At 35.6% G+C, this 71,438-nt stretch overlaps 4 protein-coding genes and 1 non-coding gene across 7 annotated transcripts; 2 read left to right on the top strand and 3 right to left on the bottom strand.

Annotated features, from left to right (window-relative positions):
- Positions 1 to 26,389: 26,389 nt before the first annotated feature.
- On the bottom strand, positions 26,390 to 26,462 carry TRNAE-CUC (transfer RNA glutamic acid (anticodon CUC)). Its single transcript has one exon. It is a non-coding gene; the product is annotated as a tRNA-Glu (tRNA).
- A 56-nt stretch (positions 26,463 to 26,518) lies between these two features.
- Positions 26,519 to 28,627, top strand: LOC145031841 (DnaJ (DUF3353)). Its single transcript, XM_078980477.1, has 5 exons — positions 26,519 to 26,677; positions 27,146 to 27,319; positions 27,411 to 27,517; positions 27,603 to 28,047; positions 28,149 to 28,627. The coding sequence occupies exons 2-5, from the start codon at positions 27,183 to 27,185 to the stop codon at positions 28,297 to 28,299; spliced, it is 840 nt and encodes a 279-aa protein (XP_078836603.1). The 5' UTR covers positions 26,519 to 26,677; positions 27,146 to 27,182; the 3' UTR covers positions 28,300 to 28,627.
- A 3,289-nt stretch (positions 28,628 to 31,916) lies between these two features.
- LOC145031839 (fructose-bisphosphate aldolase 1, chloroplastic) lies at positions 31,917 to 33,991 on the top strand. Its single transcript, XM_078980476.1, has 6 exons — positions 31,917 to 32,158; positions 32,423 to 32,692; positions 32,814 to 32,923; positions 32,990 to 33,080; positions 33,166 to 33,435; positions 33,518 to 33,991. The coding sequence occupies exons 1-6, from the start codon at positions 31,985 to 31,987 to the stop codon at positions 33,794 to 33,796; spliced, it is 1,194 nt and encodes a 397-aa protein (XP_078836602.1). The 5' UTR covers positions 31,917 to 31,984; the 3' UTR covers positions 33,797 to 33,991.
- A 674-nt stretch (positions 33,992 to 34,665) lies between these two features.
- Positions 34,666 to 38,095, bottom strand: LOC145031838 (putative serine protease EDA2). Of its 3 annotated transcripts, none has more exons than XM_078980475.1 (13): positions 37,767 to 38,095; positions 37,512 to 37,637; positions 37,250 to 37,405; positions 36,989 to 37,171; positions 36,796 to 36,912; positions 36,672 to 36,725; positions 36,521 to 36,592; positions 36,233 to 36,441; positions 36,056 to 36,150; positions 35,895 to 35,969; positions 35,737 to 35,820; positions 35,553 to 35,651; positions 34,666 to 35,080 (listed from the first exon to the last, which is right to left on the bottom strand). In XM_078980475.1, the coding sequence occupies exons 1-13, from the start codon at positions 37,938 to 37,940 to the stop codon at positions 35,040 to 35,042; spliced, it is 1,485 nt and encodes a 494-aa protein (XP_078836601.1). In that variant the 5' UTR covers positions 37,941 to 38,095; the 3' UTR covers positions 34,666 to 35,039. The 3 variants fall into 3 exon arrangements, with proteins under 3 accessions (XP_078836601.1, XP_078836600.1, XP_078836599.1); XM_078980474.1 differs by having other exon boundaries at positions 37,512 to 37,671; positions 37,767 to 37,880; XM_078980473.1 differs by lacking the exon at positions 37,512 to 37,637.
- A 3,606-nt stretch (positions 38,096 to 41,701) lies between these two features.
- LOC145031837 (putative serine protease EDA2) lies at positions 41,702 to 44,692 on the bottom strand. The gene is made up of 12 exons (XM_078980472.1): positions 44,297 to 44,692; positions 44,035 to 44,160; positions 43,762 to 43,917; positions 43,498 to 43,680; positions 43,305 to 43,421; positions 43,067 to 43,120; positions 42,902 to 42,973; positions 42,601 to 42,809; positions 42,424 to 42,518; positions 42,270 to 42,344; positions 42,107 to 42,190; positions 41,702 to 42,017 (listed from the first exon to the last, which is right to left on the bottom strand). The coding sequence occupies exons 1-12, from the start codon at positions 44,480 to 44,482 to the stop codon at positions 41,899 to 41,901; spliced, it is 1,476 nt and encodes a 491-aa protein (XP_078836598.1). The 5' UTR covers positions 44,483 to 44,692; the 3' UTR covers positions 41,702 to 41,898.
- Between the last annotated feature and the right edge of the window lie 26,746 nt (positions 44,693 to 71,438).

Raw genomic sequence — 71,438 nt, 5'->3', positions numbered from 1 at the left:
TATCTTTATATTTTTCTGTATGATTATAATTCTCCCCCCCCCCCCCCCCCTCTCTTCTTTTCTTTTTCCCCTTTTGTTTGCCTTATTTACCGCTCTCGCAATCATTTGTTGTTGTTATGACCATGTTTTATTTTTACTACCCACTTCACTTAAGCTACCTTATATTGCCTATTTTACAGATTCTCGTTTTTGGACTCGTGCGGGAGGTCATTTATGTGACTCGATTATTCTATCTGTGAAACATGATGTGCGGGAGGTCATTTATGTGACTCGATTATTCTATCTGTGAAACATGATACCTCCTCCTACCACATCTCAATGGGATTACATGGGTCTATTGTTGTATAACTCTTAGGCATGCATAACCCGTACTTATGATATTAATGGAAATGACATGATGCGTTCTCGATGCCACAATGTCAAGTGACAAAGGTTATGTATGTTGGGTACAATATAGTACACGGCTCGTATGTTTTACAAAATAATAATACACGGCTCATGTGAAAGGTTAAATTACTAATAATAATTTAAAAAAAAAAAAAAAAAAAAAAAAAAAAAAAAAAAAAAAAAACTTACTTTATTAAATCTGATTTTAATGCCTTAAACATCATTTTTAAAAGTTTTAAATGGTTAAACACTTAAGCTACTTTATAAGCTTAATTCCACATGTTTTTTATGCATTTGTATCGTCGTTAACATTATTTGATCGAAAACGTCATTTCAGAAACTTCATTTTTAGGCTTTAAAACTTAAAATTTGTTAGTTTGAATTTTTATGCATGATTTGCATATCTGATGATATAATACTAATCATAAGAACTTATTAAGACACGTATGTGTTAAAAACAATGAATCCATGGGTGTTTTACAAATTTTATACTTAAGTTAGCATTTATACCTTTAAAACTCATATTCAAACCATACGATGGATTCAATTAGTTTCCAAACAAGATCCAAACTTCATTAATGATTATAAACCATAACATATGAATCTAATAGTTGATTTAGACTTCTTTGATGCTAATAATCAAAGTTTCAATCTATTTGAAACCAATTCAAAGCATAAACAAGTTAAAAGTTAAAACTTCATTGATGCTTGATAAAAAAATTCACTTGATTGAAGATTTTCATCATTATGATTTGAACAATGCAGCCATGATATTACTTATACACTTCATTAGTAACCTAACTCAATATTGGAAATCGAAATCATTAATCTCTAGTAAAGTGTAACACCCACTTTTTATGTATGGGTTAATTTCAAGATTATTTGAATTAATTGTGGATTTGGGATTTTTGCACGAGTGTGGCATGAATCTTTAATGTCGCGGTGCTAGCCACGTCGATAAGTTGTAGTGTACTCCTTGCCTTGAATAGGGGTGTGCAAAAAAAACCGAAAAACTGAGTCGATTCGACCAATCCAAAACCGAAAAAACCGGGTACCTACGAATCAGTTTCGGTTTGTGTATTTAGTATTTAGATAACCACGGATAACCTAACTGAATTGTTATATATATATATATATATATATACATATATATATATATATATATATATAAATGATTTTTTGTGTGACTCTACTTTCAAATTGATATGTTTAAGTAAATTATTATAGACTGTCCATCCAAAATTAAAATTGCAAGATTCTTAAATTATATAGTGTCTTTACGTTTTCTATCGATAAAAAACTTTATCACATACAAGTTTTATGTTTATGTATTTGATTATGTTTTATTAACAAAAAATGATATTTATTTCCAGACTTATGTGAGTTTTTATTTTCAAAAAGAGTGGTTGAATTTGAGTTTCTAACTTTGATTGATTCTTATTTTCTATAATTAAATGGTACCTGTGAACTGAACCATGGTTACCTGCTTTCAAACGGTTCGATTCGATTCGGTTTTTTTAGCAATTCAGTTCGATTTCGGTTGGTGCATGTAAGATACCCGCCCCGTGGTTACGGTTCACAATTTTATTACTATCCGAGCCGAACTGCCCCGTCAACACCCTTAGCCTTGACTGTACTGTGGCGTCGCAATTGCACAAAACTATAAGTCTCGGGTTTTGGGCCCTATTTAAGGAATGTGATGATTATGGTTTCCATCTTACCTTCATCCTCTATTCTCCTAACGAAAACCCTAGCCTCATTCATCCTTCTTTATCAATTTGAGCTTCTTGGATAATCTTTGTATGCCCTTGAAGAAGTTGATTGCATATTTGGTGTCAAGTGGAAGCAAACCCTGAAGTTTCTATCTTTTTATGACCATTCCCAAGTTGTTAAAGTAATCAAGTTCAAGCCTTTATGGCCATGCATGCTAGATCTAGGATTTTAGCTATTTTGGCAAGGTTTTTGTAACAACGCAAAATTTTTGACCAACTTTTTAAATTTCAAACACATTTATTCAAATAATAAAACCACAAAGTTCCACAATGTTAATTCATTGAAACTCATGTTCAAAAGAAAATTGTATATAAAACTCCAAGATCTTCTCAATAATAAAACAATCTCCGGTGTGTGTGTGTATACAATCAAGCCGACGCCTTCCCGTGATCCTGATAAGTACCTAAAACACATAACACATAACACAGAGCACAAAGCTTGGTGAGTTCCCCAAAATATCATATACAACTCATTAGCCACTATAGACCATAACTCAATAAGACCCTCTGATCTATGTGTCTCAGTGGAACCCTTCGGTCCCAACTCAGTAAACTCATAGCAACAATATTCAGCATAAATCATAAAGACATAATGCAAAATATTACAATACATAGATAAACACATAAAACAGCTCAATCACATAAAGATACCACTCTTGGTAAGTATAGTGAGAAGACTCACCTCGTAAACTAGCAAGTAACAGACACGTACTTGGAAATCCCGATCTAGCCTCCGCCTAACACATTAGATAAGCATCTCTGATTAACACCCCACTCTTACTCAAATACACCAAAAGTTTATCTTACTTTCTCACTCTAGCTCTTGGAATGGGTAAAAGATCATTTTACCCCTCCTCGGTATCCATTACTTATGCTGGCCAAACCCTAAAGTCAACAAAAGTCAACTCGAGCCAACAGTCTCAGTTTGACCTGACTTGCCGAGTGCACTCATGTAACTCGTCGAGTCCAGTCATTACTCAGAGGTCCTTATGATGGTCCATCTCATCGAGGTAACCCCTCACTCGCCGAGTAACAACATTGACAGCTCATCGGCACAAATCCTAACCAACTCGTCGAGTTGGCTCCTCGACTCGGCGAGTCCATTCAGACTCTTTCTCCAATCAGTTGATTTTAAGGCAGAAAAAACCTTCCTAAATTCTGGATCTACACTTTTAAGGCTCATTTATCACGTAAAGTCACAAACTTTACGTCCATGCATGGCACTTTGGGCTTGAAATGTCAAGAACAAGTTTTAATAAGGGTTTTTCACTCAAGGGTTCCATTAAGGCTGAATAAAGCAAAGACCTTTGGATGTTAGGGACCTCACAAGGTCCATATATAAAGTCCAAACTTCCATATGAACTTAATACCCTCAAAGCCCCAATGATATATATAGAAAAGAAGCACTAATCTTCAAAAATATGAGATCTATCCAAACAAAAGAGAAAGGTTCGAACTTTATACCTCTAACAGGAGCTCTTGGATGAATAACAACAGATCTAACAGCCCCCTTTTGCTCCTTGCTTGAAATCCTTCTATTCTTTTCCAAAGATACACACCAAAATACTCAAAGCTCTCTCTCTCTCTCTCTCTCTCTCTCTCTCTCTCTCTCTCTCTAAGCTCAAAGGGCAATTAGGGTTTCTCTCAGGGAAGCATAGCAGTAAATAAGGCTATAAGCGCCTTTAAATAGCCCCCAAACCCAGGGATTTAGGGTTTCTCATCCCAGCGTCTACTCGGTGAGTCAGCTCTCGGACTCGTCGAGTAGGTCATTAATCTCATGTGGCACATCGCGACTCCACTCGACGAGTTGGAGCACCGACTCATTAAGTAGCTAAATAGTCTTCAAAATAGATAAATAAATAAATAAACAATATACCTGGAAGTCCGGATGTTACAGTTTCTTAGGATTTTTGAAAACTCTAAATCCTTTTCTTGTTTTGTATGATCTTATGGACTCTTTTTAATGGATTAATTCCATGATTGTCCATCTGTTTGATCAATACAAAAAGTTATTCCATTTTTTGGTTTATTTTAACCTAAAATGAGAAATGTTGGTGTTTAGGACATGCAAATGGATAATGTTAGAAACTTTATCCACTAAAAACTTATTTCATTGAGATTTAGAGAGTTTAAGCATTGATCTGAATGGATTAAGTGATTAACTCATATATGGATTATACCTCGAAAACCATGCCGCCGCCAAGGATATATGGTGGGATGTGTCATGATGCAAGATTTAAATGGGACTCATGATTGTTTTTTCGTGACTTATCTGCAATGCAACCAACATCTAATGTGCAACGCGGTTAGCTGGTGACCGTCAACTTTTTGACCAGTTTGATTTTTAGTCAAACTATAACAGATTTGAGTAATTGACTAAGGATTGATCTCATATAGATACTAGGTGGTTTATGTTAGTTGTTTGTTGCAGAGACTGTTTTTGAGTTTCTTTTATTTAGCCCGAATAAATTTTCTCAAAATATTATGTCTGATAATTTATGTCTAGTGTGATAATAGGTTGTATGAATAATGTTAGGACATAGTTGTGTGTTTGGGTCGATTAGTATATTTTTTTGATATATGCTGGGATGTGTCACGATGCAGGATTTGAATGGGACTCGTGACTGTTTTATCGTGACTTGTCCGGTATGCGACCAACATCTAGTCTGCAACGCGGTTGCCTATTGAACCATGAATTTTGTTGGAAACAATGTCTGAGGTCATTAATTGTTAGTAATATTTCTAATAATAACATAGTGATTTTGTTGGATTAGGTGTTTTCCCATAACTATAATTGGTATATACTTAAATTGATAGTAACACAATCCTTTTGGGTTGCCCTCAAGACTAGCAACTAGACATGATGATTTTGGAGAAAGAGGTTAATTTTTATTTGATTAATAAACTGAAATATATGATTAATTAATATATTATGAATATAACATATTAATTAGAAATAACAATATTTAATCATAAATTAATTATATTTAATTTTGGGATTAAATGAATTAATTAAAAGTGCATGGACTGGAGTGCAATTGTTCAATAGTTGAACAAGAGAGAATCTAGAGCCCTTCATAGGCTTGGACGGTTTTCATATGCCTTAGGGTTTCTAGAATAGTCTTTGGTGGATAACCATGAAAATGGATAACTGTCCAGTTTAAGATTATCTTGGATTAGGGTTTATCTAGGATTTCCTTGTTGCACTATATAAACAGTCTCAACCTTAAAATTTTGGCCATGTGTTCTTTTGAAGTGCTATAACGACCCAATTTTTACGTCCGAAAATTTCATTTTAAAATATTACTTTAGAAAACATTAATAAATAAAAACATTGTTTGATCACACCATAACACATCGCAACCATGTTCTAAAAGGTCAAACCATACATCCCATCAAAATATCATAGTACAATCCCAGTAAATCTCGTAAATGCGGAAACCGAAGAGTGTGTGTATGACGTGCCGCTACCGCGCCGGCTCCTTCCCCTTCGGTGCAGAGGTACCTGAAAACAAAACTGTAAACGTAAGCACAAAGCTTAGTGAGTTCCCCCAACGTACCACATACCACACAAACACATAACATACGTACTGCCAGGCTATTCTGGGGTGCCTGACTACCCGGTACGGCCATTCTGGGGTGCCGACCTACCCATGCGGCCATTCTGGGGTGCCATCTTACCCGTGTCAAGCCATTCTGGGGTGCTGACTACCCATGTCAAGCCATTCTGGGGTGCTGACTACCCATCGGTCCTAACAACCGATCCTCGGGGACTGGTCCCCTCCCGCTACCTCTATCGCATAACATAACAGACCAACATACAAGCATACCATCACATACAGTCAGACAATTCTGGGGTGTCTGACTACCCAGCGGTCCTAACAACCGATCTCTACTACTATTGCATATAACGTATCATGATAGCATATAACATAACAGGTAATAGCAAACCTAGATGATTTCACAAAGACAATCATCTTTCATACGTCTCCTACTGGTGGGCCGGCATTGTGGCCTTAGACCCACCGCTACTGGAAGGTAACTCACCTCAAAGTAGCTGCTGAACTGATCGGGAACTAACTGACTGCTGCTGCTCCGGGAGTCCTTCGGCTGCAATTCCCACAACATACTCAATCAAACACTGCTAACTGTCCTTTAGGTAAAATGACCGTTTTACCCCCGGTCTAGCTCTAAGCCAATGCTAGAGTCAACTTTCAGTTGACCCGACTCGCCGAGTGGATCTCCACTCTCCGAGTCCCTAGCAAACTATTGTCCTGGGTCCCTGGTTCTACTCGTCGAGTTGGGCTACGACTCGACGAGTTCATCTTCCAACTGTCATTCAACTCCTTCATCCTACTCGCCGAGTTGTATGAACAACTCGTCGAGTTCATCTTCATCCGAAGAACACTTTATGCTAAGACTCGCCGAGTTGTATGAACAACTCGCCGAGTCCGTTCTTGATCTATGAAGATTGCCTTGGACTCGCTGAGTCAGGGCATTGACTCGCCGAGTCCTAACATGGGTGAGTTCAGCTCCCAACTCACCGAGTCACCCCCTGTGACTCACGGCTCAACTCGATACATCATGAAGGGACCAAATCGATGACTCGCGACCAGACTCGCCGAGTCGCCAATACGACTCGCCGAGTCGCCGCCATGCATCCACCAAACACACCGATTTACTCGATTTCAGTCCATGCCATTCATAGATCTGGACTTCTAGGACACAAATCACACGTAAAGTTTCCAACTTTACGTGTGGATATTTACTAATGTGGATTTTAGGGTGCAAAATGCCTCAAAAGGGTAGATATAGGATGAACAAGCCACATGGGGCCATAAAGCTAACAGATCTGAGCTCCTGGAGCTCAATCTTGCCTAGATCTAAAGGTTAATCTACTTATTACGAAACATTAAGCACAAACAAGCTTGAAGAATTGCTCAAGAGTGTCTCAAATGGGATCTTAAGCATAAAAACAGGGGAAAAACGAGATATACCTCAAGGAAAATGTTGAAATGACACAAAGATGGCTGATCTCCTTCTCCTCTTCTTGATCTACTCCTCTTTCTCCTCAAAACCTTCAAGAACACACCAAGAACACTTCAATCTCTCAAGGAAATAAGGGAAAACGATGTTGGGGGAGTTCTGGGGGTGAATGGGGACGAGTTGGGGCGGAATGAGGGTTTAAATAGGGTGCAAACCCTTGAAACTTAGGGTTTCATCCAGCAGCGGTGACTCGCCGAGTCCAGGATATGGACTCGCCGAGTCGCCCACTTAAACGTGTCCTGAGTCTCGTCCCTACTCGGCAAGTCGGACCTTATGACTCGCCGAGTCCAAGGCTAAAATAGGGCAATACTCAAATAAAATTCACATACCGTAAACCAGGTGCTACAAGTGCCAGCCAATTTTAGAGCATCTATCCTCATTCTCAATCATCTTCCATTGGTAGTTTTGGGTGTGAATCAATAGAGGCATGACATTTGTGATGATTGCTCTCAAGGCTTAAGCAACACAAGGATTTGCATTGCTATTACTATATAGCAATCAAGGTATGATTATTATAACCCAAATTGTGTGTTTTGAAATTATACTAGTATGTTAGGGTTTTCTATTTTGTTGTTCAAGTTGGATGTTCAATTAGAGAAAACATAGATCAACACCTAGGGTTGCATGTACACATAGGAATTATATGTTTTGCATAATATCCATCAGTGGTATCATAGCGTAGGTTTAGTTTTCTATTGAATTGATGCAATGGTTGAACTTGAACAAGAAGGAGCAAACATAATCTTCATTCTGTTCCGCCAACACGGCGTGGTGTTCTTCAACCACGACGTGTTGACTTGCGAAATTGTCCTAACACGGCATGATTCCTTCTAACCCTAATGGGCCTTATTGGGCCATAGCTAATCCAATTAACCTAGTAAGCCATAAGGGTCCAAAATTGTCAAGAAAACAAAAAGATAAGGGCAAAAAGTGACATTTACGGTTTTTAAAGGACCAAACATGTCCTACTTGTATAAAAAGGGATTTTTATGATAAACATGCTTTCCAAAGGGCCAAAATGTAAATGTAACATCCCGGAATATCAAGAGTAGAGTTGAAGGGCTAAAAGTGAAATTGTATAAAGGCAACTCGGCGAGTCCATGGGTGGACTCGGCGAGTAGGGTCGCGACTTTGATCGCGTGTTAAGTGGCCTACTCGGAGAGTAGGTGCTGAGTGGAGAAAACCCTAAATCCGGAGGATGAGCCCTATTTAAAGGACATTATACCGTCTTCCCAGTCTCCTTGATCTCCCTTGAAGTCCAAAAACCCTAGATACGTGATTGTGGAGGATTGGAGTGCATTTGGAGCTTGGGGAAGTGCTTGTTGAAGAAATCTTGAAGGAGAAGAGACTTGGATCAAAGGGCTTTACAAGGATTAGGATTAATATTCTCTTGGAGCTTCCTTTTGAGTGTTGGAGTTCGGTTCAGAGGCTGCAGCAGCGTGATCTTATCTTTTCAGTCAGCAGTTGCGAGGTGAGTTATCCTCACTATACCAACAGGGTCTAAGGCACCAAGGCCGGCCCTTTATCGGATTGAGATCCGGGTATCTGTTGTTATGTTATTGCTTTGATATGTTTGCATCCGAGTAGTTAGGATGGTATTCGTTAAAGACCTGGTTAAGGTCGGTATCCTGGTAGATAGGATGATGCTATGCTAGTGACCGGTTAGGTCGGTATCCTGTTAGAGTATGTTGTGTTACGTGATCTGCTAGATCGGTTTGACTGAATACGAATTGTTATGTGATTGTATGTTCATGTGCACATGGTTGTTTGGACTGGAGTTGGGTTGAGGCGGGTCCTGCTTCGTGTTGTAGGCCAAGATACCCAGGGCGGACCGGTTGTTCCGAAGGCCCAGCGAGCAGTCCGGATAGGTTGTAGGCCCCATGAGGGCGGACCAGACATGCCGAGGCTCAAAGAGTGGACTAGACCGACTGAAGGCCCGATGCGGGCGGACCAGTCATATTGTAGACTCAGAGAGTGGACCAGGTGGGTTGAAGGCCCGGTGCGGGCATACCAACCACACTGCAGACTCGAGGGATATGACTGGACTCGGAGGGTAGACCAGGTGGACTGAAGGCCCGACACGGCGGACCAGTCTCACAGTAGACCCGATATGCATGGTTGTTCTGTGATTCGTTATGATATAGCATGATATGTGTATGGTATATGTGGTTGGTATTTTAGGGGTATCTCACTAAGCTTTCGGGCTTACAGTTGTGGTTTAATGTTTTTCAGGATCTTCAGGAGACTGTGGCAAGGCAAAGGCGTGATCGTACCGCTCCTCGTGTTTATGTTTTATGAAATGGACCTGGGAATACTCTGATAATAAATGTATTGAAAACCTTTTTGTAATAACTTAATGAATTGGGATGTTTTTGAAAAGTTTAAATTTTATTGAAATTTTGGTCGTTACAGTAAATTTTAGCTTAGTGGGCCAAACATTTGGGCCTCACGGTTTTGAGACCAAATTTGCAAAAAAAAAATGAAATTTTGGGATTAAAAATGTTATTTGACCAAAGTTTGAGTCATAAATGTAAATAAACCAAATTTAGGGGTGAAAATAACATTTATTTTTAAATTGGACCAAAAATGTCACTTTTATAAAAAAATGGGTCGTAAGTGTCATTTTTACAAACAAGGGGCTAAAAATGAAATTTTCTGCAAAACTGGGCTATAAATGTTAAAATAATTTTTTTTGACTAGATCCATAAATTTCTAAACATTTGGGGCGAAATTACAATTTTTTATATATTATGGACTAAAGTGTTATTTTTACAAAACTTTGGGCCTTAATTGAAAATAAGGCTTATTGGCCAAGAACGTCGTTTTTACAAAAAGATGATTTTTTTATATTCAATTCGGTAAACTTCAAGCTAAAGCAAACAACGAAATAATAACGAATCGACAAAATACATCGATAACGATTTTTATTGGGCCTAATATTCACATTGCATGACCAATGGGCCTTAAGAGACCATTCAAGTGTATATTGAGCCCAATATTTTACATGACATGTTAATTGGGCCTTGCGACTCATTTACATGTTAATTTGGGCCTGAGCTTGGGGTCACATGTTTGTTGGGCCTTGGTGGTCCACTTACATGCCTATTAGGCCTAAATTACCCTCTTACATGCTATTGGACATTTGTGGTCTATTTACATGCTAATTGGGCTTGGACTGAAATCCACATGTTAGTAGTTCGTAGCTATACCTTTACATAATTATTTAACTCGTATACTTATATACATACCTTTGGGTTTGAAAACATACAACATTCACGTAAACATTAACCATGGTGAAAAACATAACAAACATGAAAGGCTGAGAATTTAGTGAGATAGACTTTGTTATCGATTATACGGGCCGACAGGGTAGGTCGAGTACCCATATATGCCTGACAGTATGTTTATGTTATGTATTATGTGGTAGTGGTAGGGGTGAAATAGTCCCGTAGCCAGTTAAGATACACCGGAGGGTAGGCTGGGCACCCAAATATGCCTGGCAGGGTAGGTCAGGCACCCATATATGCTTGAGAGGGTAGGTCGGGCACCCAGATATGCTTGACAGGGTAGGTCGGGCACCCAGATATGCTTGACAGGGTAGGTCGGGCACCCAGATATACTTGATATGGTAGGTTGGGCACCTAGATATGCCTGACAGGGTAGGTTAAGCACCCAAATATACCTGGCAGTATGTGATTATGTGGTATGATGGGGGAACTCACTAAGCTTGGTGCTTACGGTTTTCTGTTTTGGTTTCAGGTACTTCCTCTTCGAAGGGAAAGGAGCCGACATGATCACAACGCGTCACACTATATTTTCCGCACTGGAGATCTTTGGGATTGTTACTCTGATGTTGTTTTTGATGGGTTTTGATCATAAGACATCCTATGTGCTCATACAAACCCTAATGCTTGAATCTAGGTTTCTCTATTGTACATGCTTTGAATCCAAGACTATAAACACTAATTCTAGTATACAAGTAATCATATTAATATGTAATTAGGTTTAAGATCATACCTTGATTGTTTTGTAGCAATAACAATCCCAATGCCTCCTTGAATTGACTTTGGAAGGCTTAGAGTCACAAGTGTCACTCCTCTAATGGTTCACAAACACCATAAGCAAATGGAGAAGGTATAAAGAGAGAGGTGAGAGGTTAGAATTCGTATCTAGGACCTCTTGGGAAGGGATACACGAATTCATGACCCTAGGGGTGTTTATATAGGTGTAGAGATAGGGTTTCAGTCATTATCCTTATCTAGTTGATTATCCATTAAGCAACCAATAAGATAATCCTTGAATCCTTATCATACTCGAATTCTAAGGCTTTCCAACCTTAAATTCGTCCACCATATAAATAAGATAATCCTTACCTTATTTTGTAACTATCACATAATTACAAATCAGCCCCTCTAGTTTAATTAATTACATTTGATCACAAAACTAATTCTTAATTAATTATTGACCAATATTAATTAAACAAATATGATTTATCCTTTAATATATTATTCTTATAACATATTAATAAATCATATTATCCTCTCTCTCTTTATTCATTTCTCCAATCAAGTTGCTTTGGTGAAGGCAACCCAAAAGGACCATGCACCATCGGGTCAAGTACATACCAAATAGTTATGGACTTAGACACTAATCCAACAGTCTCCCACTTGGATAAGTCTAACAACTATTATGCGTATGACTTCAGATCCTGATCTGCAATCGTAGCTTTCCAAAGCCGCTGTCAACTCTGATCATATCAGATACGCGTGTCCTTAGATAAGGGATCATATATTCCTCCATTCTAGATATCGTATGAGATATGATTTCTAATCATTCTCTTTGTACTATATCTCGATTTCCGATTTATGACGACAGACTAACTGAACAAATCAAATTAGCCCTAGCCCGGCCGAGCATTTACGTATGTCATCACTAAACCATCGAGGGGCCCAAAGATATCGCTTCTATCCTACCTTGGATAAAAGGAACGGATAAACTTTGATACAATGCTTGCTTGCACTCACTAACCAAATCACACACAACAATATGTTTTATAACACCAAGTTACTAGTGCGTTTACATATTATCAATGTGCAACCGATTAGCAAGATACAACTCACACATCTCGGTTTCAAGAATATAAGATGTTATCGTCTCACTAATCACTCGAGATAGTGATCCAAGTGAGCGTGGGTTTAATCCAATGCTCAAATCATATTCATAAGCACTCATGAACGTTGCAGCAAACATTTGCTTATGTGTAATACTCTTTTAGACAATCCACACACCAATTCACGACAATCTTCATTCATATCTACTTCCAACATATGAACGACTGTGGCCCGTTCGAATAATTCGATTATTCTTAATAAACTCAATTATTTTGGAAGTCAAAACATGCAAGGTGAAACACAAGAATAATACTAATCTCATATGGCCTCAAACCTTTGAGTATAAACAAAACACGTTTTATTTATCACCATATCGATTACTCATTATTTGTCGTTTTGGGTAATCAACTTTTTACTTGAATTATCACACTTGTCCCATGCTCTTAGCATGCACACAATGTTTACCTATGGTTTTTACTTTTGTGAAATAGACAAATTGCACACATTTCCAATCATTCTCATTTCACAACTCCAAATCCATTTTCATAAGTGAAAGAATATCAAATTCTTGCTACTTATAGAATATGCTAGATTCTAACATCCTATGCAATGATTCTTTCGTAATGTCACTGCACCAAAGTCACAAAGACTATTGTCAATGATATTACAAAGTCCTCTATCGGAGATTGTTACAAGACAATTCCTTAGATATGATGTCTCTCACTCAAAGTACATTCGTTTGAACATCCTTTTGCATAAAAGTTTCTAATCTAGACATAGATTTTCAATATTTACTTCCTAATATGAACACGTTTCCATATTTTCCATATGACAACTAATTTCTTAATAGAATCTTATCTATTCGTAATGATGTCGATATTGTCCATCCAATATGGAAACATTTCCATAATTTCCAATACTATACTTCCAACTACTCATAAGCAACCAATCCTCGTCGAACTTTGGATTGTCCTTTGATAGTTGTTTAATTATTTTAGTCAAAACCGATTCTAGTCCCTTTTCACATTTGGAAAATTTTAGAATGGTCAAACATTAAAGCATTTGCAATCGATCCTATACCCGAAGCGTATGGGACACGACGCACAATGTTTTATTTTCTATGTTCTCAAAATTTGAATTGTGAAGACGAATGCTGTAATCATAAACGAAATTTTAAGAACACACTATGTACCCTTGACTAAGTTTATTAACATTTCTCAACCTAATCCTTTAGATTTGAAATGAAGCATAATATTCTCTCCCTTAATTATAGCAAAACAACCTTTCAACTCTTACAACTTTGCAAAGTATGACTCTTGTTTTCTATAATTAATATTGCCAACTATGCAATACTTGCCTTAATAATCATACAATCATAACATTTATGCTCCCACTATCATGATGATTATTATAAAACATAACACTTATGCTCCCACTAGCTTCGACATGTATTTATAAACATCTTAACTTTCAGAAAAACAATACTTATTGAATTTCTTAAGTTCATGTTTCTAATACTTAGTGCTTTGATAATCTTTTATCAAGACTTCTTGAACTTATACACTTTTGCCTTAGATAGTTCATATGTGTGTCTTAACAATTAAGACTAATTGCCAAACCTCACAATTCAAATTATGGAAAGGGATGCCGTAACCATGATCGAATTCGAGAATGCAATTTTACAATCACTATCTTTTAAAATCTTTCTTAGTGAAACCATTTCCTCACAATCATTTTCATGAAGGAGGAAATCTTATGACACTTAGATTTAAATGGTGTATTTGTTCCTATCCATGTGAATTTGTTAAAAAGCAAAGTTTACGACAAATTCAAACTCATATGGATCGAACTTTCTTAATCTTGATTTCTTGCCTTATGGTAGCACAGCTGCCCACCACGTTTTCCAAGTAGTTAAGCAGCTCACCTTTTCCTATCAATGTACTTTCCATTGATCAAGGTCCTTGCCTTTTATGAATTCAAATGAGAACTCATAGGACTCACATGCATAAGTAACTCGATTGGATTGGCACAGAAACAAAATAATGTCTCCACGATAGGTTGTAAACCTCAACTCGTGTGCTAGTGATAATCAATAAGGTTTATTTGATTTGTTCTTGAAACTTTTCAAGGCTATTAAGACTCCCATTGACTCCTTGACATATACGATTCTCTTAGCAAAACATTTCTTGACAAACAAATATTCAAGAGTTAGTGTAGCTTTTATCAAAACACTTCATAATTTTGGTCTTAGTTGGTCTTTGTCTTATCCAAGACATCACAACTTTCCACAATTGATGAATGTTATAAACCTTCTTAATACTATTCACTCAATGTCACAATCTTGACTTTAAGACTTGTTTTGGAACGAAGTATGATTGACTTCTTGATTTGACCATTTCTTCAATCTTTGATTCCTCTTCTTGGACATACAATTGTACCAAGACTCACTTAGAGGATCAATTGAGATATGGTTCTTAATCATTAAGACTTATCATAAAGCATAAAAGCTACTCTCCCTTCTTCTTAGAATGGATAAACTCTTATCTTTCTGCCTATTTGATTCTTCTTATTCGTTTTGCTATTGATCTAAACCCTTTAATCAATTCAAAATTACACTTAATCTTGTAAGTATAATCATATTTACTAAACCTTTAGTAAATCATGACGAATATCTTTGTTACTCTTATGGTGAACTTGATCAACACACAACTTTGTGTATTCGATCTCCTAGTCCTTCACTTGACACTTTGTCAATGAATTAGTCTAATTTCCAAAATATGAAATTTCTCATTCATCGTGCAACCAAGTTGCGTGATTCCAAGTTTCTGTCCAATTGAAACTTGGGCGATGAGAAACTCTCCCTATTTGGTAAATTCTTGACATTTCCATAAATAACATAGCTAAGAATCATATCCATTCGTTGTAGAAATATGCAAACATCAATTTTCATAACGATTTCATTGCAAGGAAGTAAACAAATAAATAAGTCAAACAAAATTTATTTTATTTATAAAAGCAGCGGAAAAACATTTGTCCTTACAATGCAAAATCTATTGAAAACTATGTAAAAAGAAAATTTCTAACAACTCTATCATAACTATCTAAGCTCAAAATCCAATCTTCAAGTCCATGCGATCGAGATCCATCACTTGTGATTAGATTCATCTTGCTCTCTTATCAAGCTTCCTTTCTTTTCACCGATCCTTCAAAACATTCAAATGCAATCTTATCACATCATGTATTAAGAATCAATGAATAGGAACTTAATGGAGTTAGATAGTGGATTCTTACCTAAAGCATAGTCATACTTTTGACTCTCCCATCTCTTAGATCTCTTAGGTAAATAGGGCAACTTCGTCTCCAATGCCCCTTCTCTTGGCAATAAAAGCAAATTGACTCCTTTGGTACAACACATGGAACTACTTCAGACATCGCCTTTCTCTTATGATCAAACTTTTTGATCATTGCATGTCTTTCATTGCCATTGTCTATATCCATAGAGGTCTTGAAGGCAGATTCACCAATCAACTTTGCTTTTCTATTGCGCCAAACCATTGTTGATTCAGCAGCAATAAGCATGTAGGTGAGATCTATAAGTGTCACGTCGTGGTTCATCATATAGTACTCTCTTACGAACTCACTATACGAGTTAGGAAGTGACTGAAGAACCCAATCAACAGCCATCTTTTCACCGACAACGGATCCCATCATTCTTAACCTATCAATGTGTGACTTCATCCCTAAGACGTGTGCACACACCGACTTGCCCTCTTTATGTTTACTTTCCAGAAGGGCTTGAGTGATATTGAACCTTTCAATTTTACAATCTTGTGGGTTAGGGAGAATAATTGGAGGAGGAGGAGGAAGTGAAGCATGATTTCTTGTTCCTCGATCGAATCATGGAATATCATCTTCATGTGGAATGCTTGTTCCACGGGATTTGAGAAGACCATAGTTGTCGAACTTTGACATCAGGAGAAAAACGAATTCAAGTTAGTTGATTGATTGAGTCCTTGGTAAATCACCCAAATGAAATTCCAAGGCTAGGACCCAACACAATATCCTACAACTCGGGAGAGGGATGTCGTAACCCAAATTGCAGAACATTTGAAGGTAAGTGAATGACGATTCACTAATTTCCACCATGAAAAACGAAAAAGAACTTTAAGTTTTAAATCTATGAAAACTCCTATATCCTTTGAGATTCATTGAACATTTCAATGGCATGCTTAAATCTCAATATGCCCCTCTTGTTTGTGACTGGGATGCCGAGGATCACAAAGCGGGTGTGAATAACCATGCAAACTACATGGTGCCCTCACATGTTACAATCACCTATTCGATGTGCCGGTAAACCACACACGCTCCACCGAACTATGACAAACATTGAGTCACCCTTTGCTACCTTTGCTTAGAACCATTTTGTGTGCCGGTAAACCACACACGCTCCACTAACGTCTTCGCAAGGGCACAAAGTGTAATTTCATGGAATTGCATCAATTTACTTTTGCCTAAGTAACTAAGATTGGGAATTTGAAAAACATTTAGTTACTTTGTATTTCATTATACTTATAATGGAAGGTTTCGTCCTATCCTACCCGTTCGGCTAACGACCCTCCACTAGTCAAGAGTGCGGTGGGTAAGAGTGGATACCCAATTAATCGCCATTTTATAGGCAATTTCCTTAAACACCCCTTATAGACCAGTTTCGTGAATGAGGCCTACTAATGGTAAGACTGAATTTTACTCATACATATATATAATGTTAGACTTTTAATGTTATATATAGTATAGGGTGTATTTTATACTTTTAAAATACTATATGGTTAACTTTAACAATTACACTTTTAATTCAATTAAAAGGTTAACCTAAACTTTTATGGATTTATTAAACCTCTTTTAATTATACTCCTTAATTAATTAATAAAACCATAAGGGTGTGATTTGAACTTTTCAAAACATTACTAGAGTTTTAGAATTTAACATTTCTAATTAAACCTTTTAATCAACTTTTAAATTCCAAAACTTGAGGGCAAGTTTTGAAACCTTTTTCAAAACATTAGGGTTTTAACTATTTAAATTTCAAAACTCCAAAACCTTTGGGTTCAAATTTAAACTATAAAACTTAAAGGGGAAAATATGAAACCTTTCATAACAACAAGGATCAAATAACAAATAATTTTAAATTAACATTTAATCACATAATTATCCATATTTGATTTATTTAATGATTTCTTGCAAAACAATTTATCAATTTACTCAAAATAATTACTCAATTATCTTATAAGGAAACAATTATCTTGTTAATTGATAATTATCTTTAATTAGATCAAGAATATAGTCATATATATCATAAAATCGGATTTATATTGATCTAACATGATAAGGTAACTATCCATATGCAAAAACAGCAAGAAATCCCGAGATAAACATTATCTGACGAGTTGACTCGTCGAGTCAGGCATGGACTCGTCGAGTCTGCATGGACTCGGCGAGTTCAGCCATGGACTCGGCGAGTCCAGCCTCCACAATCCAAAAAATCGAATTTTCCAGCTATACAAAGCATCAATACAATTGAAACCAAGCTAGGCTCTGATACCACTGATGGGTTTTGGTCATAAGACATCCTATGTGCTCATACAAACCCTAATGCTTGGATCTAGGTTTCTCTATTGTACATGCTTTGAATCCAAGACTATAAACCCTAATTCTAGCATACAAGTAATCATATTAATATGTAATTAGGTTTAAGATCATACCTTGATTGTTATGTAGCAATAACAATCCCAATTCCTCCTTGAATTGACTTTGGAAGGCTTAGAGTCACAAGTGTCACTCCTCTAATGGTTCACAAACACCATAAGCAAATGGAGAAGGTACAAAGAGAGAGGTGAGAGGTTAGAATTCGTATCTAGGACCTCTTGGGAAGGGATACACGAATTCATGACCCTAGGGGTGTTTATATAGGTGTAGAGATAGGGTTTCAGTCATTATCCTTATCTAGTTGATTATCCATTAAGCAACCAATAAGATAATCATTGAATCCTTATCATACTCGAATTCTAAGGCTTTCCAACCTTAAATTCGTCCACCATATAAATAAGATAATCCTTACCTTATTTTGTAACTATCACATAATTACAAATCAGCCCCTCTAGTTTAATTAATTACATTTGATCACAAAACTAATTCTTAATTAATTATTGACCAATATTAATTAAACAAATATGATTTCTCCTTTAATATATTATTCTTATAACATACTAATAAATCATATTATCCTCTCTCTCTTTATTCATTTCTCCAATCAAGTTGCTTTGGTGAAGGCAACCCAAAAGGACCATGCACCATCGGGTCAAGTACATACCAAATAGTTATGGACTTAGACACTAATCCAACAGTTTTATCATGACATGTTTTGACTATTGATAATTTGGATTTGAAATGAGTTGATACTATGGTTGTTTTCAGACAAAAGGTTTTGTAATTGTTTATTTAAAAATGAAATTTTTGGTCGTGGTTTTTGGGATGTTACACCATAACTTTTTTGATACAACTTCGATTTCGACGATCCTTATATCCATGAATATGTAACACCCCAAAAATTATGTACCAAAAATTTCATTTTTAATTAAGTGTTTTGCAAAAACGTTAGTAACAAAATATCATTCAACCATATAATCTAATAATTTAATAAAACATGTCTCGCGTTTGTAAACTAGAACGTAAATCATAATAATAATCAGAGTACAAATCCTAGAATGTCTCATAGTGCGGAGAAACAAGAACGGGTGTGTGATATACCGCTACCGCGCCAGCTCCTTCCCCTTGGTTGAAGAGGTACCTGAAACAACAACTAAAAACCGTAAGCACGAAGCTTAGTGAGTTCCCCCAACGTACCGCATACCAAATAACCATATAACATACAATTATTGTTAGGCATATATTGGTGCCCGACCTACCCCTTCGGTCCTCTCGACCGGATAATGACTAGCATATCTGGGTGCTGGTCTCCCCTTCGGTCCTTTCGACCGGATACTGACTAGCATATCTGGGTGCTGGTCTCCCCTTCGGTCCTTTCGACCGGATACTAACTAGCATATCTGGGTGCTGGACTCCCCTTCGGTCCTCTTGACCGAATACTGACTAACATATCTGGGTGCTGGTCTCCCCTTCGGTCCTTTCGACCGGATAATGACTAGCATATCTGGGTGCTGGTCTCCCCTTCGGTCCTTTCGACCGGTAACCTGGGGACTATCTCCCCTACTATTGTTAGCACATAGCATCGTATCGTACAAACACATAAACATAACATAAGTAGTGGCAATCCTAGATGAATATCACAGAGACAATCTTCTAATCATACAATTCCTACTAGTGGGCCGACATTGTGGCCTTAGACCCACCGCTACTGGAAGGTAACTCACCTCGAAGTAGTTGCTGAAAGTCTGCTTGCTGAGCGCCTGAATGCTGAATCGGAACTCCCCGGCTACAATTTCCATAAACACTAAGTCAGATACTGATAACTAATATTAGGGTAAAATGACTATTTACCCCCCCCTCCTTCCCCCCCCCCCCCCCCATCAAAGTCAACATCCTGGTCAAAGTCAAACTTCCTGGTTGACCGGACTCACCGAGTTGGCTCGCCAACTCGCCGATTCCCTTCCATCTGATCTAGTTCTACACACGTTTCTACTCGTTGAGCTTAGCGAAGACTCAACGCGTTCTTCCTCGATGCATACATACTAAGTCCAAATTCATCTGATGTAATGCCTGTGTTTCTGGGTTTGCCATTTTTAGCAATGTGATAGTCTAGGTTAACCTTTGTAACCCGTTTTGAAATAATAGAAGTGTATTATTTGAGTATTATGTGTTTTGTGCTTAATTGCTTAATTATGTGGTTTGATTAATTAAGAATAAAAATAAGCGTCAAATTTTAAGTGTAAAATAAACTTGATATCTTTAGATAAGGTTGTAGTAGTTGAAACAAGGTTTCCGAAGATATAAAGAATGCCGAAATCCGAGTTATAACGAGGAAGTTATGACCTGTCGAAGTTTCGCGACAGAACCGGCAACGCTGAATGACGTGAAAAGTGAAATTTACGTTAGAGCGATATTTAGCCTTAGTGATCTAAACGAGAATCGAAGATCTCGTTGTTAGTATCAAAGCGATAAAAAGTTAGGCGAGAACGAACGTCAAACGAAGAAGTTATGAATTTATAACGAAATTTTCTGTCCCCACCTATTAAAAATAAATAATAAAAATAAAGTCAAAATTAGCCGCCGGAGTCTAAACAAAAGTTGTAGAGCGTAGTCTCACCTTTCCGTGGATATAAAGAACGTCGAAAACGGAGCTCGTATGCAAAAGTTACGCAAGTTTGAAGTTTGCTTAATAGCGTACACCCCGCGTAATTTGGGGTACGCCCAGCGTACTCGTGAACCGCCTCAGCTACGCATGCAATGACGTCACTCGAACACATACGCATGCAATGACGTTGCGTATGCCCCGCGTAAATCGCAGATCCAGCCCCTATAAAAGGAAGTCGAGTGCAGCCGATTCAGTTGCTCATTTCTTCCCGTTTTCTCGCGTTTTTGCATCGTTTTTCGTGCAAGAAATATCCCGAAGCCCCGGTAATATTCCCGAGTCCCGAAGCGAGTCCTGAGATCCCAAAGATCCCGAGAAGTGCGGTTTCCGAGCCGAAGCTCTGCCCGCGAGAAGTTCGATTTTTGTGGAGATCTTCCAGATCTGCTGTGGATTACTACTTCTGCAAGTCGTAGTGTTGTCCGATCATCTTCTGATCAAGTGAGTGTATACTACCTTTCATAAACGCAATAATAATACAAGTATGGTGTGAGTGTATTAAGTTTATTGTCGTTTATATGTGTGAATGCGTTGTTACTTTCTCCTAACGTATAACTATGAAGTATTTTATACGAGATACATGTTATGTGTATATTTTGTTGTTATGTGTGTGAATGTATATTCACTTTCTTCTATCTTACAGATCTGATTATTTCTATATGAAATACGTGTTATGTGTGTGTGCCTCATCTGTTATATGGAAAATGTATTGATCAAGCATGCTATACAGGTTTTGAAAATATGTATAAAAATGTATGTTTTTATCTACTAATATGTTGGGTAGAACATGGGTAGATAGTTGGTGTGTAATAAACAGATGAGAGACCTCGTTATTGTTTTGATCCAGTCATCTAGCGGAATTTAGATGACGACCACGGACTTTTCTAGACAGTCCAGTGGAACGCTAGCAGGCTCATAACCTGTAGGTGTTAATGAACTTGGGTGTTCATTCGCTGTATTCCATCCCCCTCATGGTTGCCTTATTTGACTTATATTGTTGAGGAACCCCCGCAACATGTGTTGTCACCCCGATGAAAATATTCTTAGATTAGGTCCCTTGTGTTAGTTATTTTAGGGACGTAAAGTGAGAATAACGGGAATGGGTAACTAGGTTATTGTTGGTTGATAATAATTAATTTAATTATTTATTGTGGGTTGAAAACCCTATATGCTCACCAGGCTCCCAAGCCTGACCCACTCGGTTTTATTTGTATTACAGGAAGTGGCACAAGGGCGTAAGATGGATGAACCATCAAGTTGTTTTGTTTACAAGTCTGTATATGTAAATATTTGTTGAATGACTTGTAATGTTATCGTTTATGCTTGTTGGTCTATATCGGAACATGACACCCCGAGTTTTGATTATATAATGAAAAATACATTTCTTTTATGAAATGCTTTGGTAAACATTGTTTTATCACGTTTTGTTTTTGGGAACAAATTCCGCAACTCTTTCAAATCAAAAGGATTTACTCTGAATCTATTTTAAAAGCATAAATGAAAATCGGTCTTTTCTGGCCGAGATTTTGGGGATGTCACATCTGACTCGCCGAGTTGAAGAACAACTCGTCGAGTCTAAGGCAATCTTCATCGGACTTGCTGAGTTGCTCATCCAACTCACCGAGTCCACGACTATCTTTATAGGACTCGCTGAGTCCATCGTTCTACTTGCTGAGTACATTCAGTCCTTTTTCCATACAGACCTAATTTGAGCCATGCAACGACTCCAACCCACAGATCCAGGCTTCTAGGGCATGCTTATCACGTAAAGTTGCAAACTTTACGTGCATGCATAGCTTTAGAGGCTTCAAATGCCCAAACTAAGCTCTTAATGGATTCTAAGCTCAAGAGGGACCTTAATCACCAATATAACCGAAACTTAACACTTCAAGAAGGTAATGAGAGTCCAGATCTGAAGTATAACCCAACCATAAGGTTTCTCTTCAAGGATTTATGGTTTTAGGGCTTAAAAGCAACAATTTAAAGACAAACAAGATCTAATAGATAAATAACCAAGATGGAAACTTTATTACCCGAATGGATGACCACAAATGAATGTGTTCTGGATCTAAGTCCCCTTCCTTGACCTCTTCAACTTCTCCCTTCTTCCACTTGCTCCAAAGTGCACCAGAAGTCCCTTCACAAGGCAACAAATCACTCAAACTCACCAATGGAGGCTAGGATTTTGATAAGGATTGCTCTGAGGGTGATGGGGGTTGAGATGGGGCTAAAAGGGTGTTTAAAAAGGGTGCAAACCCTAAGGATTAGGGTCCCCTCCTGATTCTACTCGACGAGTTAGGGCTACAACTCGCTGAGTAGATCTTCCCAAAAGAACATTTAATTAAAATAAATACGTACCAGGAACGGGGCGTTACAGAATAGGTAACGAGAAGACCTACACTTTAATCAACCCATACCTGCTTTACCATTTCCCGAACAAACCTCCAATTTCCATAAAAGCCCGAGCTGACAAATTACCGAAATACCATTTGACACCAAAACACCAACTGAATACCCGCATCATCCAAATTACATTGTCCACCCCCAAATGAGTTCAAATCTCAATTCTTCAAGGGTCCCAAACCTGCTAATACCCAATCCCTGATCACTACTCCAAAATTGGAAACGATTCGAAATAGGACATTACAGTATGTATCAAAATTCAACCCTTTTCATGGACCATTCACATGTTATTTATACATGTAAGAAAAGTGGTAAAATAGATTGTCTTCAAAATGGTGCCAAAATTATTAGTTATTGCACATAACTGAAGCTTAAATCATCATGATATCATCAGCGGAACCACCAACAGGGCTCTGCTCCTTGGAACCCCACATCCAGGGGCGCTGCGCCGAACCCCCGTATACCCGAGTTCACATTTAACACTCCGAGTGTGCACTCCACACCTCCAAACTCGGATGGCTAACTGAACACAACCTATCTCGACAACAGTAATAATTACAATAAAATATGATGACAATACTAAAATCACCAACAAAAAGTAAGATGGATTTTGCAAAAATGGTGATCAAGCACAACTATCCATTTAGTATGTGTGAACATAAGTATTTTTAATATTTTGTGAATGGTCTTCACTCTTTAACCACAATTTCATATAAAGTCCAGAAATACAACCAGGTTTGATATAGTTCACGTTCATAAAATCGAAAAAGAGAAGCTATACAAATACTTGCAAGTGTTACTAGATAGGGTTTCTCTTACTACAAGTATTTGGACATCTAATAATCAAAATATTGGTTACATATGTTTAACTTCTCACTTCATTTATGAGAATTGGGTCTTTAATAACAAAATACTTGCTTATCGCTGGATATAATATCCTCATGATAGTGACACTTTGTTTTGATACATTATTGACTACATATTAGATTGGAAACTTGAAAGAAAGTTATTCTCCATGGTGCTAGATAATGCCAGTGTCAATGATGCAATGGTGAGGAGTTTGAGAGGTTAGTTGCGTGAGGTGTCTGCTACCCCTTGGAAGATAAATTATTTCATGTTCATTGTAGTGCTCATATTCTCAACCTAATTGGTCAAGATGGGTTAAAAGTTGTTGGTGAATTCATTCACAAGGTTAGAGAAAATATAAAGATACTTGAAGCGTTCTCCATTTACTACACAAAAGTTTAACAATGCAAAAACTGAATGCAAGTTTAAAAATAAGAAAAAAGTTAAAATGAATTGTTCCCACCAGATGGAATTCAACTTTTTTGATGGTTCAAAGTGCTATAGAAATGAAAGAGGTATTTTGGCGTTTGGCACAAATAGATCAAAATTATAAATTTCATCCAACTAACCATGAGTGGAAAGTTACAAAAGTTTGCCTAGAACACTTTTATAAAGTAACAAATCGATTTCTGGTACTTCTTATCTTACATCAAATGTGTTTTTTTTCCTGATATATATAACATTAAATTGCATATGATGAAGTGGGAGACTAGTGAATATGATTTTTTTGTGAAATATGGTTGCCCCAATGAAGTTAAAGTTTGAAAATTATTGGGATGAATGTTGCTTGGTTTTATCAGGTGTTGTTGTATTACTACAATAAGACCATTCTTCTCTTGCTACTCCATATATTGAAAATGTTCGTAATGTTGTCTTTGATCTCTTTAATGAGTATAAAGATTGTATATCTCATTCAAAAATAGAATCAAGCCAAGAAATTCATGGTTCTTCAAATAAGGTACATTTCAATGATGATGGGTTAAGTGAGTTTGATTCTTGGTATGAGAAGAAATTGAATGTAGTTACCACACGTAAAACCGAGTTAGAGATGTATTTAGAAGAACCTCTTTTTCCAAGAAGCGAGTTATTTAATATTCTAAATTGATGGAAAGTTAATAGTATCAAACATCCTGCCTTAGCTAAGATTGCATGAGATTAGCTGTTCCAGCAACTAGTGTTGCATACGAGACTGCATTTAGTGTTGGAGGAAGAATAATTGATGAATGTCGTTCGTTAATGCTACCTGAAATTGTGGAGGCTTTGGTGACTACACAAGATTGACTACCAATAAGGAAACAAAAAAGTATGTAACTCGATGTCCAAGTAAAATGTAATCCACATTCTATTTTATTTTGAGTATTAAATATTGTTTATCATATTAGATTTTGAGTTTTAGTAATGTAATTATTGTTTTAGTTGACATTTTACATCTTTTATTGAAAACTATTACTTTGTAACACACATTAAAATTATATAATTTAATTGTAAAAGGGTCGGATATTCGTTGATTTGGTGAATACATATATGAATTTAATTATTTAAAACCCAGATGGTTAATGGGTTATGTTTTCAAAATTTTAAAAAAGTTTGGGTTAACTGTGATGCGCTCAAAACCTATTCCATTAATAGATCTATGATGAGAAAGTATTTTGGAATAGAGTAAATTACACGAATGGTCCCAATGGTTTAGGGTAATTTGCGTGTTTGGTCCCTAACTTATTTTTTTAACTCGGAATGTCCTTACTGTTTGTTTTTGTTACGCGTTTGGTCCCTGTCTTACCTAAAAAGACTATTTTCCCCTTGATTTTTTAATTTATTTAAATAAACACACCCCAACCCCACCCACCTTCACCTTACCTTACATTCCCTACCATTTTTCCTTATTTAAATAATAATCTTTTTAGATAAAACAGGGACCAAGCGTGCAACAAAAACAAACAGTATGGACCAAGCGCGTAACAAAAACAAACAACAGTGACCTTGCGAGTTAAAAAAATAAGTTAGGGACCAAACACGCAAATTACTCAAAACCATAGGGACCATTCATGTAATTTACTCTTTGGAATACCAAGAATTGCAAAAGATCAAAATGGAAAAAAAGGATCGAAGAAGAACACTTATAAAAAAAACCACTAGCTTTTAAAAATGAAGGTTAAAGATGATCATCGTTATGGTATTTTAACAAATAGCTCAAATAATTCAACCAAATAGAATACTTATATGATAATTATTTGTTTTTTTTTCAAAATGAAAATAAAAAAATATTCCGTTGCCGGGACTTGAACCCGGATCATCGTTATGGTATTTTAACAAATAGCTCAAAAACCCACTAGCTTTTAAAAATGAAGATTAAAGATGATCATCGTTATGGTATTTTAACAAACAGCTCAAATAATTCAACCAAATAGAATACTCATATGATAATTATTTGTTTTTTTGTTCAAAATGAAAATAAAAAAATATTCCGTTGCCGGGACTTGAACCCGGGTCTCTCGGGTGAGAGCCGAGTATCCTAACCAACTAGACTACAACGGATTTGTTTATTTTCTATTCATAAATCGTATTTGAATGTCTTACAATTTAGGGTTAGAAAATAGCTTCAATCGGACAAAAACCCTTGCCTGCTGTGGTGCTGCTCCTAATCCGTTGCTTGCTTCAAAATCGTCGTCTGAATTTCCATGGAGATTACGTATAATTACTTCTGAAAGAACACACAGCGTTCTTCCATTCTCATTCTCTTCATTCTTCAGGTAATCCCCTTTTAAAAGTTTGTACTTTTTGGGGTTTAACGATGCTATGCTCATGTAAACTTTCATAAATTATCCCTAAAAGAAATGTTAATAGTAATTTGTCGCAAGGTGTGATTTCAGTTGATACAATGAGAATTTGTCATTACAATTGATACGAAATTCTGATTTACCCCAACTCCAGCGTCACCGGTAACTATAGCCTATAACTTTACCAGAAATCTCAGTGAATATGAATTAATATTTATCGGGCTCCTTCTTCAATCCTGCTCTGTTCACGAGTAGCAGGGATAAGTTACTCGAGTGCCAATGAAGAAATGATTATCTTTTTCCTGAACCAACTAAGAACTGCATTTGTTATAGGATTAGATGAATACTTGTTAGGTTAACTGAAATAGATCTTATTTTTGAGTTCCTCATAGCGTTTCATGCTCTAACAATCGTTTCTTAATTCTTGTTTCCGTTTTGAAGCCCTGGTGATCAAATTCAACTCTTTTTATAAAAGAAGATGAATTTATCTGGATTAACCGGTAGCCCCACAAAGTATCGCTTCCACCTTCATTCAAGAGGTCCAGCTTTACCATGTAAGCACACTCCAGTTTTCCAAGATCATGGTAATCGTAAAGAGTTCATTTGTCTTGAAAGGTAATTTATGCTAATCACCTCTTAATAGTTTATATCTGCTAAAACTACCATTTGGATTAGGATTAATTTTCTGATTTCATCATCTAAGCAGACGAAATAATTGGTCTGGTTCTTCACAAAGATACACCCCAAGAAGAACTCCTCTGGTAAAATCTGCCATGGATGCTTCTTTTGGTGATGCTAGAGATGAATCATCCGGTAATCCTTACTTCCATTATTCCATATCTTTCATAAAAATGGTCAATTTCTTTGTTCTAATTGAACCCAATCCATCTAACTGCAGTTATCTTTCCTAGAATCAACATAAAGGACCCATACAAAAGACTTGGAATCAGCAAAGAAGCTTCTGAAGATGAAATCCAAAGTGCTAGAAACTTCTTGGTTCAAAAATACGCAGGTCACAAACCAAGTGTTGATGCAATCGAATCTGCACATGACAAAATCATTATGCAGAAATTTTACGAGAGAAAAAACCCTAAAATCAATGTCAAGAAAAAGATGAGGGAAGTAAGTCAGTCTCGTGTAGTCCAAGCTGTCACAAGCAGATTTAGAACCCCAGCTACCAACTTCATCATCAAAACATCCATAGCCTTTTTGATACTTGCAGCTCTTACAATCATCTTTCCAACTGAAGAAGGGCCCACTCTTCAAGTAGCCATATCACTCATTACCACAATATATTTCATACATGATCGCCTCAAGAGCAAACTCAGAGCTTTTCTTTATGGGTATGCAACAATCTTGGATTATGCTTGAAGAATTCAAGATTCTTGCTTTTTTAATCATTGGGAAGTTTTTGGTGTTTATGTTGATGTATTTGAACTTGCAGGGTTGGGACTTTTATCGTTTCATGGCTGTTGGGAACATTCTTGATGGTGTCTGTAATTCCACCAATACTCAAAGGGCCAAGGAATTTGGAAGTGACAACTTCATTGGTAACTTATGTGCTTTTGTGGGTTTCTTCTACTTATCTTAAATAGAGTCAACCGAGTGAGTGAAGTGAAGTCCAAAATTTTGGTCATAAGAATTGAGAAGGTGGTAGATTTGTTGGAGAGGTCAAATTTTCGGGGTAGTTTTTTGCCATTTAATGTGTTGTATCAAGGGTTCTCATAATAACATTACTTTTGTGACTTGTTTATTTGAACCTTTTTGTTGGGGCAAGTATTGTGTGGCCTTAGAACAGAGGATTTAAATGATTTTGTTATGTCCCTAAGCTTATAGTGTCAAAATCATGTTCAGAAAATAGTAACAATTTCATTACCATTATGATTGAAGAGTTATGTGGATTCAAAGGCTATATTTTGGTTATTGTGTCATGTTGGAAACAGTTTTTCTTTAGTTTAAAACAAATTATGGGAGTTGCAATAATGTTTTATTTTGATCTCCTTTATGAATGGTGTAATCTTCATATTTTGAGACTTTTTGTTTGTTTCATATTGCAACCAACATGGGGATCTATTCTGTAGCTAGTCTGTTGCATTCGAACATGTTAAAAATAAGAGGCTCTTTATGCTTCCTTGTGAAGTGCAAAGTGCGTTTACATGTGCCACTCTTGCATTTCAACTCCATGTACATGTACACACGTCTATTGTATCCCTACTTGGATCATCATTTGTTTAGATAGTAACGAGTCCCTTACTTTCCATTTCTAATGATGAACATATATGGCAATGTATTCACATTAATTAATTACACGAATGGTCCCTATGGTTTGAGGTAATTTGCATGCTTGGTTCCTAACTTATTTTTTTAACTCGGAAGGTCCCTATGGTTTGTTTTTGTTACACGTTTGGTCCCTAATGTTTATTTTTGTTACGCGTTTGGTCCCTGTCTTATCTAAAAAGACTATTATTTAAAGAGGAAAAAATGATGGGGTAGGTGATGTAAGGTGAGGGGTAGGATTAGGGGTGTGTTTATTTAGATAAATTAAAAAAATCAAGGGTATAATAGTCTTTTTAGGTAAGATAGGGACCAACCGTGTAACAAAAACAAACAGTAGGGGTCTTCCGAGTTAAAAAAATAAGTTAGGGACCAAACGCGCAAATTGCCCTAAACCATAGGGACCATTCGTGTAATTTACTCTAGTTTTTTGTATTCCAATCCATTTGGCTAATATAAAAGTTCTTAATCTAACAACTAACTAGAAGGTCTTGGGTTCAATCCATCCCAAGCAGAGAAGATATTTAAATAATTTGCTCTTAAAAAAAATTGACAAAGTTGGCTAAGTAATTAACTACTAATTCACACATTAATTATCTAAAGTAGGTTTTTAAATTTGTTTAACACATTTTATCGGTTAGGCACTATTCCAAAGAGCAACAAAAGAATAATGGAAGCAATTAGGGCTTAAAAGCATCAAAGTGAGGAAGTTATAAAATATGTGCATTTTATAGAATTACATGGTTGTTTAAACTTGCTCTTGCAATTTACTAGGCCATGTAATTTTCTAGACATGCACAAAACCAAGTAAAAATTCTGAAAATGTTTTTTTTTTATAACTATATTTGGTGTGTGACAGATAGCGCAAATATTGTTTAGGTTAGGTATGGTGCGACCATATGCGTTAGAGGTGGAAGATAAATACCATCGACATCTTTAATGGGTGGCGGGGTGGGTATAGATCCATCAATATAGCCAATGAGTTTTTGATATGATAGTAAAGGGATAATTTGGTTTCGCCAAAGAAGATAGTTGGAGAAGGAGGATCTGATAGTTATGAGGTGAAGAATGGTGGGAAGAGGGAGAGAGGTATCCATGGTAGTGTTGGGTATAGGGCTATCGGCAACCATGAGAGTGGGAGGAGAGAAAGACGATGCTAAATATAAGATCAGTTACAAAGTTGATACCATATAAAAAAATATTATTTCCCCTCAAATATTCGATTTCATTATTAAGTATTTCTATATACATACAAAAGGTAACAACAAACTAGCCATATTTACTTGATTGAAAATCAAAACTCCTTATAGGCACTACCGGTTGGCCTCATCATTTGCTATGTTCGAGATTAAACTAGTTTTATACAAACATGCACTGCAAGCTATAACACTCATAGATAAAAGTTCAAAATCTTTTTTCGTAGCCGTTTAAGTTGTAATCACCAAAACTAGTTCATGAGCCTAAATCAACAACATTAAACTTTCAATAGTTTTCTTATTAATAATTATACTTTGAGTAAATTACACGAATGGTTCCTATGGTTTGGGGTAATTTGTGTATTTGGTCCCTAAATTATTTTTTTAACTCGGAAGTTCCCTAATGTTTGTTTTTGTTATACGTTTGGTCCCTACTTTTTATTTTTGTTTCACGCTTGGTCCCTGTCTTACCTAAAAAAAACTATTATTTAAATAGGAAAAAATGGTATGGTAAGTAGGGTAATGTGAGGGGGTTGGGGGTGTGTTTATTTAAATAAGTTAAAAAATCAAGGGCAAAATAATCTTTTTAGATGAGATAGGGACCAAACGCGTAACAAAAACAAACATTAGGGACCTTTTGAGTTAAAAAAATAAGTTAGGAACCAAATACATAAATTACCCTAAACCATAGGGACCATTTGTGTAATTTACTCTTGAACGATCCCTATAGTTTGGGGCAATTTGCACATTTGGTCGTTAATTTATTTTTTTTAATTCGGAAGGTTTCTACTGTTTGTTTTTGTTGCGCGTTTGGTCCCTGTCTTATCTAAAAAGACTATTTTGCCATTGATTTTTTAATTTATTTAAATAAATACATCTCCAATCCCATTTCCACCTCATTTTACATTACTTTACCTACCTTATTTAAATAAATTAAGACAATGATCAAATGTGTAATAAAAACAAACTATAGGGATCTTCCGAGTTAAAAAAAATAAATTAGGGATCAAACAAGCAAATTATCCCAAACCATAGGAACCATTCGTGTAATTTACTTTTTTTTTTATTTAATAATTTTTTTCTCTTAAAAGGATAACTCATAGTCCATAATCTATTCTCAAATCCATAGATACAACTCAAACAACCCATTTTTGATATAGTTTTGTCGGACACTATTTTTTATATTTTCTTATTAATCATTGCACTTTAAAAATTACATAGTTATAACATTGTAATTGTAATTTTGTTTTTGTTTTTAGGGTATAAAATTGTTTTGTATTTGGATGTTATTTCATTAAATGAATAGATTCTTCATAATACAAAATTGTAGTAGAAATAATTAAAATATGATGTTATAACAAAAAAAAAACAATAAAAATAAGTTTCCATTTCTTGTATTTCACCTTTTACAAATAGTTGTTAGAAAAAAACATAGCGAATAGATGAAAACAAACAAAAAAAGGTGCAAAACCAAGAGCCAGTGTAACATAAGCGCAAGTTCAGGGACCATTTATGTGAAATTCATTCCAAATCATCCTTTTCAACTAAAGGCAATCATAAGGACTCCCATCGAGGACAAATTTCGTCCCTTCATCACATATCATCTCATAACCTCCTGCTCAATTCCCAACGCCATGTCAGCAAAGTTATCAACCCACGTGGCAACATTCTACTGGAAAACACATTTTGGCCTCAAAAAGCATATCGCCAGTGACACCAAACAGAAGTATAAAACCAGTGAACCCAAACACACAATGAGTGGTGTTTAATTCCATCAAAAGGATAGAAGTTGAGCTCACAGAAACCAACCATGGCCTCAGCATCTCTCTTCAAGACATCTCCAGCAACCATCCTTGATAAGTCCGAATGGGTCAAGGGTCAGACCCTTCGCCAGTCACCCGTCTCTGTGGTCCGTTTCAACTCGACTGCACCCTCTGCACTTGCTGTTCGTGCCAGTTACGCCGATGAACTCGTCAAAACAGCGGTTCGTGTTTTTGCTGTTTCTTTCTTATGTTTATACAACTGATTTTTGAACTTTGGATTGGATATAAATCAGCAAAAAAAAAAAAAAAAAGTCAGTCGTTATCGAATGAGAATCAAATCGACTATTAGTCAATTCGGGACCATTATTGACCCGTGATGAGAATTTTTAAAAGCTTTAGAGATGTTTAGATGTTTGTTATAATATTCTTATGGTTTTAAGTTGTAGATAATTAGTTTTTTCTGATGAGTTTACGTGTTAATGTAGAAAACTATTGCCACCCCTGGCCGAGGAATCCTGGCCATGGATGAGTCCAACGCTACTTGCGGAAAACGGTTAGCCTCGATCGGTCTAGAGAACACCGAGGCTAACCGCCAGGCTTACCGAACCCTCTTGGTTAGCGCACCTGGTCTAGGCAACTACATCTCCGGTGCCATCCTCTTCGAGGAAACTTTGTACCAATCCACAGTCGATGGTAAGAAGATCGTCGATGTCCTAGTGGAACAAGGTATCGTTCCCGGTATCAAAACCGACAAGGTAAATATATTTACACTTTTAACACGCATCAATGGGTTGTATAATATTATACAACCCATAGATGTCTATAGCCTCGGAGGCTCTAACAAAAATTTGTTAGCTAATGGAATCTTTGTAACAGGGTTTGGTTCCTTTGGCCGGGTCAAACGATGAGTCATGGTGCCAAGGTCTTGACGGGCTTGCCTCTCGCTCGGCTGCTTACTACCAACAGGGTGCCCGTTTCGCGAAATGGTAAGTTTGAATTGTCGGTCAAAATAGGGATTAATTTGGTCAACGCTAATTTGATTTGTTGATTAGGCGTACTGTTGTGAGCATTCCCAATGGTCCATCAGCACTTGCAGTCAAGGAAGCAGCTTGGGGTCTAGCTCGTTATGCTGCTATTTCTCAGGTAAGACACTAAACTGTTAGTAATCAATGCACCATGGGTGGATCATGGGTGTGGTTTATAAGGTCTTAATGTGGTGCGTTTGTAGGACAATGGTTTGGTTCCAATTGTTGAGCCGGAGATCTTGCTAGACGGAGAACACGGAATTGATCGGACCTTCGAGGTTGCTCAGGCAGTGTGGGCGGAGGTGTTCTTTTACCTTGCTTCAAACAACGTGTTGTTCGAAGGAATTCTTCTGAAACCAAGCATGGTTACACCGGGAGCCGAATGCAAAGAACGGGCCACACCTGAACAGGTCGCCGATTATACCCTCAAGCTTCTCCAAAGAAGAATCCCACCTGCAGTTCCCGGAATCATGGCAAGTATCGCTAAACATAGTGTAAATTAGGGGAAAATTCATGATGATTTACAACATAACTTATTGATGTGATGAATTGCAGTTTTTGTCGGGAGGGCAATCGGAGGTGGAGGCTACATTGAACTTGAATGCGATGAACCAAAGCCCTAACCCGTGGCACGTGTCGTTCTCGTATGCACGTGCCCTTCAGAACACTTGTTTGAAGACATGGGGAGGAAGGCCGGAGAATGTGAAGGCGGCGCAGGATGCTTTGCTTCAGCGGGCGAGTTCTAACTCGCTGGCTCAGCTCGGTAAGTACACCGGCGAGGGTGAGTCCGAGGAGGCGAAGAAGGGGATGTTTGTGAAGGGGTATGTGTACTAATAAGAAGGCCTAAGGGTATGAAAGTATCGAGTGTGTTACTTTTATTGTGTTTTAGCCCTTTGGAGAATGCTACTTTTGTTGATAGCGTTTACTTCTTCTAGCAATGTTATATTGAGATGGAATCATGGATTCTTATTCTTATATCTTGTAGTTTCAAGAAACAATCTATAAGATGAGTTTGATGAAATTATGCAACATATTTGCTTCGATCTATACAATGATTAAAAGTTAAAACTCTTTGGTTTTGGTTTTGGTTTTAGAAACCGTTGAAATGCTATGAAAATGTTGGAGCATAATGCATTGTTACGATGGAGACTTCCAACTCATTTGACATCTCATTCATTTTACTTCAACACATACAGCTTTTAGTTTTAAAAAAAATAAAAACTAATTCAAAAATCATACAAAACTAATTCACTAATTAATTAAAAACATAGAAACTATATATATAATACAAGAATTCAAGAATAATGTACAAGTAATGCAAAGTCTCAAAATGGTGGAGTGGTTAGGGGATGTTTGATAATTACTGATTGAGTTAGATCTCACTTAGTTGGAAGCTTTTTTTTGCCCAAACTTGCTTCCGAATGAAACTTGGTTACATCTTGGCTACTACTCTTCTTTTTAATACTTCATGGTGGTTGGTACTAATGCTTCTTGAACCAATAGTCTTTCTCTTGAAACATCAATTTATAAGTTTTTTTTTTCCTTATTAATTGTTGACACAATAAAGTGTTTGTCTAAAAAGAGGAGGTATATAGGAGAAATGAATGGAACTTTGAATAAAAAAAGGGGTCAACTTATGACTATTGAATACAAAAGGGTCTCTTTCCCATAGACTTAATGCATTTAATCCCAATCATCATGAATAATGCGAAGTGTAAGTTCTTTAATTGTTCAACTATATAACTAATAGAAAAGGAAAACTACAACATTAATGATACATAATCTAAGCACAATTAAACGACTACAATATCTTTTTAAATCTAGATTTTCACAAGGAAACACTTCTCATTTCTCATTTCTCACCCTCTCCGTTTGCTATCACTCTTCTCATTCACGAATTTCATTCCATTTCTCAACCCAACACGGGACAAAAGCTTCCATCTTGATGACAACAAACACGTTTGAACAACAAATTTCATGTCCAATCAAGACATCATCTGACAAGTTGTTCAATCTATCTTCTTCTACGCTTCTACTGACTTTTCTAACTATGTTCTCATCAAACTTCATTCTCTAATCATGTACATTTCCATGTTGGTTTTTTGATTCTGTATGTAACTAGTGATCATTAAAGTCCAAACAACAAATTTTTTATCAGGCATTTCATCAAATATTCTCGTAGAATCGTCTATATTAGAGCATTTCCAATACATCTCAAGCAAAGACGTACACACCACAACTTTAAAAAGAAACTCAAATTGTGTACTTAAGCCATGCACTTGTTCCCCTAACTCAGAGTGTTTTCAATTGTGAACACCCAACAAGAATAGTCAAAATCGTAATTAATTCCAACGACATCAAATTTTGGTTAATCTTCTAACCGATCGCAAGGGTTTCGTTCTTTTTTTTTTTTTTTTTTTTTTTTTTTGAAACGACCTTAAAAGCAACTAATATTAAAATATATGTTTTCGAGATCCACCCATCTTAAATTCAAAAACAGATAAGTCATAATAAGATCGTGAACTAGAAATATTCAACATCATTTATACATGCTATGATTATAAAGACATCCACTAACTTGAAGACTTACGAATTACGTGGCACTCAGCCAGCCATAAATCTATCTGTTGTATCATCTCATGTCTTACTTTCTCAACCGCATCAGGTGAACTGCACTTCTTCGAGCTCCCTTCAATGTATAGTATCAGATCCATAAAATGTTACAAACAAATGGGACAAATGAAGTTGAAAAATATAGATGATATACTAACAACCTTCAGGGGGTGAAGGAAACTGTGGGCATCCTCTTAAATCACTTCCATGACCACAATTATGACAACTAATTATATATGATGGCACTACAAATAAAATTATAAAAAGACACAAATTAAGTGATTGAAACAAAAAATCCAAATTAGGGTTGGAGACTTACTGCTTTCAGATGACACTTGCTTTGATGCACGTCGCCATGGATCTTGATACCCATTTGTAAAAACTATTTTTGATCCTACATATTTCAAGAAAATTCATCAAAAATAAATTAACCCTGAAATTTACATGTAAATAGTAATGTTCATAGTTGATACTTCATACCAGCAATGTTTTTGCCCCCATAGTAAAGATTTGTTGCATCAACAACCGGATACACACCTTCTCCAAATACATTTTTGCATAGATCCAAATGATAACTGTTAATTAAAATAACAGAATCATGAAACTTGGATTTTATTTTAATGATTAAAATGTTGTCATATGTTGATATGTACATGCCTTAAGTCAATCTTTGAAGAGCGAATGCTATCGTTTGAAGGTGCCACCTGGAAATATGCAACTTCACTACAAACTTGAAACCACCATAACCTATCAACAGATTCATACATACTTGGGTTTGTCTTTTTAAGTTTTTCTTGGTTATATGATTCAACTTCAGCTCCATAACTTCCTACATAATATTCCTTCACGTATTTTGCATACGCTTTCTGCATAAAGATTGCTTCTTTGTTATTATAAAAAAAAGTTTGAGAAGAAGATTTTCAAAGAGATTTGTAAGTCAATTACAACTAGATCCTCTCCAGCCTTCTTAGCTTCAGTCATTGGGGTGCAAAGTTTATCTGGATTCCCATATTGAAACTATAAAGATTCAAATATCATGTCACATTAATATACATCAGCGAAGAGATTAAATACATGTGTAAAAAAAAAAACTTACAGCTATAGATGCAGCCTCTGCTAGAAAATACATAAAATCACCATCTATTTTCAGCTGAAAAAGGGTATTTTAGTAGTCAAACATGACAGTTCATAAAGTCAAACACTGTCTCCAAATCTATTACCTGAGTAGCACCAAATGTGGTCTTCAATGCGTTGCTATTAGATGCAAGTTTTTGTTCAACAAGTTGAGTAACTTCTTGTAATACGGCTTTACATTCAGGTCCTGCTGACTCACCAACCTGTCATTATGTATGTAATCACAAAAATGGTGAAATGAGTCTTAAAATAAAGAAATATTATAAAAAATTTCATCACCTGTTGATCGAATTCAGTGAAATTGTAAACAGCATTAACTACAGCAGAACTTGCTAGACTCCCACATGTGAGATGAGGGAACTTCAAACGAAACCATGCACTAAGAGCTCCAGCATAAGAAACGCCAAACACAAACCATGGATTTTCAATTTTTGTTCTGTTGAGTTTTGAGTTTAATGATTCCTACATGATCATGGAGGCTAAAATGTTATGAAACTAAACCCAATATTTGAATTACTCAAAACAAATTCATCTATAAACCTGATAAAATTGACGGAAAGCAGCTAAGTCAAATAGAGCCTGCTTAGATGAAAGAAATTTTAGGTTTTTGGTTGTTAGGGATTTGAATGGAGAACTCTTTCCGTAGTATCGATGCTCAAGTGTAACTAAAGCAGCTCCAAACTTCTTCGCCAATACCTGTATGAAATTAAAAGGTTACGTATTCACAGTTGCTACATATGAACACAGAATTCATATATAGAGGCTAGATATGAATGATGTATGAAAGATTTTGGTAATATACGCTCGTATAATCCTTTGATATCCCACCACATGTTTCTTCACCACATATTTTTAAGAAAATTGGACCATGGGGAAGCTTAAATTCTTCCAAGTACTCATAATACCGCTGCCCAAATTTACGATGATCCAATAAATGCCAAAGCATAATAACTCATCATACTCTGCGATGTTAAATTTCCATAAACAACAGCAGAAACAGTAGAAGTAAAATTTCCATAAAATTTGTGGTAAATGATAAGGAGGAGAAAACGCATACATAAGGGGAAAAATGGTCGAGCGTCTGATTGAACCAGAGCTCGTCTTTGGTTAAATAATTGCTGTTGTTGCTGCTGCTGTGAATGCGTTCAATGACTCGAGTAGATAACCCATTACAAGCACTGAAAATCAAGATCATGAACAGGAATTTAACAAAAATCAACAGCACCCTCATTTTTTTCCTCCTTTGTCAAGTCTGCAATCCTTCAGAGTTCAGAGTTTAAAAATTAGGGGAGTACAGGAAGGGAACCTATTTCCTTTCTTTCCATTTTCTTGAGGGGAATCCTCTGCTGTATTTGTTTCCTTTCGTTTCCTTCCCAAACATTTTGATTTTTGGCGAATAGATTTTAACTCTATTTTTATTCCATTTTCTTTCATTTTGTTTTTTTTTTAAATAAAGTTCAAGAACATATTTTATTACTTTTTATTTCTTTTCTTTTTAAAGAAAAACTCAAGAAGACATATTATTCAAAATTTTACATCTCCTATCACAAATTGTTGTGACGAGAAGCAACGAATTTGATGTGTTTATGTGTTGCTAACTTGTGGTCAGTCATTTATTGTTGGTTAAAAATTAGTGATATCAAAAGCTTTCACACCTTGACTTGTGGAAATATAACTGGTCTTTTTAGGGTTTATAGCTAGGGATGATCATTGGTCCGGACTAGGCTCGGCAACCGAAGAACCGGACCAAACACCTTGGTTTCGGTTCGGTTCTACAAGTAAGTGTGCTTTTTAGGGACCGATTTTGGATCCGGTCCGAACCGGACCGAGAATTGAGAACCAATTAGTGGGAAATGGAGAATTGAGAACCGAACCGAATACCCCGGTTTCAATTCAAGTTTTTTTCACGTCTGAACTGTTTTTTCAGGTCAAATGCTCATCCCTTCTTGTAGTGTTTGAGGCCATTTTTGGCTTTCTGACCATTTTCCCATATATGTTGTATCTAAAGGGAGGGCAAGTTGTTTTGGGTTCAATACACCTGAATAAATACTCTTTTATGTTGTAGTTTTTGTAATTTTTTGTGAACAACTTTCATAATTTGGCTTTCTCGTTTCATATTCTAAGTTTTCATGTATTTTGTCGGAGTTTTTTTAGAACTTTTATTTCATTTTTGTATTTATATTCTCACTTATTCATAAGAAAATATCATTAAATCAATATATTATTGAGATTTGGTCCAAGTGGGGATCCTTGAACGGATCACATTGTCAAACTTTTGTCATCCAACCATATGGAATAGGTTTGATATCGTTAGAGGTGTTAAAAGAATATGATGCAAATATATGATGTGATACTTATGTCAAACTCAAATTCGATGCTCAGAAAGTCACACCAATATTTTATGTGCTGCAAAAAAGCCGCAATGGGCCTAAATAATCCCTTAATAATCTAGAATAGAGGTGGCAATCGTGTCGTGTTGTGTCGGGTTCGTGTCATGTCGAAACACTAAACGGGTTGAAAGTGATTGACCCTAACCCGACCCATTTAATTAACGTGTCGTGTCGTGTCAACCCGTTTATTTTCGTGTCGAGTTCGTGTCGGGTTTCGGGTTAGGGCTATACCTTGAAATATGTTGTGTCATGTGAGGTTAAAAGATTGAGCATGTTAAAAGAGTAGGAGTTGGGTAGGCGGAAAGGAAAAACTAATAGTTTGGAGGCATAATAGATGAAGTCATAGCAAGTTTAGATGACAAAATTAAAAGAGTGGGAGTTGGGGAGGCGGATGAAAAAGTGGCGAGGATGTGAGAGTGGTGAAAGAGACTAGGTAGTTTGGGAGAGAATGGAAAAACTGAAATTAAGTCTTGATCTAGACGGCTAAGTCATTTCAACATTACAAAACGACTCAATTTGAAGGTTTTCTTTTACTTATGGTTTTGGTTTTGTATCTTTCTAGTTTATTTAAATAATTCAAAAAACTTGCATATAAATAAACGGGTCATTTTCGAGTTGAAATTCTCAACCCTAACCTTACCCGTTTAATTTTCGTGTCGTGTCGTGTCAACCCATTTATTTAAACGGGTTAAAATATCTTACCCAAACCCGTTTATTACGTGTCGGGTTTCGTGTCGTGTCAATTTTTGCCACCTTTAATCTAGAAGCATAGACATGAGCTTTCGACAACAATTTTGGACGAATTGTCCTGATTACTCTTATGATTGATTTTCTTATAATCTAGTTAATTATGACAAGATTTACTGTTGGAATTCTATGTTAACATATATGATTACATTCATAACATTGTAGATGACACTTGTTGGCTTGTATATTTAGAAATGATATGTTTAGCTCGTATATATAGGCTACTTGCTTGCTTTTCAAGAACCATGAGGGTTGTTCATCATCTACAATGCATAGTTTAATGCAAGGTTCTAAAAAGCTCGCCATGATGCGCCACAACTCCAAGGCTTGCACCTGCCGCCAAACTTTGTCAAAACGCCGTCTTAACTCATATACGTGTATAAAAATGAATAATAGTTGAAAATACATATAAAAATATTAATTATATAGAAATTTGCCGCTTTAAGTCACACCTTACAAACGTCATAACTCGCCAAGGCTCGGAAAAGCTTGAGTCTTGACATTGCCAACAAGTCACGCCTTACGTTATTTAAAACCTTGGTTTAATGAAATGGTTGAATGAGGTGAAATGCCTATTTTGTTGTCAACAGATTAAACTCACCCATAGTGGAATGCCCATCTTGAAGTTCAATGTGAAGTTCAAAAGTCATTAAACTTTTCGGTAAGAAAAATAAAAAATTTTAATTCGTAAAGAAAATTCATAAATTAGTTTTGTAATTAATGATTTTTTACTGTTTCATTGCAATTTGTAGACTTCAATGTGTTATAGAAAAAAGGATAGAGTTATACGAAAATTAGAATGATTATCCATCAATTTATTAAAACTCTATAGAGTTCAATGAATTATACATGTTTTAATGTCTATTGTTGCTTGAGCATAACACCCCCAACAACAATCATTAGGGTTAACTATTTTTCTTAGACACCCCATTCGCAAAGCTACAAGTACAAAAAGCAATATTCACAAAAGAATACAGGTTGCAATTCATGCCAACACGAGTGGGTTTTTTTGCACAATGTATGACAAGAATCATGTTTTGTTTTTGTATGGTCCGCGCAAAACTAGAAATGCAAAGAGCAATGTCTTTATTAATTGATATTTGACAATTATAATGTCATGTTTTTTTATCACTTGGCAACTCAAGTTTTTTTTTTACCCCTGTTCACTAGCAACTCGAACTTTTTTTTACCCCTATTCACTTGAAATGCAATACAATTGTGATTTGCTAACTTCTATAACTTAATGTCTAAGTTAGTTATTTGTTTGGGTGGATTAATGAACTACGGAACCGTTTTTTAAATTGTTTCGTAGATATAGCAACATTTAAATTCTAATTTCATGAATGAAAGTATATGTGAGCCGATAACCATCTTACGGCCTAACCTAGCCTCCCCTATCCCTCTCTGTGAAGCAACAACGGGTAGTACATGAATATTCATACGTTCTACATCCATCCGTAACACCTTTTTTTAGTTATTAAAGCTACATACAAATTACAAAACAAAACATGTATGATTATTAAAATTTGAGTAATCTAATCTCTTACAACGATTAATATACATAGGAAAATCTCTTTAAGATCTTTCTTTCATTGGCCAAACATAAAAAAAGAACTTCGTTGAAAGTATTTGTTGATGCCCTTCATCGAGGCATAAACACATTATATGTGTTTAAGCTTAAATTGTTTTGATCACTTAGATGTATAATACTTGCACAATAGTATCTTTCACACAAACAAATAAATTGTTAAATAACGATATGATCTTGATTCGATGTTTGTTATCATTAAAACCAAAGTGGGAATCTCAAGTTATCACATTCTACTCTCATATGTTTTTATGATAACCAAACACGTGATCATAAAACATGACATTCATTTTACTAGCTAACAACTTACTCCAAGAACAAAAATGTTTGCAATTTACATGCAACAAAGGTTTTGATAACTTATTTGCATCATCATCTCTCAATCTCACTAAAAACAGATAATTAAGATCATGAATGAAGCAGCAATTCACACGTTTTATATTTTATACTATTTTTCTGAAGACTTATTGACTTGAACACTTACTAAAATCATGACACTCAGCCAACCATAAGTCTATATGTTCTACAATCTCATGTCTTACTTTGTCAACCACATCCGATGAACTACACCCCTTTGAGCTTCCTGAAAATTATAATTTCATTATTCAGTCACAAATTGTTATATAATAATTAATATTACACACACATGAAAAATATATACAATTTACAAACCTTCAGGAGGGGAAGGAGACTGTGGGCAACCTCTTAAATCACTTCCATGACCACAGTTATGACAACTAATTATATATGATGGCACTACAAATAAAATTATTAAAAAAAACACAAATTAAGTGATAGAAAGAAAAAAAATAAAATATCAGGGTTGGAGACTTACTGCTTTCAGATGACACTTGCTTTGATGCTCGTCTCCATGGATCTTGTGACCCATTTGTAAAAACTATTTTTGATCCTACATATTTCAAGAAAATTCACCAAAAATAAATTAACCCTGAAATTTACATGTAAATAGTAATGTTCATACTTCATACCAGCAATGTTTTTGCCCCCATAGTAAAGATTTGTTGCATCAACAACCGGATACACACCTTCTCCAAATACATTTTTGCATAGATCCAAATGATACCTGTTAATTAAAATAACAGAATTATGAAGCTTGGATTTTATTTTAATGATTAAAATGTGTCATAATGTTGATATGTACATGCCTTATGTCAATCTTTGAAGAGCGAATGCTATCGTTTGAAGGTGCCACCTGGAAATATGCAACTTCACTACAAACTTGAAACCACCATAACCTATCACCAGATTCATACACACTTGGGTTTGTCTTTTTAAGATTTTCTTGGTTATATGATTCAACTTCAGCTCCAAAACTTCCTACATAATATTCCTTCACGTATTTTGCATATGCATTCTGCATAAAGGTTGTTACTTTTTTTAATTTCAAGATTGTATTAAGAAAAAGAATTCAAGAACAAGAAACTAGGAAATTGACATTGGAATTACCACTAGATCTTCTCCTGCCTTTTTAGCTTTAGTCATTGGTGTGCAAAGTTTATCTGGATTCCCATATTGAAACTGCAAAGATTCATATATGATATGTATCATGAATTCATGATTTATGTCAACTATGGAAAAAGTTTATATAAAGATATATGTGAGAAAACTTACAGCTATGGCTGCAGCATCCGCTAGAAAATACAAGAAGTCACCATCTATTTTTAGCTGAAAAAAAGGTATTATAGTAGTCAAACATGACAGGTTCATAAAGTCAAATAGTCAATAGTTAATAGTCAATCACTTCATATATATATATATATATATATATATATATATATATATATATATATATATATATATATATATATATATATATATATATATATATATATATATATATATATATTACCTGAGTAGCACCAAATGTGGTCTTCAATGCGTTACTATTTGATGCAAGTTTTTGTTCAACAAGTTGAGTAACTTCTTGTAATACAGCTTTACATTCAGGTCCTGCTGACTCACCAACCTGTCATAACAGAACAAAAACGTCCCTTAAAATAAAGATAAATGTTATTTATTTATTTATTTAAAATTTTCATCACCTGTTGATCGAATTCAGTGAAATTGTAAACAGCATTAACTACAGCAGAACTTGCAAGACTCCCACATGTGAGATGAGGGAACTTCAAACGAAACCATGCACTAAGAGCTCCAGCATAAGAAACGCCAAAAACAAACCATGGATTCTCAATATTTGTTCTGTTGAGTTTTGAGTTTAATGATTCCTACAAGATCATGGAGAGTAATATGTTATGAAACTAAAAGTAACAACATTTGAATTATTCCAAATAAATTCATGTATAAACCTGATAGAATTGACGGAAAGCAGCTAAGTCAAATAGTGCCTGCTTAGATGAAAGGAATTTTAGGTTTTTGGTTGTTAGGGATTTGAATGGAGAGCTCTTTCCGTAGTATCGATGCTCAAGTGTAACTAAAGCAGCTCCAAACTTCTTTGCCAAAATCTGTATGGAATTAGAGGATTATGATACATCAGGGACAATTGCTTTTACATATAAACATAAAATTCATGAATAAAGGCTATTGATATATGATCATGTATGAAGATTTTGGTAATGTACGCTCATATAGTCATTCGATATCCCGTTACATGCAGCTTCACCACATATTTTTAAGAAGATTGGACCATGGGGAAGCTTGAATTCGTTCAAGTACTCGTAATATCGCTGCCCAAACTTACGATGATCCTGTAAATGCCAAAACACAATGACTCATCATACATACCGATTGGGAATTCATGAACAATTTCACAACATTAGATGTCAGATCTTCATAAAATTAATGGTAAGTGACATAAAGATTAAAGGGGGAGAGAATGCATACGTAAGGGGAAAAATGATCGAGCGTCTGATTGAACCAGAACTCATCCTTGGTCAAATAACTGCTGTTGCTACTACCACTACTGCTGATGTGCATGCGTTCAATGATTCGAGGAATAGATAGCCCGTTACAAGCACTGAACATCGAAATCATGAACAAAAGCCCAAGTGAATCTACCAACGCCCTCATCTTTTTTCTCCTTTTGTCAAATTTGCAATCCTCAATCGAAAACTCGATCTCTTTTCACAAATTGCTGCTCTAAAAAACGATGAATTTGATGTCTTTTTGTCACTTAATCTTGTTGATGTGTGATTAAGCTCTACTTCTACTATGTATGTCGATTAGAGTGAATTTATTGTCTTCCCTTGTGACGTCAAAGGCGATCTTCCATTGCTGGTGGAGAATCTAGTTGTATCGCGGCTTCTACAACTCGACCCGTATAAATAAACCCGGCCCAATCACTTAGGTATGGCCCATTCTGTCCCAATGTTTAATGACTTCAAATTACTGAGCCTTATAACTCTAAGCCCAATTGGTATGGGTTGTTTGATATTAATACTCTTGTAAAAGGTTGGGATTAAATTTTATTAAATAAGGTACGTGAGATTTTATGTTAATAGACAGGAATACGTAAGACATTAACTTGAGGATTTGTTTATCTAGTTTAAATGCAAAAAAAAAAAAAAAAAAAGTTGTAATAGTTGTAATTACTAAAACATTAGTCATGATATTGTAATTTTAATAGAAAAATATTTGAAAAGGTTAAAGTAAAATTACATAGCTGCTTCCTAGGAACCCAACTATATATGATTCTATTCGTACATAAAATAATCATGTTGCTTGCTTGGGATAAAATGATGGCTGATAGATCACGATCTTAATTTCGTAATTTCGTAAATTTAATAACTAAAATAATGTTAAAAATACCCATTAAAATATCAAAAAAAAAATGTTGTTTTAAAGATAAATAATATAAAATTATAAATCTCGTACCAAAAACAGAAATTCTAAATGTATTTCAGCCCAAAACTCCCAGCATACCAAGCCCGGGTCCAGTAGGCAACAATGGCCCAATTTTGCCTGCCTTCGATATTTAGCTCGTTTTTCTACCGATTTACCTCATTCTTTTTGAAATAATTTCTAAGCATAAATCATAACAAAATCTTGGAATAAAAGTTGTTTTCTAATTCCGAATATATAGGGCTCAAATTTTATGATTCGTTTTTGGTTAATTTAGTTTAAAAATAAAGTATAATCTTACCTGTCATTTTTTTAATGTTATTTTATATTTCTCAAGCTAGTTTTATCAAATTATATATTTTTTATCAACTAAGATAGCTTTTCATGCAATATGATAACTTTTTTTTAACCACAAATACAAATATATGCTAAACTACTCCTAAATTATTTTACATTTGTTTACAGTGAGATTTGAACCACAACCTCAAGAAGAGAAGACAACAGCGGATAACCTTTTAGTTGATGTATCAAACATAGCTTTAACTTCATATAGATTTCAAAGATTCATATAGGATTATTAGATATGCACGTGACTATGACCGATAATTTCAGTAATGATTACCCTAAACACTTGTTTTCTAATTTTGCCTTTGACCTTATTTTTTATTTTTTATTTTTATTATTATTTTAACATTTATAACTCAGTAGAAAGTAATTAATAATTTCAATTTATTTTATTCTTATTTAATTTTTTCTTTCAAGAATTACAATCCATTCTCTGTACCTTAATCAAATAATGGTACATACATAAAAACGGTGTAAGTGAAAACTTTTTTGTGAATAAGTTGTAAATGGAAGGGTCGTAAATGAATTTCTGTGTGTAAATTAGCTAGCTTAACAAATCTTAAGAAATTTATCCCAACGAACTTTGAGATATTTTTCTCAAAGAGTTGGTGTACAAAAAATATATACAATTAACTACTTAAGTTTTTATTTGATGTTATTCCTGATTTATAAACTTTTTATTTGTAACCTTTAATTTTGCTAGTTTTTTAAAACTATTAAAAGGTATTCTAGAAATTCTGTAGATCATCAAATAAGCCATTAGATTGTATACAAACTCAAACATTGTACTGTTAAAATAAAATAAAATTTGAATATCTTTTATAAAGAAAAATTATGATAAACGTTGCTCATGTTTCAAATATGAAAAATAGTACTTTTTTTTCTTCAATTAGAGATATATTGAATGCTTTGGTTGAAAGGATTTGGTGAGAAATCACAATCAAACCAATATATCATCATAATTCATAAAATGCAAAAAATTGTAAAAAAAAAAAAACATGGCACGTGGATAAAAGTGTAATACTTAAATAGGATATAAGAATGCCTGTTTTTGTCTCTTTATAAAGTAATTTCGTAGGAGAATGTTTTGTATAATTTTTTATTTGTTTATTTAAACATTTTGTTAGTTTTTATTAAAATAATTCATCCAGTCGTTAAAAAAATACCAATCTGAATTGAAATTAATATCTTCGATTTAGTCATACGATTATAATTACCAAGTGTTGAATTCTAACATTAAAATTTGGATCAATTTCTTTTAGAATAATAAAGTATTTAAACGAAACAGAATTACATGAGGGTGGACATGATTATCAGTAGTTGTTATTATTATTATTGAATATTGAATTAGACACTCTAACCATGCATGTCTTTATCCTACTTGCTACAAGTTCAACCAATCCACTTCGCCCATAATTATGTATTTTAATAATTGCGAAAAGCTAACAAACAACGTACACTAAAAAAATTATATAAATATAGTGACCACAAAATTGTTTGGCACGTCGACAAATTATACATATAACATTAATATAAATTAGAAAAGGGCCCATGTGCCCATGTTTTGCATGGGTTCAAGATTTTTCTTAATGATACATAAATTGCGAAAATCATAGGAAATAACAATCTATTTTATCTTTAACTAAAGATAACATTCTATTAAGCAAACCAAAAAAATATCAACAAACATTAAATATATGAATAAATAATAATCACACATAATACATTCTGTTGTGATGGTGACTATAGATCTAAGAAGAAAATTATATATGAAAATGAAAATTAGACCTGGATCGAAATCAAACACCAAAAATTAGGCATGTAATCTAGATCTATTTCCAAATAGCAATATACTTTCAATTATTAAATGTTTGTTATATCAGCCTACTTTCACTCTTTCATATTACAACATTGTATGACACAGTTTTATTAAAACATTTTATTTTAATTTATTCTTATTACAATAGTGTACTTAACAATAAGTGAGTTGAATTTTCAAAGTCTAATATTTTTTTAGAAAGAGTTTTCGAAGTCTAATATTCTATAAGAAAAAGACGGGAAGTACAATGATATAATTTGGTGGTCTTTCAAAGTACATTGCTTAATAAGAAATAACGGAAAAGTACAATGTTGTCTATAATAATTATATAAAGCAGTATCCTACCAGTCCCAATCATCATATGCAAACCAAAAAATCACAACATTTGTCCCGATAAAAAGCATATAACTATAGACAAAAGATTAAAAGTCTCCGTTTAAAATTTAATATCAAGAAAATGTAAATATGATGTAGTGAAGTAAGGTCTTACAGAAAATAAACATGCTATCTAGGTTTCGCCCTATGATCATATCTGCCATATGTTAGAATGGTTGCTCCATCATACTGTGGATATCAAGGAAGCATAAAAGTATTGATATTATGCATACCATTCAAATTTGAGGTCGTTGTAGAAAAGAAAATGAAAAAAAGGAAATCAAGAAAGCATAAATGAGAAAGCTAATAATGAATTAATGATTATTTAAATCGAGAAAAAAAATACCCGCAATACTGTAACGTCCTGAAAAATTACAAAGGAAATTTTCATTTTCAAAATAAATTAACCAATTAAAATCTTTATCTTAGAATTCATTAAGTAAAATTCGTTTGTTAAAACCATATATTATCAGAGTTAAATTACCAAACCGTCGAAACGAATATGTTCGATGCGTGTGTATAGTCCCGCCAAGCTCTTTTCAAGAATAACCTATAAACATTTTATCTAAAATGTAAGCATAAAGGTTTGTGAGTTCCCCAATATACCACATATTCCATTATATATATATATATATATATATATATATATATATATATATATATATATATATATATATATATATATATATATATATATATATATAGGGAAAAGTGAATATACCCTTAAGGGTATATAAGCTTAGGTACCCTAATCCACCATAATACGTCATTTTGTTTGATATATTCATTATAATGTTCTTAAACTTCAACCACTAACTGAATTTACTTTCAACATTTCCAAAATTTCACTACTATCTTCCTCTTACATCACATATTTTTATCGAACACTACTAGGCTATATATATTATAGTTGAAAATGAAAATTATGTAAGAGGACTATAAATGTGAAATTTATAAAAATCTTCGAAGTGAATCAAGTTAGAAGTTGAATTATAAGAACATTGGACAATTACAATGCATATATATGATACAAAACGACGTAGTATAGTGAGTTTGGGTACCTAAGCTTATATACCCTTAAGGGTATATTCACTTTTCCCATATATATATATATATATATATATATATATATATATATACACACACACACACACACACACACACACACACACACAAAGTTCTCGGCTCTAGAGCCGACCTGCCAAATCTCCTATCAACATGCATATGAAATACATAACAACCATGCGTTCCCAAACCTATCATGTGAATGTTGTAGTCCTCTACAGCCTGATAATCACTTCTGGCATGTTTCAGCCAACGTGCCTATTTTATCCAAAGTGAATGCTACATACAAAATCGTAATCTTATAACGCTTCTATAAGTGTGAGGGGCCAAATCCTAGTTTTACACACAATACATGAAGTCATATGAAGTCAGAGATTAAATAGACAGTCAAACAAATGATCCACCCGAGAACGACCAATCAGACAAGAACATCGCAATAACACATTAAACCAAGAGTTCTCAAGCTATCCAACTTAGACTACATAGAACCAATACCAACATTCCCACATAATCATGTAACATAAACATATAATACATATACAAACATATCACATACCTTTTGTAACTAGCCTTCCCTAGTTACCCTGCCATTGGCCACTTCTCAGTTAAGTCTTTCGCTGGTTAACCATGCATAATCCTAATAACTAACATAACTCCTAAAAGTAGCATATGATCAACAAGCAAGACCCTAATAGTCTAGCATACCAAGACATCAAGTGTTCTAAACTACACATGTATAACAAAGAGTTATCCTAGTTAACTAGCATACTTGTACTCTCACACCATGCACTACCCAATCCCACAAACCGACTGAAACCATAAGAGATAAATCCTCAATTAACAACCTAAATCTGCCAAGTTTAACCCTAATTCAAACGAGCTAAAATCCAACGGTCAACGATCCACAAAAGTCAACGGTCAACCAAGTCAACAACCACGACGACATGGAGACCTCTTGGCTACGTCGTGGGAGTGTCATGACAAATAGATGATATGCAGGACCTCACCATGTCGTAGACCCTCCTTGGCCACGTCGTGGGCATGTACGAACAAAATAATCACAAAGTTGGACTCCACCACATCGTGGTCATTGCTTGTCCACACCGTGGTTACTAGCAGATTATATAATTCTTCATTAAGAGCTTAATCCTTATAGATATAAGCTCAACACTTCAAATTTAGTCCTTATCAATGACTTAATGGATAAAGTTTCTAACTTTATCCATTAGGACCTCACCTCAAAGAAAGATCTACAACCCTACATCCATTAAGTCGTTATATGTCCAAAGCTTGCTGAAGAACACAAGATAGACCCTAACATGACTATTTTCTCATTCTAAAAAACCTAATGAACATTTGGGATCCACAAGAAAGACTAGAGTTCTTGAAACTCCAAGAAAATCCATGGAAGGGACCAAAATCATCCAAAATGAACTCAAAATTGAAATAAGAAGAACAAAGGTCAAGGTACGAGCTTTATACCTTCAATAACTCAAAAATCATAAAAGGGTAATGGATCCAAGCTAGACCCTTTCTTCTTGCACCAATAAAAACTTCCGCCTTCCTTAAGCTTTACCAAAATCCAAGAACAAGCTCTACAATCAAGAAAACAAGCTCTCAATCAAGCATGGAGGCTAGGGTTCCAAAATAAAGAGATGGAGAAGACATTATCCTTGAATTATAATGCTTAAATATGGGAGAAACCCTAAAAATCATGGTATTGGGCTGCTACAACCACCACATCATGGCACATTTCTTGCCACGTCGTGGCTTCCATCAAAACATGCATACAAAACAACCATTCCATGCACCACGCCATGACATATGGTTTTCCTCAAAAACCATAATTTTGTCTCCAATAGGTTACCAATTGGTCCATTATGGAAAACGGGTGTTACAAGTATATATGTGGACACTGTTGTAACATCCGTGGTTCGAGGTAATGCTAAATTATTTAATTTTTGTAATTAATTGTTGGATTATGAATGTAATGTTGGACTATTTGAGTTGGGCGTTAGTGAGTGGGCCGTTAGTGAGTGGGCCAACTGAGGACGTACATTGGGCGTAAGTTTGGCGTACGCGGGGTGTAGTGGCAACATTGCATGCAGGGTTGATGTGCATACGAGTAACGTACACGAGCCGACCCAAAAACCTAATTTTTAGGGTTTAAGTCATATAAATACATCATTATGTCCCAAACCCTAGCCTCCTTACATCCTCTCAAACTTAGAAAGCCTAACATTCCTTATCCTTGTGTGAAATTTGATCTTGTGAAGCATGTTTTGGTGGTTTGGAGCTTGGAAGGAGAAAGAAGAAGTCAATGAAGAAGAAATTGTGTAGCTTGAGCTCAAGGATCTGAGATATCATCATCATTTAGTACTCATTTGAGGTAAAAAGCTCACAACTTGCCTCATATATGCTTAGATCTATGGTAATGGTGTTTTGGACCTTTTTGGTCCCAAGAATGGATTTTTATGGTCCAAATCCATTTCTAGACTTAGGGTTGCCACCCTTAGTGCTATATGAGTCCCAATGACAGACAAGTTACCATTTTGAAGGTCTTAATGTGGCCATGCATGAGTTTTAGTCATTTATATGGAAGTTTGTTATCGTATTTCAATTTTGGGTCCATTTGGTAGTTTTTAAGCCACCATGTAATCGACTTTATCGGATAAGACACTTTATTGGACTCATATATGTGTTGGAAGCTTAAGGTCTTAAGGGATTAAGCCTTTTTGGAGTTTAAGGCTTAACAGGTTAGTACGTTGGGCATACAAGCTCGTACACTGGGCGTACAAGCCGTACAAGCTGTACGCTTAGCGTATAGAGGAGCACGCCCTGCGTACTCACTGGATATGGATTTTCGTCATTTGGTCCAATCCATGGACTTGTTATTATGGGCCATTAGAAGCCAATTATTGGGCTAAGGCATGTTAGGCTTAAGGGAAGGCCCATTTGAGGAGTTAGGCCCAATTTAGAAAATTGGGCCATAAATAGGCCATTAGTAGGCTTGGAAAGGCTATATAGAATTGGACCATTGTTGTTATAGATTTGGGCCTAGGTTATGTTCTGAATTAGATCAAGGGTAAAATGGTCATTTTACCCTAAGAAGGATTATTGAGTTTTGACTACGTGTTATTTTCTACTAGTAGCTCGGGGACTCGTAAGAGCAGTCGCTAAAGATTTATTACCGTGAGATTCAACATTCAGATTTGCGAGGTGAATTTCTTCCTGTATGAACAGGTCAAAGGCACCAATGCAAGTCCGTATATATATATATATATATATATATATATATATATATATATATATATATATATATATATATATGCTAGTATGTTCTGAACCAAGGTCTGATGTCGGGCGGTGCCCGAGGAATGTTTGTATGCTTGATGTCCTCGTGATTCTTGCATGTGTATGTATTGTATTTTTCCGGATTACGGCCCGATGCCTGGTATGCCCGATGAATGTTTGTCTGCTTCTGGATTTCGGTCTGATGTCGGGCGGGGCCCGAGAATGTTTATATGTTTATGTTATGTGATTATTTATGAGTATTTGTCGATATGTTTATATGTATACCAAGATTTGATCGATGCCGGGTGGGGCCTAATGTCGGATGCTATCCGATGTTGGGTGGGGCCCATGATATGTTATTATGTGATTATGTGTTTATGTGTATGGTATGTGGTAGTTTGGGGAGACTCACTAAGCTTCATGCTTACAATTTTTAGTTTTGGTTTCATGTACTTCTGGTAGCAAGGAGAAGAGCTTAGGATGACTGCATTGCATACACCGTGATGTTAGCCTGGGATGTTACTATGATATAGATTTGACATGTGTTTTGATATGGATATACTAATTTTGATGTTTTGAGATAATACGGTTCCTCTTTTGAATAATGATTATTGGTAACTATGGTTTGTTTAATGATTCAAAAATGAAATTTTTGGTCATGATTTTTGGGATGTTTCAAGCTGGTATCGGAGCCTTGGTTTGAGCGTTTGGGCACACTCTAGGGTGTGTCTAGACTCAAACTGAGGACTTGGTATAAAATTTTTCAAAAGAAAACCATTTTTATAGAAAAGGATTTTGAAAAGAGAAAAAGGGTGTGGTGCATACAATCAGCCGAGCTCAAGTAAGTTCTCCCAAATTACCCATGCATGTCTGTTATGATATGATATGATTATGAGAAATACATGCTAGATTAGGGCTAATGATTTAGGAAGGATGCCTTGTATGCTTGCTGTACGTGTATAAAAACTGCATGCTAGATTAGAGCTAAGGATTTAGGAAGGATGCCTTATATGCCTATTGTATGAGCTTATTAAACTGCATGCTAGTACTGATTAGCCAGAGATATGATGGCCTGATTAGGATATGTTTGTTTTTGCTTACTCGATGCATGAATACTGCTTACTTTGTGCTTTTAGGAGTTCTAGCTATCTTTAACTAACTAGTAAACAAATATGTTAAGTCACATATTATGAGGACTAAATAATTTCAAAAGGTTAGGTTTATCCCTATTTCGCAGCTCTCGTCTGAGTCTAACCGTTATAGGGAGAAACCTCTCATTCGAAGAATTATCTGGTCTTAGTGATATGTAATGTTATTCGCGATCTAGTTAGGGAAAGATAATAGGGAATTATTATGTAGCTGATGGCGGAGAGTGGGTCGGAGATTACCCTAGGGCAAGCCTAGGATGAGATTAGCACGGAAAGCAGTAGTAGTGAAAGGGACTTGGGGGAGTCAAGGAAGTTTTGAGGAAAGTACGAATATATGTGGAAAGTAGTATGGGCCCGTACTACTGAAAGAAGAGGATCCGTAATCGAATCAAGGAAGGCTAAGATGAACCCAGGGAACTTCTAGTATGCGAGATCCCTCGTGTTATGATGAGTATTCTGATAGTTTTTATGGTGTATTTTTAGTATGGTGATACTACGTACTAGGCCAGTTGGCAGCCCTGGCACAGGCGAGGGATCAGACTCGGGCTCTGGAGCCGGGAAGCACGATGACCAGATGAGGGAGTTCATCTCATCTGAGATCACACACAATATCATTGACTAGACTCCTGTGATCTTCGGTACAGTCAAGGAGGACATTTTGGAGATTTTGGATGGGAGACTCGGTTCATTCCGTACTGAGATGGCGGCCATGATAGGGGCGTGCACGATGACATTCAGGGAATTCCAAGCTTGTGGGTCCCCATACTACCATGGGGATAGGGACCCCATTGCTAGTAGCAGGTGGTTGGCGGATGTCGCCAACGCCTTTCACACTAGCAGATGTCTCGAGGGGGATAAGGTCTGACTTGCTTCCTATCTCCTGAAGGACAAGGCACGCGACTGGTGGGAGGAGGTTTGGCATGTGGTTGGTGATGATGTCCTTGATACTATGATCTAGAGTGACTTCTCGACCAGGTTCAGGGCCGAGTTCGTACCTGTGATTGACGTGCAACAGCTTGTGTCGGAGTTCTAGGATCTCCAACAGACGGCTGAGACAGTTACTAAGATCACCACCATGTTCAGGGAGAGGACCCTTCTCGTTCCGCAGTATGCGGCGGACGAGGAGATGAAAAAGACTTGATACCTTGAGATGCTGTAGAGTGATATCCGATAGTTTGTTAGCCGCTCCAACTCTAAGACGCTGGAGGATATGATAGTGAGGGATCGGGAAAGGGAGCTAGATTTGGAGATGGAGAGAAGTGGAAACTAGAGGGTGTTCAGATAAGGAGCTCGGGCAAAAAGCACAAGGTATCAGATCATAGATCCAGGAGCCAGCAGGGCCGCAACCGTTATGGCAAGTGCGACAAGATGCACGAGGGGGGTGCAGGGCGGGTAGTTCGGGCTGCTTTAAGTGTGGCTACTACCACGACCACCATCATATTATCTAATCTGATTTGCTTCTAGTGCAATCAGAGGGGCCAAAAGAGGTACCCGTTCTCGAGTTTAGTAGCAGCAGTACAGGTGGCGGCACCCGCTCCTACTACACTGAGGATTACCGATGGTCGGACATATGCGTGTATGGCGAGGAGCAGGGCTTTTCAGATGACTGAGGAGGAGGCACGTGCAGCTCCCGATGTTATGACGGGTATGTATCTTCTCCTTATCTCTTTATTTACATTAATTATTTCTTATGTTTATGTGTTTTATTATAGGATCATTCCTTGTGAACAATATATCTGCTGTGGTATTATTTGATTTGGGGGTTACTCGATCTTTTGTATCGCTCGCGTTGAGAAAGTGATTTGTTGGAGCTCCAAGAGAGTTGCATTGTCCAATGGATGTAGAGATGGCAGATGATAGGACTGTTCGGGTTGCGAGGGTTCACCGGGGATGTACACAACCGTTGTTTGATGAGCAGTTTTTCGTGGATTTAGTCTCTATTCCCCTGTAAGGGAATAAGGTTATCGTGGGTATGGACTGGTTGATCCCCAATAGGGAAGTGATCGACTATGAGCAGCAGCTAGTACGAGTTAGGACCCCAAGTGGGGGAGGGTTGGTGATTTAGGGCGATATGTCGCAACATGGGCTGACTTTGTGTTCAACAGCGAGAGCTAGGCGCTAACTTCAATAGGGTTGCACAAGTTATGTTTGTTGGATTTAGTATCTAAGCCCATAACTATAATTGATATGCACTTGACCCGAGAGTAGCATGGTCCATTTGGGTTGCATGGAACCAAAACATTTTGTAAGGATGGACTTTGAGAAGAGGATATTTGTGATTTATTAATATATTATAAGTTCTAATATATTAATATGAAATCATATTATTTAGTTAATATTGATCAATAGTTAATTTGGAATTAATTTTGTGATCAAAAGAGACTAATTAAATATATGGGGATTGATTGTGTAAATCATTCGTTCTTATAAAGTGGGCTTATGATCCATAGTTCTTTATGTTGGACTAAATCCATATGGTGATCCATGGATACTCCATGGAGGTTAAAATCCATGGAGCCTAAGGAACGTGGAAAGTCATGCACATTAGGGTTTACATGGTGTAATCCTAGTTGTGTTACACTATATAAGAAACCTCATGGCTACCAAAATCGGCACCTAAGTGATATAAAAGAGGGCTAGCCGATTTTATGTGTGCAAGATAATCTCTTCTCAAGTTCCTCCATTGTTGGTAGTGTTGTGTGAAGCATTTGAGGCATCACACTTGGGGTGCTAGGCTCTTAAAGTTTTAAGGTTTCAAAGCTAGAACAAAGGTAAGTCATCTAACTAGATATTTATAGTGTATGTACTCCATAGTATGCCAGTTAGGATGATGCCTTGGAAATTTGAAAGTTTGCATGTATAATAGAGAAAACATAGATCCAAGGTATCTAGGGTTGCATGTACACCTTAGGAGTGTTAGAATGCTCAAAACCCTTCAGTGGTATCAGAGCCTAGGTTTTTTTTCAATTATACTTGATGTTACTTGTTTTCAAAGCTTGGAAATATCAATTTTCTACTTTCTGGATAGTGAAATCGCCGAGTCCACCGGGGAACTCGATGAGTCCACCCTATAAACTGACCAACTCGCCAAGTCAGTTCATGCACTCGATGAGTTGGTGCTCCAGAATGCAGAATTTCGAGTTTTAAAGTTGGAATTCGACTAGGATCATTACCCTAAACTGTTTTTGAACTTATAAACCTATTTTTGATGTGGTAATAATCATTCTTATCCAATTCAAAAGATAATTATCAAAGTTTAATGTTTTGTATTAGTTTATATGGTTAGGCTAATTACATGAAATTTGTTTGATATGAATTGTCTTGTTCATATGAGTTTAATCTAGCTCGTGGACATTACTTGACATGCTTGTTAGTTTAATTGGTGATATTAATGGCCTTTGATGTGCTCCATAACTTGTCCTCAAGTTATGGAAAATGAAAAGTCACTTCTTTAAAAGACATTAAAACTCATAGGTTATGGACTTGAAAAGTTTTGATAAGTTTCAAAACTTGCCCTCAAGTTTTGGAATTTGTAAAGTTACACTTTTGCATACTTTAATTCCAAACCATAGACTTTTAAAAGCTTAAAATTCAACCTTATACTTTATAGTATTATAAGTTTAATATATATATATATATATATATATATATATATATATATATATATATATATATATATATATAAGACAAGGCATTTCTTACCGTTAGTAGGCCTCATTCACGAAGCCGGTCTATAAGGGGGTATAAGGTTACTGCCTATAAAATGACAGTTTAATGGGTGTCCACTCTCACCCACCGCTTCCTTGAGTGGTGGAGGGTCGTTAGCCGAACGGGTAGGATAGGACTATAATTCTCATTAAGTATAATGATAGTAATAAAGTAACTAAGCCTTTTATAAATTCCCAATCTCAGTTACTTTAGGGAAATGTGAAATTGATGCTAATCCATGAAAATTTCACTTTGTACCTTGCGAAGTCGTTAATGGAGCATGTGTGGTTAACCGACACATTAACTTGGACTAGTAAGGGTGGAAAATGGTGGCTTAATGGTTTTCACAAGATCAATGGAGCATATGTGGTTAACCGACACATTCATTGGGTGATAAATGACATTGGGAGTACCAAACACATTTTGCATGGTTATTCACACATTGTTTGTGATCCTCGGTATCCCAGTCACAAACCTGAAGGGCATAATTGAGATTTAAACATACCATTAAATTGTTCAATGAATCTCAAAGGATCTAGGAATTTCAATCCAATTAAAACTTAATAACTATTTCGTTTTTCATGGTAGAAATTGGTAAATCATCATTTACATACCTTCAAATATTTTGCAAGTTGGATTACGACATCCCTCTTCCAATTTGTAAAATATTGTGTTGGATCCTAGCCTTAATAATTCATTTTGGGTGTTATATTAAGGATTCTTTAGCTAATCTAAACTTTGTCTTTCTTCTTTTTTAGATGTCTTCCAACACTGCTTCTGGCTCAAACCCTGATGGCTCATTCTCTCTCATGAGCCTTTGTGGGAGAGTTATATTTGATGGGTCCAACTTCAATGACTGGATTAGGAACATTAGGATTGGCACTCGCTATGAGGACAAGGAATATTTCCTCGACAAGGAGCTTAAGGAAATCGATGAGTCTTCTGCTACTCTTGAGGAGATCGCTGAGTTTAGGACTCATGAGAAGGATGCCACCAAAGTGTCTTGTATCATGTTGGCCACCATGACAACTGAACTCCAAAAGTCCTATGGGGACTTCTACCCTTTTGAGATACACCCGAACCTGATGGATAGATACCACTAGATTTCTCGTCAAGAGAGGTATGAGATCATCTCCTCCATGATTACAACAAAAATTAACGATGGTGAACCCATCACGGGCCACTTGTAGAAAATGTAGAGGTTTGTGGACCGTTTGCTCAAGTTGAATGTGAACCTTCCTAAGGAGCTAGCCTAGATATCATTCTACACTCCTTACCTCCATGTTATGATCAGTTCCGCATGACCTATCATATGAACAAGGAGGAGGTCACACTTAGCAAACTTCAAGGGCTTTTGAGAACTGCTGAAAGTGGTCTTAAAGGTAAAAATGTTGTATCTACTCCTACCATAACTGCCCCTGTTCTGGAAATTGGACAAGAGAAAGGGAAGAAGAGGAAGGCTCCCTCAAAGAACCGCAAGGGAAGTTCTCTTGATGGATCCTCTTCAAGTGGGACCAAGGTTAGTTCAACTGCTCCCTCGACCATTCCTAAAGAAGCATAGTGTTTCTACTGTCACGATAAAGGGCACTGAAAGCGAGGCTGCCGCAAATACTTGTAGGATGTCAAGGACGAGAAGGTTAAACGTACCCATGCAGGTATTTATACTATTTTGTCTAAAAACTCATCACATTCTAACTCTTGGGTTCTTGACACAGGTTGTGGATTTCATATTTGTTCAGATGTGTAGGGCCTAAAAAGAAGTAAGGATGTGGAGTACGAGAAGATAAACTTGATCATGGGGAATAGGAAGGTTTGACCTGTCACCAAGATTGAAGTTTACTCTTTATTGTTTAGTAGTGGGTTAGAAATAGATTTGAATAATTGCTGCTACTCGTCTGATATCGCGAGAAACATTATTTCCTTTCATGGTTCGTACAAATAACACTGAGAAGCACATATCACATATAACACATAACATACAATTGTTCTTATATATTGAACTCACCTTAAGTTAACCGGGGGTTAAAATAATAATTTGGACTACACTTCGGCTTTAAATATGACTTTCTATGTTGAAAATCGGGAGCTTAATTGAAAACCGGGCTCTGTGAAGGTAGCGCTTCAAAACCGAAAAGATAAAACTTTCGGGTTTCTCGGGGGTCTCGGGGCATGTTTCGGGTGCTAAAATTGATACCGGGGCTTCGGGGAAAGTCAAAATAAAGAAAGTATGAAAAAAGGGGCCAAAAATGACAATTTTCTAAAATTACCCGGGAGGTCTCGCAGCCCTCCCTTTTATAGGGCCGAGGTTTGGATGGTGCGCTGGCAGAAAGAACACGCGACATCAGGAGGCGAAGGCAGAGGGCGCAACAGCGAGGCTCGGACGCGGCAACTGGCTCGGATGCGAGGGTCGGACGCCAGACGTCGTGCATGCGAGGCAGCCAAGTGCGAGGCTCGGAACGGTGACACGGAGCGAGGAACGTTGGAAGGCCATTGGGCCGCGGCTTCGGACCAATCAGCGACAGACACGACTCGGTGACGCTGTAGCTTTGTGCGAAGGACGTGGCCGAATCCAGACCTCTCATGCGAGATTTCTTGGAAATTGAGCCCCGAACTTCTAAAATTCATAACTTTCGCATACGAGCTCCGTTTTTGACGTTCTTCGTATGAACGCGTAGCTACAATTACGCTCTATAACTTTCGTTAAGACTTCGTCGGCTAATTTTGACTTTAAATTTTATATTATTATTTTTAACAGACCGGGGCAGGAAATCCGTTAAAAATTCATAACTTCTTCAACCGACGTCCGTTTTCGTCAGACTTTTTACCGTTGTGCTCCTAATGATGAGATCTTCAATTCTTGTTTAGGTTGTGTCGGCTAAAAATTTCTGGATCTAAAATTCGAGTTTTTAGTTGTCTACTGCTAAGCTGAAACTTCGAAAAATCATAACTTCCTCATACGATGTCAGATTTGGGCGTTCTTTTTGTCGAACTTCTCGGTTTGACAAATACTACGACTTTTGTTTAGATTACTAAGGCTAAAAAGTAGTTTATCAAAAACTCACTTTTTACGATATTCAGCACCGTGCCGGTTTTGTCGCGAAACTTCGACAGGTCATAACTTCTTCGTTATAACTCAGATTTTGGTATTCTTTATATCCTCGAAATCCTTGTTTCGAGCACTACAACTTTATGTAAAGATATAGGGATTATCTCAAACTTTAATTTTGATGCTTATTTTTATTCTTAATTAAATAAACCCTAATAATTAAGCATAAAACAGATAATTCACATAATATTCACATAATTCCTTTTCAAAATGAGTTACAAAGGTTAACCTAGACTATCAACTCAATATGAATGACTAGGCTAGAAACACGAGTGTTACATACTTCAGGTGAAAGTCCACTATCTAACTTTGTTAAATTCCTATTTGTAGATTCTTAATACATGATGTGATAAGGTTGCATTTTGATGTTTTATAGGATTGAAGAAAAGAAAGGAACCTTAACGGAAGAGCGAGTTGAGTCTGATCGCGAAGAGATGGATTTTGATCGCATGGTTCGATGATCGGATTTTTTGAGCTGCTGCTTAGGAGTTATGATAGATTGCTTAGGAATATTTAGTAGCATAGTTTTCATTTGTAATTGCATTGTAAGGACTAGTTTTTCCGCACTTTTATAAATAAAGAAAAATTTTAATTTGTCTTATTTTATATTTCCTTGAAATGGAATTTGTGAAAATTGATGTTTGTATTGTTAGAAATATTGAAAGTGGATGTGATTCTTAGTTATGTTATTTGTGGTAGTTTTAGAAATTTTCCAAAGAAGGAAATATTCTTATCACCCAAGTTTCAATTGGACAGAAACTTGGAATCATGCAACTTGCATTGTATGCCGAATGAGAACCTTCATCTTTTGGAAATTAAGACTAATTCATTGTTCAGATATAGATGTGATTCAAGTGAAGGGCTAGGGGATCTAGTACATATTGTTGTGTACTGGTCAAGTCCACCACAAAGAACAATAAGACCATTCGTCATGATTTACTAAAATTTTAGTAAACATAGTTATGCTTACAAGATTAAGTGTAATTCTGAATCATTGTAAAAGTTTCAATGTATAGCAAAGTGGATGAGAAGAATCAATTAGGCAGAAAGATAAAAGTTTCTCCAATCTGAAAAGAAAGGAGATTACTTAAGTATTAGTGATTATGAAACCATATAACAATCAATCCTCTAAGGACACCTTAGTGCATCAGTATGACCAAGAATAGGAATCAAGAATTCTTGAAATGTTTAAATCATAAGGTAAATCATACTTCGTTCCAAAAGCGAGTCTTAGAGTCATACTCAAAGATTGTGACTTAAGTGACAAAATCTTGAGGAGGTTTATGACTCTCATCAAGTGAAGAGTAGAAATGTTTGTTACTCTTGCATATTTGAAATTGGTAAGTTGTGATATCTCGGATATGACAAAGACCAACTAGGACCAATTGTGGGAAGTGTTTGTATCAATAGGAATCCCCACTAACTCTTGAAATTTGTTTGTCAAGGAATGTTTGTTGACAAGAGAATCTTATATGTCAAGAGGTCAGTGGGAGTGTTAATGGTCTTGAGTAGCTTTAGGAACTAATCAAGAATAAACCTATTGCCTATCACTAGCACATGACTCGAGGTTTGTAACCTATCGTGTTGACATATTCTTGTTTCTATGACATTCCAGTTGAGTTGACTATGCATGTGAATTCTAGGAGTTCTCAATTGATTGCATAAAGGCAAAGCACCTTGATCAATGAAAGAATATTGATCTGTATGGGTGAGCTACTGAACAACTTGGAAGACATGGTAGGACCTTGTGCTACTAGATGGAAAGAAATTAAGATTGAACAAGTTCAGTCCATATGGGTTTGGATTTGTCACAAACATTGTCTTGTGATCATGGTTATGACAAATTCACATGGATAGGAACACAGATGTCATAAAATCTAAGTGGTAAGGTTTGTCTCCACTTCATGAAAATGATTGTGAGGGAACGCTTTCACTAAGTGGATTTTAAGGAGATAATCGTTGTGTAAATTACATTCTCAAATTCGATTATGATTACGACATCCCTCTTCATAGTTCGAATTGTGAGAAATCGAAAATAGTCTGAACATTCAGGACTTATTGCTGTAAGTTCTTAATTAGTTTAGACACACATATGAGCTTTTTAATGAAAGGTGTATGGGCTTGAGAATCTTATATAAAGTCTTATCGAAACATCTCGTATCAGAAATCTATACTTTGGAAAGAAAGTCAATAAGTATTGATTTCCAGAAGTCCAATTGTTTTTTGGGTACATGTCAAAGCTAGTAGGAGCATAAGTGTTATGCTGGTAATTATTATGCTAGTGGGAGCATAATTATTATGATAAGTATTGCAAAGTAGCAATACCATTTATTGGAAATAAAGTTTTGATTTGAAAAGTTGCAGAGTTTGAAAAGTTGTTTCGCTATAGTGAGGGAGAGGATACTTATACTTTATTTCGAATCTTAAAGTTTAGATTGAAGTATTAATTGAACTTAGTCATGGACATGTATGAATATTGTGTTGAAATATTTTAAAAATGATAATTCTATATAATGAAATATTATATCAAGAGACTCGTAGAGTATTATGTCTTTATCTAAGACATTATGAATCGTATCCCATACGCTTTGGGTATAGGATCGATTGCATATGCTATAATATTCGACCGTTCTGTCTTTTCCAAATGCATGGGGCATTAAGAGGGAAATTAGACTAGAAAAAAATATAACTAAGATAGTTAAACAACTGTTAAGGACAATCTAAGGTTCGCTAAGGATTGGTCGCTTATGAGTAGTTGAACGTATGGTAATGAATGGACCATATTGACATTATTATGAATAGATAGGATTATATTAAGAATGAGTTTTCATATGAAAAATATAGAAATGTTTCCATAATGGGAGTTGGATACTAAGAATCTATGAGTAGGTTAGAAACTTTTATGCGAGAAGGATGTTCAAATGAATGTACTTTGAATGCGAGACTTCATATCTATGGAGTTGTCTTGTAATAATATCCAATAGATCACTTTGTAATATCATTGGCAAAGTCTTTTTGACTTTGGTGCTATGACATTACAAAAGGATCATTACATAAAATGTTAGAATCTAACACATTCTAACAGTAGCAAGAATTTGATATTCTTACACTTATGACAAGGATTGGGAATTGTGAAATGAGTGTTATTGGAAGTATGTTCAATTGATCTATTTCACAAAGAAAGGACCATAGGTAAACATAGTGTGCATGCTTGGAGCATGGGATAACTATTGTTTTTTATTCAAGTATTAAGTTGATTATCCGAAACATTATACAATGAATAATATGTAATTAATATGGTGATTTAATAATAAGTGTTTTATTTATACTCAAAAGTGTTGAGATCATATTAGACTCGATTATTCTTGTGTTTCACTTCGCATGTTTTGACTTCCCGAATAATAAGATTATTCAAACATCCACAGTCAATCATACATTGGAAGTAGGTATTGAGGCACGACTCTCATGACTTGGCTTGTAGATTGTCTAAAGCGTTTAGACATAACAAAAGTTTGCTGCAAGGTTCATGAGTGCTAATGAAATAAGATTTGAGTATTGGATTAAACCCACGCTCATCTGAATCACTTCATTGATTTTATCACGAGTGATTGTGAGACGATAATATCTTATATTATTGAAACGGAGAGATATGAGTTGTTGTTTACAAGTCGGTTGCACATTAATAATACGTAAACAATTCAGTAACTTGATGTTATAAAACTTATTATTGTGTGTGATTTGATGAGTAAATAGTGCAAGCATATGAGTCGAAGTTTATCCGTTCCTTTTACCCAAAGTGGGATAAAAGCGATATCTGTGGGCCCCTCAATGATTTAGTGATGACACCCCTAAGCGCTTGGCCAAGCCTAGACTGATTTTATCTGTTCAATTAGTCAGTCGTCATAAATTGGAAATCGGGAAACAACAGATGAACAGAGAGAATGATTATAATCCATGTCGCAGTTCATATGATATCTAGAATGGAGGAATATATGATCCCTTATCTAAAGGATGCGTCACTGATAAGATCAGAGTTCGACAACGACTTTTGAAATCTACGATTGCTAATCAGATTCTGAAGGCATACTTGCAATAATAGTTATTAGACTTATCCAAGTGGGAGACTGTTGGATTATGTGTCTAAGCCCATAACTAATTTTGGTATGTACTTGATTTGATTATGAGCATGGTCCTTTTGGGTTGCCTTCACTCATGCAACTTGATAGGATGACAAAATGAGAGAGAGAGAGAGTAGGATTTATTATTTGAATAATAAATTAACTGGATCTTGTGAAATATGTGAAGGGTTTATAACACCAAGTTACTGGTGCGTTTACCTATTATTAATGAGCAACTGACTTGTAAACTGCAACTATATGTCTCTGTTTCAAGAATATAAGATATTATCGTGTCACAATCACTCGTGATAAAATCCATGAAGTGATTCACGTGAGCGTGAGTTTATTCTAATACTCAAATCTTATTTCAGGAGCACTAATGAACACTGCAACAAACTTTTGCTATGTCTAAAACGCTTCAGACAATCTATAGTCAGATTCATGACAGTCTTGCCTCAATACCTACTTCTAAAGTATGATCGACTGTGGATGGTTTGAATAAGCTTATTATTCAGGAAGTCAAAAGATGCGACATGTAACATAAGAACAATCGAATCCAATATGGCCTCAAACTTGTAAGTATAAATAAAACACCTTTTACTTAATCACCGTATCGATTACACATTATTCATTGTATAATGTTTCGGATAATCAACTTAATACTTGAATTATAACAATAGTTGTCCCATGATCCAAGCATGCACACTATGTTTACCTATGGTCCTTACATTGAGAAATAGATCAATTGAACACATTTCCAATAATACCCATTTCACAATTCCCAATCCTTATCACAAGTGTGAGAATATCAAATTCTTCTCACTATTGAAATATGTTAGATTCTAACATTTTACACAATGATCCTTTCGTAATGATGTAGCACCAAAGTCATAAAGACTTTGCCAATGAAATTACGAAGTGCTCTATGAAGTCTCACATTCAAAGTACATTCCTTTGAACATCCTTCTTCCATAAAAGTTTCTAATCTACATAAATCCTCAATATCTAACTCCTATTATGGAAACATTTCCATATTTTCCATATGACAACTCATTCTAAATAGAATCCTATCTATTCATAATAATGCCAATATGGTCCATCCATTACTATACTTCCAACTGCCCACAAGTGGCCAATCCTTGGTGAACCTTAGATTGTACTTGACATTTGTTTAATTTACTTTAGTCATATCTAGTTCTGGTCCTTATTCCCTCTTAATTCCCTAGGCATTTGGAATAGACAGAATGTTTTGAATATTACAACATATGCAATCGATCCTATACCCGAAGCGTATGTGATACGATACATGATGTCTTACATAAAGACTTGATACTTTACCAGTCTAATGCTATAATATTGCTATATATTGAATTTCCTTATGTTGAACCTTTTTAACATAACATTCATATATGTCCTTTGAATAAATTTGATTAAAATTTCTTGATCTAAGCTTTTAGATTTGAAATGAAGTATAATATTCTCTCCCTTAATTATAGCAAAACATCTTTTCAACCTCTGCAACTTTTAAAATTGAAACTTTTGTTTTCTATAATTAATACTGCTAACTTGCAACATAATAATCATGCTCCCACTAACATGATGATTATATCTTTACCAACATAACACTTATGCTCCCACTAGCTTTGACATGTATTCAAAAACCAACTGGACTTCTAAAAATCAAATTGACTTTCTTACCAAAGTTTATAATTCTAATACGTGATGCTTCGATAAAACTTTATCTAAGCTCATACACCTTTTAGAAAGCTCATATGTACATCTAAACTATTTCAGAACTCATGTCAATAAGTCCTAAAAGATCCAGACTAATTGCCAAATCTCAAAATTCGAACTATGAAGAGGGATGTCGTAATCATAATCGAAATTGAGAATGCAATTTACACAATCTCTATATCCTTAAAATTCTCCTTAGTGAAAGCGTTTCTTCACAATAATTTTTCATGAAATGGAGAGAAACCTTATGATACTTAGATTTTATGGTGTATGTGTTCTTATCCATGTGAATTTGATAATTCTAACCATTATCATAAGACAAAGTTTATGAAAAAATCAAACTTAGATGGACTGAACTCGTTCAATCTCAATTTCTTGCCACCTGGCAGCACAAATGCCCACCATGTCTTCCAAGTTGTTCAGCAACTCACCTACACAAATTAATGAACTTTCATTGATTAAAGTTCTTTACCTTTGTGCATTCAAATGAGAACTCATAGACTAACATGTACAGTCAACACAATTGGAATGGCACAGAAATAAGAATATGTGAACACGATAGGTTTCAAACCTCAAGTCGTGTGCTAGTGATCAACTATTGGTTTACTCTTGATTAGTTCTTGAAGCTATTCAAGACCATTAAGACTCCCACTGACCTCTTGACATATAATATTCTCTTGTCAAGACAGATTCCTTGACAAACAAATATTCAAGAGTTAGTGTAGCTTCTTATCAAGTTTAACACTTCACATAATTGGTCCTAGTTGGTATTTGTCTTCTTCAAGACATCACAACTTACCAATTTCAAATGTGCAAGAATAAGAAGACTTTTTCATACTCCATATTTGATGAGTGTTATAAACCTTCTTAAGACATGTCACTCAAGTCATAATCTTGGAATATGACTCTAAGAATTGATTTTGGAACAAAGTATGATTATCCTTTTGATTTAACCATTTAAACAATTTCCGATTCCTCTTCTCAGCCAAACTAGTGCACTAAGGTGTCCTTAGAGGATCAATCGTGATATGGCTTCATAATCATTAAGACGATCATAAAACATGATACTCAAGTACTCTCCCATCTTTTCAGATTGGAGAAACTTTTATCTTTCTGCCTGATTGATTCCTTTTATTTGTTCTGCTATTCATTGAACCTTTTCCATTAACTCATAATTACACTTAATCTTATAAGTATAACCATATTTACTAATCTTTTAGTAAATCATGATGAATAGTCTTATCGTTCTTTATGGTGGACGTGACCAGCGCACAACCAAGTGTACCCAATCTTCTAGTCCTTCACTTGACTTACATTCTTATGTGAACAAGGAATTAGTCTTGATTTCCGAAATATGAAAGTTTTCATTCATCATACAATACCAGTTGCATGATTCCAAGTTTTTGTCCAATTGAAACTTGGGTGATGAGAATCTTTCATTATTTGGTAAATTTTAGACACTACTACAATTCAAAGAATCAAATCCATTCACAATGTTGCTAACAATACAAACATCAATTTTCACAAAGGCCATTACAAGTTTATATATATATATATATATATATATATATATATATATATATATATATATATAAAAGAGAAAATCAAAATTTATTTTATTTGTAAAGGTGCGGAAATACCTTTCCTTACAATGTGATTACAAATGAAAACTATGTAAATATTCCTTAACAATCTATTTTAAGTCTAAAGTAGCAGCTTAAAAATCCGATCTTCGAACCATGCGATCGAAATCCATTTCTTCGCGATCAGATTCAACTCACTTCTTCCTTTAAGCTTCCTCTCTTTTCTTCGATCCTGCATAACATCAAAATGTAATCTTATCACGTCATGTATTAAGAATCTGCAAATAGGAACTTAATAGAGTTAGATAGTGGATTTTACCTGAAGTAGAGCCATCCATCTTGAATCTCCCATCTCTCAGGTCTCTCAGGTAGTCAGGGCAGCTTCGTAACCTATGCCTCTTCTTTTGGCAACTAAAACAAGTAGACACTTTTGGAACACCACACGAGACAATCTCAGACTTAGCAATTTCTGGACTTCGAATTGTGCCATTTTCAATGTCCATGGAAGCTTGGGAAGTTGATCCACCAGACAAATTTGCTTGACCAGTGCACCAAATCATCGCTGATTCATCAGCAGTAACTAAATAAGACAGATCAACGAGGGTCACATCGTGGTCCATCATATAGTACTCTCTAAGGAGCTCACTATATGAGTTCGAAAGCGACTGAAGAACCCAGTCAATAGCCAGCTCATTGGAGACAACAACACTCAACATTCCCAACCTGTCGATGTGTGACTTCATCTCTAAGACGTGTGCTCACACAGACTTTCCATCTTCGTGTTTACTTGCCAAAAGGGCTTGAGTGAGCTTGAAATTTTCAAGCCATCGAACTTGTGGGTCAGGGATAATAATTGGAGGTGGTGGAGGAAGTGAAGCATGATTTCCATTTCCACAATTCAATCATAGAATATCATCTTCAGTTGGAAAGCTATATCCAAAGGATTCAGGAAGACCATGGTTGTCAGAACTAGACATCTACAAAATGGGAGAATTTCAAGTTAGTTGATAATAGTCCTTGATATGATACCAAATGAAATATCAAGGCTAGGATCCAACACAATATTCTACAACTCAGAAGAGGGATGCTGTAATCCAGTTGCAGAATATTTGAAGGTAGGTAAATGACGATTTACCAATTTCCACCATAAAAACGAAAATGAACATTAAGTTTTAAATGAATTGAAACTCCTAGATCTTTTGAGATTCATTGAACTTTTAAATGACATGTTTAACCTCGATTATGCCCTTCAAGTTTGTGACTGGGATGCCGAGGATCACAAACAAGGTGTGAATAACCATGCAAATGTACTTGGTACACCCAATGTTACAAATCACCTAATCAATGTGCCGGTTAACCACACACGCTCCATTGATTTATGATTAACATCGAGTTACCCTTTGCCACCCATGACAATCCCAAATTAGTGTGTTGGTTAGCCACACACGCTCTAATAACGTCTCGACAAGGTGCAAAGTGTAATTTCACGAGTTAGCACCAAATTCACATTTTCCCAATGTAACAAAGATTTGGGAATTTGTAAAAGTGTTTAGTTACTTCATATATCATTATACTCATAATGGAAAGTTGTGTCCTATCCTACCCGTTGGGCTAATGGCCCTCCACTAGTCAAGAGTGCGACCGGTAAGAGTAGATACCCAATGGCAGTCATTTTACAGGCCGCTTCCTAGAACACCCCTTATAGACCAGCTTCATAAAAGAGGCCTACTAACGGTAAGACTGACATTTACTTATACATATATAATATTAAACTTTTAACTCTATATAGTATAATGGTATATTTTATACTTTTAAAATACTAGGTGGTTTAATCTATTAATAAATTATACTTTTAATTTGATTAACATTTAAACCATATTATTATGGATTTAATAATTTTCTCCTTTAATTAAACTCTTAATTAATTTGATAAAATCCACAAGAGTGTAATTTGAACTATTCAAAATACTAAGGTTCTAGAATTTAATATTTCAAAATTAATATATTTTAATTAAATTTTAAATTCCTAAACTTGAGGACAAATTTTGAAACCTTTCAAAAAATTAGGGTTTAACTCTTTAAATTTCAAAAACTAAAACTTTTAAGTTCAAATGTAAACTATAAAACTTAAAGGGTGTAAGTTGAAACTTTTCAAACTTCCTAGGTCAAATATTTGACTCATAATAATCCTATATTATCCATATTTAACCAAATCCATTAATTTTGATATGGATAACCATACCAAACATGAAAAATCGATTTTAGGCAAGAAAAACGAGGTTTGGTAATTATCCTCATCAAAAACTTCTCAAAAAATCGAAAATCCTGGCACCAAAGCCCTGGCCTCATCGAGTCCACTATGGAACTCGACGAGTTCATGCAACTCATCGAGTCCATACATGGACTCGCTGAGTCGGTTTCGCAGACAATAAAAATTCGACTTTTTGATCCTTTGGCAGTTCACTTTTGCATCTATTGAACTAGAAAAACGACCTAGGCTCTGATACCACTGATAGGTTATGAGAATAACATCATTCCTATGGGCTATAGTGTACATGCAACCCTAATTGCTTTGATCTAGGTTTTCTAATTTGAATATACAACATTGAATACCAAAGCAATACACCCTAAGAACTAGCATATATTTCAAAATTGACATATGATTAGGGTTAGAAACATTACCTTGATTGTTATGTTGCAATAACAATCACAATCTTTCTTGATCTTGACTTCTGAAAGCTTAGTTCCTCAAATGCTGCACTTCTAATGGAGTCACTAACACCACTAGCAACAAGGAAGAACAAAGGAGAGAGGAGAGGCTTCAAAAACATCCAAGGGTTCTCTTAGAATGGTTAGGCACGTTTTTGGGAGTCTTTAGGGTTCCTTTTATAGTTAGGTCTCTAGGGTTATCAACTTGGAAACCCTAATTTACTTGCTTAGGACCTAAGAAACATATGGACCCCTTATTGGACAAGCCATTGATGAAATCCTTATGGACTCTCATAGAGATTTCGTCCACCCTATACCAATAAGGTCCATGAGCCCAAACAATAAATATTACTGATTTACATAATTAGTCCCTGCCAGTTTAATCAGTCCATTTTAATCACCAAATTAATTCCAAATTAATTTCTGATCAATACTAATACTAATCAGTCCATTTTGATCACACATAGGTAGAATCATTCCAAAACACGATCACAAGGGTTCTTCCTACCACCATAACCATAAACCTCCCTTTTTCCCTTGAACCTGTTGAGAGAAAAACTTGAGTAACACACTAGAACAAATGTTAGTACAGGTAATATTACAGAATAAAGTTTAACTCAAAGGATCATAAAGCTCAACAATAATAAGTTAGAGATTAGATAGTTAGATAATTAGATAGTTAGATGCGGAAATATAAGGAAATATAAATGACAACAAGTATTATATCAAGTATACACTTAAATTGATTCTTAACGAGAATTGAAGTCAATCCAAGTTAAGGAGTGAGATCAAACTTAGGCTATGTTTGGCGGACTAGCTGAAAAGCTAGCTGTTAGCTGAAAAGCTAGCTGATGGCTGAAAAGCTAGCTGTTAAATAAAAAGCTAGCTGATAAAAAATAACGTTTGGTAAAACTAGCTGAAATATATAAAATTACATAAAAGGACATGTAAGAATATGTGTTTTTATAATTAATTAAGGGGTGTATTTGGAAATTTTTAAAAAATATCCTAAAAAGCTAGTCTAAGTAGCTTTTCAAAAAGCTAGCTTAGAAGCTAGCTTATAAGCTACTTTTTGGCTTACCAAACATGACAACATAAAAAATCTCGAAAAATAAGTTAGCTTATCAGCTAGCTGTGGCGCGCCAAACACAACCTTAGTGATGAAGTCAAGAATGACTTGC

This window comes from Lactuca saligna, chromosome 2 (genome assembly GCF_052625555.1).
Source record: "Lactuca saligna cultivar CGN05327 chromosome 2, ASM5262555v1, whole genome shotgun sequence".
In the NCBI taxonomy this organism is placed as follows: Eukaryota; Viridiplantae; Streptophyta; class Magnoliopsida; order Asterales; family Asteraceae; genus Lactuca; species Lactuca saligna.
This window is presented reverse-complemented; position numbering and strand designations above follow the sequence as displayed.

Excerpts from the sequence above, each read along its gene's own strand:
- LOC145031838 (XM_078980475.1), bottom strand. The coding sequence starts at position 37,940 with ATGAGGGTGCTGTTGATTTTTGTTAAATTCCTGTTCATGATCTTGATT. Across the intron at positions 36,913-36,988 it reads TCACTGAATTCGATCAACAG|GTTGGTGAGTCAGCAGGACC; the intron begins GTGATGAAATTT and ends ACATAATGACAG. Across the intron at positions 36,151-36,232 it reads TCTTCAAAGATTGACTTAAG|TTATCATTTGGATCTATGCA; the intron begins GCATGTACATAT and ends TTTAATTAACAG.
- LOC145031837 (XM_078980472.1), bottom strand. The coding sequence starts at position 44,482 with ATGAGGGCGTTGGTAGATTCACTTGGGCTTTTGTTCATGATTTCGATG. Across the intron at positions 43,918-44,034 it reads TATCGAATGACTATATGAGC|ATTTTGGCAAAGAAGTTTGG; the intron begins GTACATTACCAA and ends AATTCCATACAG. Across the intron at positions 43,422-43,497 it reads TCACTGAATTCGATCAACAG|GTTGGTGAGTCAGCAGGACC; the intron begins GTGATGAAAATT and ends CTGTTATGACAG.
- LOC145031839 (XM_078980476.1), top strand. The coding sequence starts at position 31,985 with ATGGCCTCAGCATCTCTCTTCAAGACATCTCCAGCAACCATCCTTGAT. Across the intron at positions 32,693-32,813 it reads CCGGTATCAAAACCGACAAG|GGTTTGGTTCCTTTGGCCGG; the intron begins GTAAATATATTT and ends TCTTTGTAACAG. Across the intron at positions 32,924-32,989 it reads GGTGCCCGTTTCGCGAAATG|GCGTACTGTTGTGAGCATTC; the intron begins GTAAGTTTGAAT and ends TTTGTTGATTAG.
- LOC145031841 (XM_078980477.1), top strand. The coding sequence starts at position 27,183 with ATGAATTTATCTGGATTAACCGGTAGCCCCACAAAGTATCGCTTCCAC. Across the intron at positions 27,518-27,602 it reads TGCTAGAGATGAATCATCCG|TTATCTTTCCTAGAATCAAC; the intron begins GTAATCCTTACT and ends ATCTAACTGCAG. Across the intron at positions 28,048-28,148 it reads CTCAGAGCTTTTCTTTATGG|GGTTGGGACTTTTATCGTTT; the intron begins GTATGCAACAAT and ends TTGAACTTGCAG.